Here is a 69,928-nt window from a genome sequence, read left to right on the forward strand (position 1 = left end):
AAACAGTTCTGCCCTCTTGTGGTTTCAGACTGATATTTCCCATTGCAACTGCAACCGCTTTCAAGGTTTCCTCGTGAGGCTTCGATTTCAGGGTCTTCCATGGAATGTCTTTTCTGCCCTTGTGACTTGAAGTCCATGGGAAATCTTGATTCCTGAACTTCCTGACAATGGGCATCTGTTCTAGTGCTCTTCAGCTCTGACCTCGACATTGAAGTGTCTGGTGACTTTGCCATCAATGACCCAATTTCATCATTTGACATGATGTATCTGAAGTGGTTGAGACTGCTATTACTTCAGACTAGACCCTACGTATAAAAACCTTGTTGTAGTGTTTTGAGCACTGGATGTTGGCAGCAGGAAACATAGGTTCCATCACTGACTACAGTTAAAGGTAGTTAGCTAGATGGTACAGTGGGTAGAGTGCTGGAATCATGAAGACCTAAGTTCAGATCCCACCTTAGACATTTATTAGGAAAGCCCCTTAACCTCATTCATCTGCAGTTTCTTTATCTGGATAATAATAGCATCTTACAGAGTTATGGTGAGGATGAGATAAATCGTGAGAATGATTCTGCAAACCTAAAGCATTATATGAATGTGAGAGATCATTATTACTAACTAGCTGCATGACCTTAGGCAAGTTCTGTGTCTGCTCCTCTTCTGAAAAATGGGGGCAGTAAGTCCTATTCTATCTAATCCATAGAGTTCACATGAGGGGGAAATGAGATAACACGTGAAACTGCTTCAAAATGACCAGAGGTCTCCAATACGGGAGAATACCACTCTATTATTGTGCCACTCTCAGGCGACATCGGATCTCCTATTGCATTTTCAAGGACTGAGCTTAGAGGGGAGCTTACACATAATTTCTTCTAACAGCTGCATTTTTCATAGAAAGAAGCTAAAGACCTAGAAAGAAGAGAACAGTTTGGCCAGTGTCACAGAGAGTTAGCCTTAGACAAGTATTAGAGCCAAATTCTAGAAGCTAAGCCTTCTTTGTAGATTCCAGTATCGTAGGCTTTAGAACATGGTGGAACCTTAGAATTTATCCAACCCATTCCCCTCACTTTATAAAGTCTTTGCTTCCTGGGGGCTCTGAGGCTTAGATTAGAATGGGAAATCCTTTCACCTATTGGGAAATCTCTTCTCTGGGCCCAGAAGAGGATTTTAGGGTAAAAGGTCATGAATTTAGAGCTTGAGGAACTTCAGATAATTTCTGGAGCTATTTGGCAGTCTTCAGTCATTTCTTAGAAATCTTAAATGGAAAACATACTGTGCCCTGATTTCCCATAAAGAAAAAACCCTGACGTTTCAAGTTGTGGTCCAGGACCACCCAGCAATCTAAAAGGCTGGACAATAAAAACCTGGGGGATGTTTTGTTCACCAATGGATACAGTCTAGCAAAAGAACTTTGTCCACCCCTGACTGCTTTGTTGTAAGAGAACAAAAGAGAAAAAGGCCACATAGTATCTATATCAACATTAAAGACCTGAGCCACACTGACCTAAGGCAAGACTACTTGTCTCTCGCACTTCTGATGTCTGCCCACCTTGTCATTTGTTGCTTGGCTAGAAGAAGATAAGCAGATGGTATAGCCATAGTATCCAGGGTGTTCATGAATGAAGCCAGGTCAGAAATGGCAAGCTGTGGAGTCAATGGCTAAAGCTTAGTATTTGGAGTCAGGGAGACTCAAGTTCAAAACTGATCTTAGATCCTTTCCAGCTCTCTAATCCTGGTAAAGTTACTTAACGTATCTGCCTCAGTTTCCTTATCTGTAAAGTAAGAGCACCTACTTTTGAGAATTGTTGTGAAGACAAAAGGAGATATTTATTAGGCACTTTTGCAAACCTTAAAGTGTTGTATAAAAGCTATTTATGATGGTGATGATAACTGCTATCTCATACCTCAACTTACTTTACCTTCCATATTTTCCCATGCATATAGCAAGAAGGAAAGGACTGATATGTACACAAAACATTTACAGCAACTTTTTGTGGTAGCAAAGAATTGGAAACCGAGGGGATGTTCATCAAATGGGGAATGACTGAACAAGTTATGGCATATTATTAACGTGATGAAATACTACTGTGTTGTAAGAAAAGAAGGGAGATGGTTTCAGAAAAGCCTGGAAAGACTTAGATGAACTGACACTAAGTGAAGTGAGCAGAACCAGAATATATGTGTGTGTACGTGTGTGTGTGTGTATATATACACACATATATACATATATATATAAATGTGTGTGTATATATATTATTGTTATAAAATAACAACAATATTGTAAAAATAATCAGCCCTGAAAAACTTGGGAACTCTGATCAACAACATGATAAACCACAGTCCCAAAGGACTTATTAAGAAACATGCAATCTACTTTCAGATAGAAGTGATGGGCGGAGAGTAAAATGAAACATCTTTTCTTTCTCTTTCCCTCCCTAATGTGGAGACTGATACTGCATAGCTCTACCTATTAGTAATGGGCTTTGTTTTTCTTCCTTTCTCAGTGGATATGAGTAGGCTATTTGGAACTGAAGATAAAATTGACTTTTTTAAAAATTTAAATTAGAGAGGTTGGAATCTTCCCATCCTAGATCTAAGATCCTGAGATGGTATTAATCAAAAAGTATTTGAGTTGAAGAAATTTTTTAAAATACATTTATGAAGTAGTCTTTTGGTCCAAATTGTGAATTCGTTGATTACTCCTGGTGAGGAAACTCCCTCTACAACCACAGATGGGCAACTGTTCTCCAGTTAAACTCTTAAGAAAACTGCCTGCGCAGTTTTCAAAAGAAGAAATCAAAGCTATCAGTGGTCACATGGAAAAAAATGCTCTCCAATGCTATTGATCAGAGAAATGCAAATTAAAACAACACTAAGATACTCCTCACACTTCTCAGATTGGCTAACATCACAGACAAAGAAAACATCAAATGCTGAAGGTGATGCAGAAAAATCAGGACTCTAATGTGTCTGAAACCAGATTTAAGCAGGCAAAGATGAGTCTTCCTGACTCCAGGCTGGGCACACTCTTCACTATGCCACCCAACTGACCTAAAACACCAACAAAACTACTGTAACTTAAATAAGAAATGGAAAGAACGTCAACAACTGATCAAACAGCCAATCAAAATCCTGTTCAATGCCAATGCCGATAGTATTCAGTCATGAAGGAAACTGAAAACAGATATAAAAGAAAAGTCACGAATCAGATCAAGGAAGGAGCTGCGTGCTTCAAAATGCTATCCTCCTGGTGTGCAGTCTGACAGTGGGATTCGAGAGCAAAGTGGGGGTGTGGCTCTCATGCCTCCACTCTCATCATCTTGGATAAGGAAGTGATGTGAGGCAAAACTGTCATCTCCTCAGTAACTACTGCTCCAACTTTACAGCATATATGCTCAGTCTATACAGCTTTTGAACTGCCTGATATGACCTCCATTCCCACCTCCTGCCTTCTCCTTTGAGCAACCTCCATCTTCAATTCTCATGGTCTGTGGTTTACTCTCCATGAACATAATTTGAACCACTGGACTGCTTCATCCTTCCCCTAAAATTCTCCCCTCTGGCCTTTAACCATCCTACAGGTGTTGGCACCAGTTGGGTCTCTAGAGGGTCCTGAGTCAAAGACATTTCTGTGGTTTCCTACTCAAAGTTAATATTGTTGGGGAAGAGGGATTCTTCTACAAAATGTTATCTGATTATCTAAATAGCTTCCAATAAGAGTTTGGCAAGATATTTTAAATGAAAAAAAGTTTTATTCTCACAGGCTATAAACCTTTTTTGTGTGTGCTTTTTAGGTATTAAAGGTCAAGTGTTTGATGTGAACAAAAATCCAATACCAAATGTAATAGTGGAGGCTAAGGGCAGGAACCATATATGCCCCTTCAGAACTAACAAATTTGGAGAATATTATCTTCTTCTTCTGCCTGGATCCTATACGATAAATGTAAGCATATAATTGATGTGGTTCAAATTTACTTTGAAAAGACAAGTCTTTCCCCCATACAAATTCATATCAGACAGGCTATGGGTGGAGGGATTGCTTGGCTCTAAAACAACAATCTCTGGAATCCAGTAACTGACTTGCTTCCTTCTTAGGGTTGAGACTTGTTTTGCTCATAGGGATGCAGTTTGGAGAAATGCAGTGATGGCAACTAAAAGTAAACTCTTAGGAAAGCCCAAGAATTAGAGCTGCCTAGGGCTAGAGGGAGGGGATAGTGATAAATTTGACATAGTACAACAAAGAACAATTTTTCTGAAAAATCTGAGATGGGAAAAGTCACATCACATATTGAGCAGCTGTTATTTTTATTGGTTGGTTAGCATTTTTTTTTGAAAGACAGACCATATTCCAAATATTTAGTGTTTAAGAAGTTTAGCACTGAAGGAATCTGAGGGGTAATCTATTCTAACAAATACTTGAGACCTTCCTTAATTTCTCTACAAAGTTCTCATCATCCAGTCTCTGATGGATGATCTCCAGTAATTGGGAACTCAGAGAATTTTAGTGTTGGAAAGGGATGTCCACAGCCTTCTGGTCCAATCCATACATGAAAGGCAGTCCCTGTGACATACTCAACAAGTGATTGTCTAGCCTTGGCTTGAAGACCTCTAAGTCTTTTTTCTCCAAAACCTCACCAGGTAGCTTCTTCTACTTTCAGACTAGAAGTAATTTTTTTCTTGTCTTAGATCTAGCCAAAATCTGCTTCTCTACAACTTCTACTCATTGGTCCTCATGGAAGATTAGTGTGGCAGTAGGATAAAGGATGGATTAGAAAAGGAAAAGAGGAAAGATCTACTAAGAAGATTTTTGCAATAGTCTAAGTTGGTGGCAGTGAGAGCCTGAACTAGGGGGATGTCATTGGGAATGCAGAGTAGGGCAAAGATTCAAGAGATATCACAGAGATGGGCTTGTTAACTAATAAAATGTAAGCAGTAAGGAAAATGACGATAATGCCTCTATGTTACCATAGACAATAGGGAGTCGAAAGGAGGAGTAAGTATATTGGGAAAGATGACAAGTGCCATTTTGGACATACTGAGTTTAAGGTACCAGTGGGACATTCCTTGGGAAACAGAGAACATTGAAGATGTTAGAGCTGGAGATAAAGACTGGGAAGTCACATAAATAGATGTTGTAGTTTTATTTTGGCAGTGACAGGGAAGAAACATGGGGTAATGGTAGGAGTAGAATAGTAAAGCAAAGTTTATTTGGAATTCAGAAGACTTGAGCATGATTGTCGGTGCATGAGAAGGGTGTGACAGAAAGATGCAGGAGAGGAATGTCTTGGTTCTCGAGCAAATCGGTTAGGGGCACAAGGGGAAGGTGGTTTGCTTTATTACAGACTGGAAGCTTTCTTTCTGTGGCCACAGGAAAGATTATGCTGAGAGGTTCTTAGGAGAAGAAATAATACGAGTTTCCTTCAGATAATCTCCTTCTCAGTGTGGAGTGTAGCTGGATAAAGAAGAGGAAAAAGAAAAGGTTTAAAACAATCTCTATGGGGAAAAAGCTGGGGAGCAATGAAGGCCAAGATAGAAGAGTTATCAAATAGTTAGGAGGAAGGTATAGAAGGTGAAAGTTGATTTTCATTTTGTGGCATTTACCAGCAATACCCCTTGAAGTAGAGAAATCAGAAGTTTGAACCACTTAGGATTGATAATTTTCTGTTCAGGAATGGTTGAAGACCATGGAAAGTTCAAGTGATTCTAAGGTAGAAGCTAATAAAATGGTTTTTGGCTTTGTAAAGCCAAAGTGTGGTATAGGAATTAGGAGACTACGTGAAGAATCCATGGTGAAGAATCCATAAGTAAAAGTGCAGATTAGGTTTTAGGAGAGTAGAAGAGACAGAAGAATTAAAAGGTCGTGTCAGAGAGAGAAATTTCAAAGTTCAGGATCTTGGAGGTATTGCAATTTCAAGAGATGGTGAAGACTAGAGTGTAATAGTGTCAATGAAATGTGTTGGATAAAAAAAGGGTCTTTAGGCTGAGATATTGTGTGGTCAGATTGTTAGAAGGGTTGCCATTATGAACACTGACATCCCCTAGGATGATGGAAGAGAATGAAATGGAGAGAAAAACGGAAATCATGAACCCAGATCATTGAGAAGGTCGGGCAGTGGCCTGAAGGTCAAGAGATGACATCAGTAAGAATGGGGAGTTGGTTTTGAGTCATTTCAATCATGCCCAGCTCTTCGTGACTCCATTTGGGTTTTTCTTGGCAAAGATGGTGGAATGGTTTGCTAGTGGTTTCCTTCTATAGATCATTTCACGGATGAGGAACTAAGGCAAATGGGATTAAGTGACTTGCCCAAGAACATAGGGATACTAAGTGTCTGAGGTCACATCTGAACTCAGATCTTCCTCACTCCAGACCCAGCACTCTATGTATTGTGCCATTTAATTGCCCTGTAACCAGTGTAATGCAGTGCACATTCAGCCCAATTTAAACTACAGACTTAGAGAGTTCATCCACCCCAGAGATCAAAATAGAACAGAATTCTGGTGTATTGTAAATGTGTCTTTATGGGCACTTACTTCCAGGCAGCTGTAATGTGAGGGTCAAATGAGACAATGGGTGTAAAGCATTTTGCTATAAAAATACCATTTGCTGGTGTAGTAGTAGTAGCAGTAGTAGTAGTAGTAGTAGTAGTAGTAGTAGTAGTAGTAGTAGTAGTAGTAGTAGTAGTAGTAGCAGTAGTAGTATGGGCAGCTAGGCAGTGCAGTGGATAGACCAGGAGTCAGGAGGACCTGAGTTCAAATCTCACCTCAGATACTTGAAACTCACTAGCTGTGTTGACCTTGGGCAAGTCACTTAATCCCAATTGCCTCATCCTGGGTCATCTCCAGTCATCCTGATGAATATCTGGTCACTGGATTCAGATGGCTCTGGAGGAGAAGTGAGGCTGGTGATCTGCACAGCCCTCCCTCACTCAGCACAAAGTCACGTCCAAGTCATGTCATCATTTCTCTGATGGCATGGTCTTCTTCAGCAACGAAGGATGAAACACACAGAAGTAGCAGTACTAGTACTACTAGTAGTAATAGTTTTGTTGTTATCCCAAACTCAGCTGGCCTCCAGTCTGATCATGACTTCATTCCCTCAGCCTTCTAGCACATTCCTATAGAGCTAAAGTAATACATATGAAGCAATTCAAAGGTGTCCTGGCAAATGTTTAACAAATGGGTTCTGGGAGGGAGCAGTAGCCACACAATTCTAAATTTAATCTGCATTATTTACTTTTAGGGCATCTAGGTGGTAAATGGATAGAATGCCAGGCTGGAGTCAGGAGCATTCATCTTTGTTGTTCAGTTATACCCCATTTTGGGGTTTTTGTGACAAACTTCATTTTATTGATGAGGAAACTGAGGCAAACGGAGTTAAGTGACTTGCTCACAGTCATATAGCTATTAATTGTCTGAGGTCAGATTTGAACTCGGGAAGATTCCTGATTCCAAGCCCAGTGCTTTATAAATTGTACCACCTAGCTACCCATTACCTCTACTGTAAACTGTCAAAACCGTGCATTTGCTCTGATTTGAAGGGGGTAGGAGATGGGGGAAAGGGGTCTTTGCCCCTTCAAGGGAGATCTTGTTCCTCCTTTTTCTGGTCAGAATATAGTGGACCTTCATGATGTACTGATTAGGGAAACAGTTGGGTATACTGGAAAAGAGGACCTGAGTTCAAATTCCAGCTCTGACATTCACCAGTTGTGGGAGTGACCTTGATCAAGTCATTTATGCTTGTTAACTCTCAATTTCTTCATATACAAAATGAGGGGATTGGACTACATGGTCTCAGATCCCTTCTGGTTCTAAATCTATGATATGATGATCCTTAGGACTATGGCCTCCCTTGCTTAGAAGGGTTTTCTACTCCACTACCACCACCCCCTTTTTTGGTCCCTTCTGTGTACACTGGATTTCACTGTGGTATTTCCTTTTGGCTAGAAACTCATACACCTGGGTGGAGTAAACCTAATGAATAACATGAATTGCTCTCTGTGGTACCAGAGACAACTTTAAATGTATAAACTTCCCTTGAGCGCAAGGACATGCCAACACCCCAAGGGATTCTGCATGACTTGTACCACATTATTTGCCCATTTAATAAACATTAAGCTTGTTGCCTTGGATTTTTCATTTCTTTGGATATTAAATATATGCAAACATTTTAATTATTAAACAGATTGTGAGTCCTCATTGTACATCAAAAAATTATTTGTACAGCCTTGTATGTAAGGAGGCACCCCTAGGTGATGAATTATTTATGCCCCATTGATCAGCCTGGCTTAAAACAAAGAGCCTGAATTTACTCTGAAACTTGGTAGGTGAAACCTTTAAGGTCAGAACTAAGGATTTTATTATGACGTGACTTTTAGCCAGATATATGGAGTGTGGTGTTCCATTCTGAGAACCACATTTTAGAAAGGACATTGAGAAACCGAATAATCCTTTAAATCAAGGTAAAATGGGGAAGGGCAGATCTCAAATCCGTGTTATTTAAGGATCAGTTGAAAAGACTCAAGGTGTTTACCCTGTAGAAGAGAAAACTTGGCAGGGGAAGGGACCCTGAAAACTGTCTTCAGATATCTAAAGGATTGTCACCTGGAAAAAGGACTGCTTTTACTTTGCCCTGAGGGCAAAATTAGAAACAGGGGATACTAGATAGTTTTAGAGTTGATATCAGGAAAAAACAGAGAGAACTCCGCAAGAATTGGAATATGGAATTCAGGAGGTAATGTGTTTCCACTCATTGGAGGTGAACTGGATCACTTGTTGGGAGTGTTATAAGGCATTCTTGGTCAGATGTAAGTTATACTAAAGGATCTCCAAGATCTCTTCCAGCTGACATTCTAGGATTCCCTCCCTTGGGCTCTCATACTCCATTTACCATGGATTACATACATACAGCATTTTTCAGTATGAGAATCTCATGGCCAGCTTTTTTCCTATTTTTTCCTCTTAAAAAAAAATGTGCTGCTTCTCTCTTTTCTTTGCAGAGGTTGAGGACTGATGAAAGTATGAAATCGTGTATATTATCAGAGGCAGTTCTTCTGTGGGTTAACCTTTGGTTTTGCTAAACTGCTTTTTTTCCTGTCTTTTTTTTTTCAGTCTGTTACAAGCCATTGTTTGTTAGATAAGGAAGGGATAAATCTAGAAATGATCAATAAAAAGAAAATGTTTAGATAAATAAATGAAGAAGGAAAGAAAGAACGGAAGTCAGTCTGGCAGAGACAACAATAGGGACCTTATCTATTACAGAGCCCAAAAGAGCAGAATGAGACCCATACAAGTGCAGGGGGGTGGAGATCTGATTCTCACCCTCCTCCCTTTGTCTTTTCATCATTGTCACTGGCTGAATGCACTTGTCAATCAACCAAGAGTTCTGATTCCCTCCCCCGCTTTTGACCAATCACTGATTGAATGAGCTATCAATCAGCAATAGTACAGCTAAGGACCATTTCAATTGGTTGTCATTTCACTCTGCCTGATCTGAGGTGATCGCTGGTTCAGCCAGCTAGTGACAGGGCTCCAGGCTAAGAGTCCTCCTTTATTCCCTCTGCTAATTCAACAAGGACCACCCTCTTGATTACGGGGTGGTGTATTTTGTTGATTCTAGAGATTGCTGCCTAGTATCTCCCTCATGAAGCTGGAGGAAGGAACAATTCTGGGATGCCAGAGTCAGTACCCCCACGTGCCAGGATGGGTGACACCCCTGACTGACAACCTACAGAGACAAAACTCAAACTTTGATTCCACTATCCCAAGACAGACAGAGGGCCCTATTTCAAGTTCTTTTGGAAGGCATTCAAGCTTAAATTAACTCTGGAGGGAAAATAAATTGCTAGGGAGCTGACTTTGTCTGCTTATTTTGTTTACAAATATTGCGACATTTCCTGGGAGGGAGCCAGGAACACGTTTCCTTTGGTGCAAATTTTGCCTTCACTGAGGACTCGTGGTCACCCAGAAGAAGACCAGAGTAGAATGATAATTTTGCTTTCTACTTCTCAGCTGCATGCCTGACCTTTTTTTTTTTTTTCATTTTATAGTTCTTGGCTACATCTTTATCAGCCTTGATTCTGTTGACCTAAAAACTTAAAAAGAAAGGCAACAGGCTGAATGCATATGTGTGGGATGGCTCAGGTCCCTACATAAATCAATTACTCAGAGGCCTCTCAAAGTGATGACAGAAAAGTGATTTATTCGATTCTCGAGAAGCGGGGCTCACCTGTAGGAGTAGGAAAGCCGAAGACAAAAATCAGGACAGTGATTTATAAACCCTAACGCAAGTCCCTCCTCCCCCCACTGACCATTATCCTCATTAGCTGAGGATATGGTCTTACATTCTAGACACGAAATCTAACCAATCCCTTTGAATTGAAGACATCGAGGAATTACGCAAGTTTTGTCGAATCATTGAGACCCCAGTACACCACACAGTTTTATACCTTATATGGAACTATTCTATTCCAAAAACACTGCAGCCCCGAGCCTCCAGGCCCCACCTCACCCTTGGGAGAAAGCCACAATCTGAGGAGTCTTCACCAAGTCTATCCCACTCAATGCCAATAGAAGGGACTCCTCCCTAACTCCCTAGTGGATTTTGGAGGGCATTCTTCCAGAAGAAAAGAGAATATTATTCCTTTCTTTCCCTATGGCTACGGTGCTAAAATGTCTGACCAAAGTCTATTCAATCAACATTTCTGGAGTGCCTGTTTTGTACCAACTTCTGAGGACACACAAAAAGAAGGAAGACACGAACCTTGCCTCACGGAGTGTGCATGTTCAGAATTATGCCATAACGCAGAATACGCCCTAACAGAAGGACAAAGTCTTCCCTACGGTAGCTTAGAGAAGGGAGGGATTACTTCGGGCTCAGGGAATTCGGGAAGGTGTCTCACCCAGCCTTTTCCCTTGGTGCTGTTTTGTTACGGGTTGGTTTTTTCCATGTTCACTCCACCAGGCTCTTGTTGGGGAGGGGAGGGCAGGGAGAAGTCTCTCTCAGTGAGAGTGGCTGTTTGGTCGGGTCAGCCATCACACATTTATTAAGCACCTCTTGTATACCGGCGTCTAGGCTAAGCACCGCAGATACAAAGAAAGGAAAATAAAAGCTCCTGTCCTCAAGAAGCTCACCCTCCCATGGGGGAACAACTACGCTCCAAGAGCTAGGTACAAGCACGATGGAGACGGGATCAATTGGGGATCCCAGGGGCGCAGGGGGCCCCCCAAGTCCTCCACCACAGTCTCTGGGACCGAGCTCACACAGGTCTGAGAACCACGCCAGTAAATGCGGACGGACGCTGAGGCGGAAGGGTTACGCCTAGGTGTTGAGTCGCGACAGGCATCGTGAGAGGCGCCCCAGGTATCGTGACAGTCGCGATAGGAGGCCCGGCCAACCTTAATTTTGCCATCTCCAGGAGCTCGTTAAACTGTAGAAGCCCGAAAAGGTTTTGATTTCTGTACCTTTTAAAATAGCGTGCTAGTATTTTTTTTTGGTAAAAAGCTGACTGAAGAAGCCCATTTTGAGGGCCGCTCCTCACTTTATGACTAAATAAAGCTTCGGTCAGGAAACTGGGAACACTTTGGGGAACTCTGGAGTTTGCTCTCCGCTTTTTAAAAAATCGTTCTTACTGAGGGTCATGTTGTTTTTAATTCTTCACAAGCCGGAGCTGTTCGTTGCCCTGGCGCCCTACTGACGAGGTGAAGCAGCGTCAATAAAAACACATGAAGGGCGAAAAGAAAGCTCGAGTGAGATTGGATCGGCTTCGAACGGCAGCCGCTGCGCAGGCGCGTAGAACGCTCGGCGGCGCGCGCAGAGGCCCGGATGGACCGCCGCGCTCGAGAAGGTAGCTTGGGGTTGAGGGAGGTGTGCGCACGCGCAGATATCCCTGCGGCTTCCGGCGCGGGCCCTTGGAGGGGGAGGGGTGCGTGCTCGCTCCCGAGGCCCGGCTGCGCACCCGAAGACCCCATGCGGTTTTCGGCGCGGGCCCGCTCTGGGCTTCCCTCGGGGGCCTTAGCGCGCCGAGGGCCTTCTCCCCTCCCCCCAGAGCCCGGCCAGGGTCCGCGAAGCGGGGTCTGGAGTCCGAAACCGCCCTTCCAGGGCGGTAGGGCCCCGTTCCGCCGGGGGCGCGGGCCGTGGCCAGCACGGCCAGAAGCGCCCCTCAGCTCTGGAGCCGGAGGTGAGGCCGGAGCCGCGGGGGGCCTCGCCTGGCCTGGGGGTCGAGGGGCGCCCTCCCGGCGGACCCTCTTTTCTGGGGCTCCGCCACGTCTCCCTCGGACCAGGAGGGAGGGGGGCGAACGAAGGGGCGGGTCGGCGGCCACCGGCGGGAAAGGGAAAGGAAGAAGCGGACGGTGTTGAGGAGGGGGTCTTCGCATCCGGGGACAAAGGTAGCCGGAAGTCGGGGCCGGCGGGCCCCCGTGGGGGTGGGGGGCAGAGCAGGCGAACCGGGGCCGGTTCTTCGGCAAGTCGTCGGGCGAGGTCGGGGCCAGCCCGCGGCTTGACCGAGCTTTTCCTCTTCGGGGTGGTCATGTTCGGCCCCGTCAGGCGGCGGCCGTGCTGGGGAGCTAAGGCCCGACTTGGCCGCGGGCCGCGGGTATGGAAGCCGCCACCTGCCGGCCTCTGGGTTTCAGGAGCTGTCCTCCGGCGGACCTCGGCGAGCTCTTCCCGTGCTGACCCAGGTGAGGGGCGCGGGCTTCTCTGATCGGGTCTCTCGCTTCTTCTCACGCCTCGTCCACTTTGGGGCCTCGGGTGCCATGGCGTCGGTTTTCTCACGCTTGTGTCGTCTGTGCTTCTTTTCCCGATTTTAGGCAAGTGTGCAATACCAGAATGTCTTCCGATGCAGACGGTGCCTTAAGCACCTCACACATGCCAGCTTCGGAACAAGAGACCCTGGTTAGTCTGCTTGTCCCCAGCGCTCTGCCTCCCTGCGCCCCGTCATCCGTGGGGGTTTCAGCTACAAGTGACGAAGCCCCGCTTTCCTAGGGTTTTCCTCTTGTAAAGTGGACCCCGATCCGATTGTCCCCCTCAGGCCGAAAAGAGAAGTTCCAATCCGACCGTGTAGGCTTGTTCCTAACGGGAGCATTAGCAGAGTGAGGTTCCCCCCCCCTAAATCTAGCGAAGGCGCTGAAAGTTAGGCTTTAAGTCTTATTCTTTCTCTTTCTGTCCTGTTCTGAGCTGTCCTGAGAAGTCTTGAAGTTTTCAGGTTAGGATGACTGGTCAAGATGTGGTTTATGGAGTCTTTAGAGGGAAATTAAGGACCTTTGGGAGCACTTTTTCTTTCTAAGTTTACATTTTGAATAAGAGAAGTCTTTGTCTCCTCCTTACCTGAGAAGTCGGTCCTTGAACCTAGGGTACAGGGCCTCTTGCACGTAGTAGACACGAGCTAAAATGCTAACTGGCCGCCTGGCATAAAAAGAGTTGATAGGAAATTTCAGAGGTTTATGATTCTATCATTATTATTATGTGCTTTGTTTTTGGTAAAAAAAAAAAAAGGTATTATAGATATCTTTTTACGAAAGTTTGTACTTACTCTGTTTTTATATTTTATTTTAAAGTTGATTTTTTCGGAATGAACATTTGCCTTTTAGTTGACTATGGAATAGATATTTCCATAAGTACAGGTTTTTCGGGTTGCATCTCAACCTGTTACCTCATCGTAGCTGCATAAATTGAGCAGTGTAATTGTTAGTATCTGAGTGGAAAAACCCCAGAAGCTCTCTGTTTAGAAGAGTGTACCTTTGTTTAATCGTGAACCAAAGGGTTGGTAAGAATTAGAACAACTTTTTTTTTTTTAAATTAGAACTACTTTCTGGTGAAGTATGAAGTATATTTCTTCAACAGACGCGGAGTACGTTCTGTTTGCAAGAGTCTTAGGTGCTGTGGGGGATACAAAATAGAAAAGAGAAGGTCTCAGCCCTCATAATTCACAATCTAGTAGACATTGACATGCTGAATGTTTGAGATAGGGGAGTCCTGAAAAAGTAATTTCAGGCCTTGAAGAACCACGTGAAACTTATGTTTTGGGGGTTATTTCATTAGGTTAAACTAAATCCACAAGGCTGTTTTTTTGGCTAAGTTTTTGACTTGGCAGTGGCAGGAGTTTAAGTCACACCCTTATGGAATAGTTTACATAGACTGATATCTCTGTAGCTGGAAAGGACCTTATAGGTCATCTAGTCTAACGTTTTCATTTTGCAGAGGAAGAAACTGAGTCACGGAAGTTGTGACATGCCCAAGGTCTAAGCTGATAGCAACTTGTAAAGCAGGGACTTGAGCTTAAGTCCTGTATTTCCCAGGTTTGGTCCTCTATGAAGTCAAGTGCCCAGGCCCTAAGGAAGCATTGTAGGGTAATGGAAAGACCATTGATCTGGAGGAGAAGAGCTAGGTTCTAGCTCCAACTCTTACAGGCTCATAACTATGAGGACTGATTGCTTTACTTCTCTGGACCTCCTTTTCCTCATCTGTAAAACTAAGAGGATTGTTTTGTAAGATCTTAGGATTCTGGATGCTGTGATTCTTTCATTCCTGCCTATTTTAGACTTCCATGACAGTCCATGATGTGGGTTGATCAAACTTAAATGTAGGTAATCTATAGTCTTGGGTAGATAGTAGATTAAGGACTGATAGGGACCTTAGAGGCCATCTAGTCCCTACTCCCTCATTTTACAGATGAAGAAGCTGAGACCCAGAAAGAGGTTTTGAACCTGAGTCCTATGATTCCAAATCTAGCACTGCCACACCACACTTTATGATTTCATGTATTTGATTATTTTACGTGGTTACATACTAAGAAACTCTTGGTTGTAGAAAGATTTTCCAAGTGTTATAGATGATGTTTGTACTTTATAGGTTAGACCAAAACCATTGCTCTTGAAGTTGTTGAAGTTTGCTGGTGCACAGAAAGAAACATTCACATTGAAGGAGGTAAGGTATATTCAGAAATTATGAAAGAAGTACATTGTATTTTGAGATGAAATACAATTAAATTTTTTTTGTTCAGCATAATATAACTTACAGTCATGGTGAAATAGTTACATTGTGGAGGAATTTGTTCAGCTGCTAGGGAGATGAGATAGTAGAAGGAATTTGACTCTTTTTGTAGGTGCGTAACACTACTTTAATATACTGATTCTACTACTCAGTGGAAAATACTAGCATCAGGTTTCAAGTGGAAGAGACAGGGAGGTCACAGAGAAGATAATGTATGTACTTGGAGTACTATTGAGCTAGCTTACCTATAGGCACTTTGTATAATGTGAACTATGTTTTAACTCATGATTTATCCTTTATAAATAAAATAGAAAGCATTATATTGGAAGCATTTCAACTCTGCCTACAGTGGTATTATATGCAAAGTTGTGGCCTTACTTCTTCCCAAATCCTCCTCTGCTCTAGAATTCTTTTCCTTTTCCTAAGTCAGCATTTTTATTCTCATCATGTTATTTAAAGTAATTTGGCACTAATGTGATCATTACACTATTCTCCTTCCCAGAGTAATTTAATTTAAAAAAAAAAGATCTTTTTAGTCCAAAAGGATGTCTTTTGGGATGTTGATGGGTAGAAGAGAGGGAATGAGACTTTTTTGCTGAGGCCTTTCCTTTTACTCTATGCCTATTATAGGTTTCACTATTCTCTGACAAAGAGAAAGGATGATCATATCAGTTGGTTGAGCGTGGGTTAGGGTGCTTCTTTTCCTTCAAGGCCAGTTTTGAAGTGAAGAGTTGCTTCTTAGCTTTTGTTCTCTAGGAAGAGGAAAGAAGAGGGTAGAAACTTAGAATATTTTTACCATTTTAACCTCCCCAACTAGGGGAATCGTTCAGCAGTGTGTACTTCCAGCCTGCGTGCTTCTTTTTAAGCTTCAAGTTAAATGGTATTGTTCGGGACCAATAATGTGAGTTTTACTTTTTTTTTCCCATTTCATATTCTGCCTCCAAGGGAATTTTAGTTTTCAGTTCATTGCACATTTCTTAAACATGCAAAGTTTTGAGGTTTCAGAGACAGTGAAAATAATCCTTGATGTTGAAGAAAGTGCTTTCTTTTGAGAGATTGGAAATACCCTATTTAATTAACTAATTGCAAAAGTAATTAGGAAAAGTGGAAAGGCTTTCAGAAAGAGGTGGCACTTAGGATGTACCTGGAAGGAGTCTAAGGCTTCTGGGCTTTAGCTAAGTTTAGAGAACCAGAATTAGACCAGTTTAACTGGAAGAGAGATGGGGAAGTAGGAACTGGAAAGGGTTTTGATTCCCAGGTTTGAGGAGTTCATCTACCTGGAGCATTTAGCACAGGAATGATATGGCTAGACTTTTGCTGGAAGATTATTTTGGCAGTTACCTGGAGGATGGTTGGGAAAGGGGAGAAATTGGAATAAAGGAAACCATTTAGGAAGTTACTGGAATAGTCCAGGCAATAGGTGATAAGGGTCTGAAATAAGGTGCTGACTATGTGTGTCTGAAAGAAGGGAATGACATAAGAGACTTTATGGAGGTAGAATTGACAAAACTTGACAACTGATTGGATGTGGAAAGTGATGAGAATCAAAGATATCTAAGATTGTGAATCTGGCTGACTGTAAGGAGGATGGAGCTCTCAACGGAAAGAGAAATTTGGATGAAGGACAGATTGGAGAGAAAAGATGAGTTTCTCTTCTGTATGTTTGGACATCATTCAGTTGGAAATGTTGTATGGAATCCAAGAGACTATTTCTGATGATGTTGATTTTGTAGTCATCTGCACAGAGATAACTGAATCCATGGGAGATTATGAGATGACTGAAAGAGGTCAAAGGGAGAAGAGAGGAGCACTCAGGACAGAATTTCGGGGACTTTATCATGTTAGTGGGTGATGATCCTGCAAAGAAAATTGAGGAAGATTATTTAGACTGGCAGGAGAACCGTAAAAGAGCAGGAACAGAAGGACAGAGAGGAGATTACATAAGAGGAGGGGGCATCAGCAGCTGTAAGTAAAAAACATGGAGGGAAGAAATGTAGCTGGGCTAGTGAGACTGTGGATCATAGGGTGTTTATTGACAGCTATAGCCTTGCAGGTGGAGAGGGAGAGCTCATACTTAGGAATTTAAGTAATTGTGGGAATCCAGGAAAGCAGTGAATTCTTTAGACATGTCTGTCCTGTGGTAACTGGAGTGAGAAGATAGGGACGTTAGAAGTCCGTGGTCAAGTTTTTAGTTTAGCCATCTTTGTCAGAACAAAATTCAATTCCCAGAACATGAATTTTTTGATGACTCATGAGAATATCAGTTTTTGTACTCTTAAGGCCCCCTTGGATGTGGGTAGAGTTTAACTTGCCCTCTCTCTGGGATCTCCTGGGGTTGTTCTCTGTTGTTGTTAGTGAGCAGATGATTTGTCTCGTGGTAGTGTGTTCGTAGGCTCTCGAGCTTTGTGATTGCAAAGGAATAGAAACTGACTACCACAGGAGAAAGATGCTAAGTCATCGTAGTTTAGAAAGCTCTTGTAATTTAGTTACTTTTGATGGCGGTATCACAGACATGAATCCAGAAGATCTATCAGCTTTAACTACACATCATTCTGGAACAGTTCTCTGAAAAACACGTTTTTATAGAAAGATTAAAATCTCACCACTCTTAACCTTGTCAGACCTTACTTAGTGAATTGGATTCTTAATAATTTTTGAAGAAGGATGGTGATAAGCTTGAGAGTATGCAGGAGGAGGGCAGTCAGGAAGAAGAGTTTTGAGTCCATGACTGCTGAGGTTTGGTGGAAAGAAGTGGATGTGTTTATCCAGAAGAAGCCACCTGAGGGATGTGACAGTGAAGTTCAAGCACTGTCACGTGGAGGAGGCACAGTCCTTAGTTTCATTGGACCACACAGGGCAGAACCAGGGACTGGGGTGGGGGGTGGGGGGGGAATTGCAAAGAGGCAAACTTAAGCTTTAAGAAAAAGTTTCTAACTGATCTCCCAGGGTGGAATGAGAGGTGGCAGACTCCCACTCCTAGGAGGTCTTCAGGCAGAGACTGAATGACTGCTTGTTGGGTATGTTACAGTTGGGATTCCTTTTGTCTCTAACTTGGACTAGAGAGCTGCCCTATTGCTCCCACTTCTCAAATTCTGTGTTAGGTGGCATCAAACCTATTCCTGAGAACTTCCTGGTAGATATGGTACAGAGGTTGATACTAATACTATATAGCCTGTTTGCTATATATATTTCAGATTGTGGCATTGATTTCTCTCTAGTCATAGATTTCATTTCTATTTCAGGTTTTATTCTACCTTGGCCAGTATATTATGTCAAAACAATTATATGATAAAAAGCAACAGCACATTGTCTATTGTTCAGATGACCTTCTTGGAGATCTGTTTGGGGTACCAAGCTTTTCTGTGAAAGAGCATAGGTAAGCTGTTTCTGTTGACTTCGTTTAGAAATCCCGTTATGACTTCAGGTTTGTTTCTTTTTTTTAACCTGTAGGATCATCTTTGTTTAGTGAAAGATTTTCTATAATTATATGTCATGCTAAACGTCATGAGATAGTCTTAGAAACTTGTATTCTTATGAAAACTCTTGAAATTTAATTCTTCAGCTCTGCATTTTTGTTTTCTCCAAATGCATTATCCCGTCTGTACCATAACAGGTTACTGATCACTAAGCCTGTAAATAGCTTACATCTCAACTACTTTTGAAAATGCCTATTTCCCGTTTTGACATGCTGCTGTGAAACTTTTGTTTTGACATCTAAATGTAACTTAGAGCCAGTGTTTTCTTGTAGAGTTGAAATTCATTACCTTGTTTGTACATGATTTCTGATATGTTCATGTTAGGTAATGTTTGATGCTGTAGCTGCTGTTGTGTACAGTTCAATTTTTAAGTGATTTCTGACCAGAAGTTTCATATATAGAAGGAGATTGAACATTCAAGAAAATTACTGATTAGGAAAATGGAAGTAAATAGAAACATTTTAGCAGGTAACTAGCTGGTAATGCTAATTTTCCTTCTCTTTTGGGAACTAGAAAATATGTAATAATGACATGCATGGTAGTCACCAACTGTTCTTTACATGTGCCTAGTTACTTAAGTGATCCTTGGTTCCTCTGTAGATGTTGAACTAATAAAACAAGAACATCAAGTGATTAGCCTAATGTGAATGATAAAATAGAAATGAATACAATTCCTTTGTAGGTTGGATTCTTCTCTGTGAGAAAGATTATGTTTTTTTCCTTGTTTTGACAAATCGAGAAGAAATAGTACTAAGAAGGATATAGTTCTCTAAATCCTTAGGACTCATAAAATTGTCTTCTTTGTTGGCTTACTTTAGTACTAATTAAGAGAGGTCAGTTCTTTATTAAGAGAGCATTGAACTCTGTCACTTGCGTGCTCTATCGGCCCTAATATGTTGATTCCGTTTGAAACTATTTAAATCTTGGATTATATTAATTTGAATTCAACCACTATGCAGATTTTTCATCACAGACATATTTTTTTATCTCTCTCCCACCCCCACCAGGAGATTGTATGCAATGATTTCTAGAAACTTGATAGTAGTCAATCAACAAGGTAAGTTGATTTTGAAAGAATTCCAAAGTATTTTTTGAATTGTTTACATTCTAGCATTTCATAACTAGTTTTCATTAAATGCAGAATTAATTATGTGGAGTAGTAGTTTTAATAATTTGATGGAATAATTTCATGGAACAGTACAAAGAAACTTTTTTTATGTAGTATTTTATAGCTTCTAAATCAGTTATGTGTAAATTTAAAATTAACGATGACCTTCTTTAAGTTGGAAATTATTGATTTATTTTGAAAGTTGAGTAATTTAGAAGTCCTTGGTTTGTAGAGGTAATCAATATAGCTAGAACTTAGAACACTGAAAAGTGGATTTTATGTCCTGGTTAATAGTATAATAATCAGTGGTCCCGGATGAGACCATTGAATAAGTATGTATCTTTTTGGTATACTAACAGAGTACCACATAGATCATTGTGTCTGAGTAAATGATAACTTGCTTCTCTGTCCCCAGTGTGTGGTTCTATTTCAGCATAGCCTTGTTAATTCAAGATTTTCCCGGGAAATCAGGTTGGTTTTAGCACTGACTAGAAATTCGGAATCACTAAACCTGAATTTCTGCCTTATAGCTGCTCCCCAGCCTCTACCTGAAATTCCTATCTAGAAGAAACCAAAGCTTCTTCCCAGGTCATCCGAAGACACAGCTGCAAGAGAAGACATATTCTATGTTCAATTAAAATGAACAAATATTAAGCACACTGTGTGAAAAGAAAAGGGCATTGGGAGAGGCTCTGAGAATACAAAGATGATCATAATAATTGAGATCTTTATATAATGCTTGAGATTAAAAAGCACTTTAAATATTGTTATCTCATTTAAACCTCACAGTAGCTCTGCATGTGCCTGGGTCTGTCTTTGGCCATGAAGTCTGACGGGTTAATGATTGCCCATGACCACATTCTACTTAGTGGCAGAAACAGGATTTAAATTTAGGTCTTCCTGACTCCAGTTTCAGTGTACTTTCTGTTGTGCCATGCTGCCTATGCCTTTGAAACTCATAAGTTGCTCAGGGATTACTTGTGACTGAATCTGCCCACTTCATTAGGGCTGGCCTGGAACTAGAGTTTTCCTGGGTTCGATTTTTGCATACATATTTGCCTGTGTGTTGTCCTTGCTCCCAGATTCTTTGTAGCTATAATATAGAAGCTACAGTGAACTCTCCAAATAGCTATTGGTGGCTTTATAACTATCAATTTCATTTTTCATCTCAGAAGGACATGTAGGTTAGAAGTGCTACCCTCGAGTGCTGTCATATTTGGCAGAAAAAGTTATGGAAGTTAAATAAAACCTTGGGCATATGGCATCTCTAGATGAGGGAATTTCCTGTTCCGTGAAGCAAACAGAATTTAGACATAACTCCTTAAGTCTTGTATAAGGAGTGGAAATTACCTTGAAATCAATCTTAATTTGTAGGGCAAGGATGTTTTTTGGCCAGTGAAATTTGTGTGAGTCTCTTGTGTGTAAAATAGGGAGTTCCTAGGTACACAGCCAATCCAAAAACTAGGAGACAGGAATCTCTACATATACTCGAAGATCTCTATGAGGTATTTCCCTGACAAATCATCATGGCTCTCAAGAAGCAGGTTCATCAGCTTTTTCATTTGGAGAAATGCTGTCAGGGTCACTCTGGTTATATGCCAGTCCCAGTTAGAGTAGTAAAGATACCTTTTGTCTAAGAGGATCTTGTGAAAATAGTTATTATGCTGTAAGAGACCACTGAATAGTTTATCTCCAGCCTTCTCAGTGTCTGTCTTTAATCTACAGTGTATCCAACCTCCTTATAGAGTAGAGAGGAGGTAATAGTAACAATTTTACCTGAAGGACAAAATTGTATATTAATTTTTCCATTTAAATGTTCTTTTGACATCTCAAACTCAATATGCTCCAAACTAAACTCATATTCCTTTCTAAGTTCTGACTCCAAATTCTCCTATTTATGTTCAGGGTATGAACACAAGATTAAGAATATGAAATCTGACAGTTGCCTTCAGATTTCTGTACAATATCTTAAATAAGTGGGAATGAAATGCTGGCTGAAGATGGGAGTGCAATCTAAAAGGCTAGTGACACTGTATTTGCCTACTTTCATGCAAATCTAATAAAAAAGAATTCAAGTTTAAAAAAAAAAATAGGGAGTTCCTTTCAGTTTCAGATTCTTAAAAGCAGACTAGTTTTTAGGTCTAGACCTAGATTGTTTATGCAGTTCCATAGGGCTTAGAAATAGAGGAAGTAAGAAGACTACTTTCTTCTACTAGGATACAAGCTATCACCAAAAGCTCACTGAAGCTGTGATCATGGGATTGTATGCTTAGAACCAGAAGGGACCACAAAGGCATGGTAGATGCCTTTCATTTTACAGGAAACTCAGGCCCAAGGAAATGCAATAACTTACTTAGGGTCACAATAGCACAATCAGTATGTGTACCAAAGTCCTCTGACTTGAAACCTGGCCCTCTTCTCACTGTACCATACTACTTTATCTGTTAACCTCATTCCTTCCTTATAACACAGTCTTTTTACTTACATAGCTTTGAAAAACTTCAGTAAAATTGTCACTCAAAACAAACTTGATGGTTACATATGCTTGGGCCTAATCTTGTTTCTAAAATATCAGAAAATTTACTTTAAAATTAAAATTTGAGCTACTAAATTCATTTTGAATTTATATGAGTCTTAATCAGTGATTTCCTAAATGTTTACAGTTATATCTTCTCTTTGGTTTATTGTAAGTCAGAACCTGACTGTTACCTCCAAGTTCTTTCTGTGAAGCAACCTGGATCTCCAGCAGCCCCTATCTCCTTTTACCAGAGCTTCTACTGCTTTCCATCTTCCCAAACTTTTCTTCTTTGCAGCCTGAGCTTTCTCCCCATATCCTCTGATTACTGTCATGGCTGAGAGGTCCAGTATTGCCTGTATGTAGATAAAGTAGCCATCCATCTGTCCTCACGTTTCAATTATCTGAAAGAAAGTTACTCAGAATAGAGATTTGTGGTACTGTCTCCTAATACAGGAATTCAAAAATAATTATTACACTGTGTAATATAAATTTTAGAACTTTTCATCTGTCAAACCAAAATACATTTAATATGTTAATGCATTAAAAAACTTAGTATTTGGAATGATTTTTCTCTTGTTTTTATTTCTCTAATAATTTTTAAAGCCTTTGTAGGGAGCTATAGAGATTGTTGTCTTCAGATATTATTTTCTGAGTTCTTAAATATTCTTGTTTTCTCAAAGAAAAACATGTAAATTTATGCGAACATAGTGGGCTGTTTCACTTCATGTTTGTGTTAATAATAATAATGACTGACCCTTAAAATGTGTCTCATATTATCTCATTTAATCTTTCAACATTGTGAGGTAGGTACTTTACATACTATTATCCCCATTTAGTAGAAGAAACAAGTTTAGAGAGGTTAAATAACTTTTCCATGGTCATACAACCTCTGAAATTTAACTCAAAATCTTAATCGAATTTTTCATTTCTAAATTTTCCGGGGAAAAAATGCTATTTTAAAGAAATATATTTGTGCCAGCTCTTAGGAGCATATTTGACAAGAATTTCAACTTTGTAAGAGGTTCATGTTTTGCATTTCCCAATTAAATGGCTTTTCTAAACACCTAATTTATATATTTTTTCCTAAGAATTTGCTAGTCCAGATACATCAACAAATGAAGCCAGCTGTCAGCTTGAAATCGGAAGTGATCAAAAGGTGAGCTTTAACCTTTCATTTTCTACTACAGTAATTCATTTGCCCCGGAAATTGTTTGACTTCTAGCTGACTGGTATTCTTAAGCTTAGTATTTATTTTGCATCTGTGTTGAATACTTAGGAGTCTATTCAGGAATTGCAGGAAGAGAAACCATCACCAAATCTGAATACTAGACCAACTACCTCATCCAGAAGGAGAACACATAGTGAAGCAGGTACATGGTGATATTTAACTTAGTTTCAAAATTTTGTTTCATTTCTCCCTTGAAATTAACTTTTGTATTGATGGTGGTTGCTTGAAGGATTTTTTTTCCTTTGTTAAGTGGATGGATCTCTGTTCTTTCTTTTCATTCTCTGTTGATATATGATGTGGGCTCATTTATTTAAGGCTGGCTAATTATTTTCTTTAAACTCTTTCTCATTTTTTTCTCATTAAAATGTTTTATTTTTACTGCAGTATATCTTAAGTATAGTTTTTCCCAGTGGCAGGTAACTTTTCATTTGAGAAAATGAAAAATGAAGATATCTTTGAATAGAAAATGTAAAAGGAGAAAATTAGAAATGTGTTGAATCACAAATATGCTTATACAACACTTATGCTTTATTGATTTTGTACTTCTGTTATTGTACTTCTGTAAAAACATTTGAGTATATACCCTCAGCGTAGTACACTGTCATATAAATTGCTTACATGAAACTATTGCACTGATATGTTACATACGTTATAAAAACACAAAAATAGAAGTTAAAGTATGACAGGTAAAGGACAATAGTTAAACTTTTTTTATTAATGGTACATAAAATTGCAATACTTAGAGTGAGAGCAGTTGAATATGTGCTTTATTATCTTTGAAAATCTTGATAATTCAAGGTAAAACATGAATGATAATGGATTGAGATCCATCTTTCAAAGATTACGAATAATTTCAAAGGATTTTGATTGATTTTCTGTCTTATTTAATTACAGTTCATTGTACTGTCATTTTCATTTTGTAATTTGGCTGATGAAGGAGTAAGAGGAATGACATCCCTGCCATATTCATGTTCATTTGTGCTCGTGCATTATTAATATTATCCTCAATCCATAGTTTCTTTGCAGAAATCTTTTTAAATCACTTGTCTATTTTGCAAAGGTTAGTGTAGATAAACCTAGATAATACTGTAAATCCACTCAGCCAGGAAAACAAACTGCAATTTGTTGTAATAATGGGGAAAGCAAATCAGTGAATGAGGGCACTAATCTCAACCCTTCTGTGTGGTATATCTCTCACTGTTCCCTTAGAACACCTCACATATCGTGCTATGTGACCCATCTGAGTGAGGATATTGGTACTAAGTTGTTTATTAAATGTTAATAAAGCTTAATTTTGCTTTTTTAAGGTATAAATAAATGTTAGTAATTTTAACATTTTTACATCTCAATGGTTTGTCTTGTGCGCACAAGTCATTGCAGTCATTGGCAACTATCTTGGCCTGTTTTAAATCATGGAGGTAATCTTTTGTTTAAAAGTAGCTCTCACTTATATTGATATATCCTGCTGAAGAAATAGGATTCTGAAGAAGTTGAAATGATGAAAGCCACCTTAGCGATAATTTTTTTTTATTTTTTGAGATGCCAGTGATAAAAGTTCATATTCTAGAATACAATATTTATCAACATACAGAGGAGTTGAAAGAAGAAAATCTCTTTAGTGAATTTTATAAATCATTACTTGTGGAGATACAAGTCTGCAAAAATGATATGTTTGATGACCTTTTATAAGACTCATTTGGAGGTGTTTTGGTAGATGTTTCTTTTCAGACGTGTTTGTATGTTACTGTTACCTTTTAGTCCATATGCCTATAATTTTAACTTTTTGGTGAAAAAATTGTCAATGTAAAGGTACACAGAACACTTTCTAGAATTATTATAATTGTATAAATTAACAGTTTTTTCTTTTTTTCACCAAAAGAAGAAAATTCGGAAGAGTTGCCTGGTGAAAGACACAGAAAACGACATAAGTCAGATAGTATTTCCCTTACATTTGATGAAAGCTGTTCCCTGTGTGTCATAAGTGAGATATGCTGTGAACGAAGCGGTAGCAGTGACTCAACAGAAATCCCTTCAAGTCCGGTAATCATTTCTTGTTAAAATAGATTAGCTATCTTGTCAGCAGAAATGTAGGTAAAGGGGGTTTGAAAGAAGCTCTTTTTCAAAGGACAGGAGTATGGGCTTCTGAATTTGTGATAAGATTTTCCCTTTAAGGGGAGCGACTGTGTAATAACATCCACTTAGATGTAGTCTTGGGGATGGAGAGTTAGAGATTTGATGATAAAATTAATATTAAATGTGATGAAAGATACTTAAGAGAATCAAGCTTATATGGTTTTAGAAACTTGTAGCAATTCTACTTTAGTGATTGTAAAAGTTAAAAAAGCCAGGGCAGAACCCCCCAAATTTCATTAACCTAGATATTTGTAGCTCTTCCTATGAGTCTGAGCACCATAACTGGTATATTTCCTAGTTTTTTCAGTTACTAGAATTTGCGTATTTTCTTGGAAAGCTTAATCATAATTTAAGGCAATGCCTATACGTTTCAGCCACCAGCAAGTATGTCATTGTCCATTATTTTCAACACCTACCACATAGGTGACGTGGTAGGTTTGGAAGTAAAAAAGGGCAGATTTAACTGGAAGGAAGGAAATACGGATGTGACATTATGTATGGTAGGACAGTATCAATCTTGGTTTTTATTGAAATCTATCACATTTCATTAAGTACCTACTGTGTGTTGAGCATGGTGGGAGATATAAATCATGGCTTTGGTTTCCACTTTATCCAATTTATCCATCTAGCTGAAGGCCAGTGTCTTTTATCTTTGAAATTAGCTGTATTATTTTAACTGTTTTCCTGGCTATCTCACTATGTAATTATAATAAATATCCTTGACACAGTCTTTTATACTATTTATCAGAGGACCATAGGCTGAGAGTTAAAAAATAATTTAGAGATCCTCTAATCTAACTCCTTTCCAAATCATGAATCCTGTTTCCAGTATGCCTAATCATTGATTATTTAGCCTAAGTGAAGATTTCCTCTGACAGAAAATCCATTAGTTTTTACGTTGGCCCATTTCACTTTTAAATATTCTCAATTTTAGGAGATTTTTTTTCCCTTAGTTTGTACTGAAATGACCTCTCTGTAATTTTTTATCAATTTGTCTTAGGGGGTCAAGCAAAACAATTATGATCTTGCATTCACATAACAATGCTTCATGTGTTTGAAGATTATCATATCCCCTATAAAATGTTATCTTTTCTAGGCTAAACATTCCTATTTCCTTTAATGAAAAATACAATGATTTAGAGTACTCCTCCTGTTACAGTTCTACTCCTGGTTGAATGTTAACTTTTCACCATTTCTTCAAAAAATGTCATACCCAGAGCTACATATAGTACTTCCAATATAGTCTGACATGTCTGTCATAGTATAGTGTAATTATCATCTCCTTGTGCCAGGACACTTGGGTCTTTTTTTTCTTTTTTGTAGTCTTACCCTGTGATCTTATTGATGTAAAGTCCCAGGTGAGGAGGCTTCCTCTATTAATACAGATTAGCAACTGTTCTATAACTTAAAATCATATGGAATTGCTTGGGACACTGAGTTCTGAGACCAACTCTGTCTACTACTGATTCTTAAGCTGGTATTCATGGATAAATTTCAGGTTGTCCATGAGCTTAGATAGGGGAAGAATTACATATTTATTTTCACTAATTTCCAAATGAAATTTAGCATTTTCCTTAATTACTTAAAAACATTCTTTTGAGAAGGGGTCCATGGGTTTCACTAGACTGCCAGGGTTTGGAGGGCATGATACAAAAAGGTTAAGAAGTTCCATGCTACCTCTCCTTGGATACTTTTCCTTTCACTGATAGTAGGAAGTTTTTATGACTTATTTTTCTGTTCTTCAACTGGTCTATTGGAACTCAGAGCCTTGATCAATCTGTTGGAATTTGGAACCCTCATTGCTCCGTTCAAACTCAGGCTACCTTCATTGAACTATTAGAAGCTGGGCTCAAAATTTACCCATTCCGACTTGGATCCCAAAATTCTACCCTCACTTCAAGGGGCAGGCCTTGTGAGAAAAAGGAAAGGGTTGTAGATTATTGGTGTATGCTGAGCCTGTCAAAGGTCCTTTTTACTCCTAGATTTAGGGGTTGGAGAGAATAAAGACAGGAGGAGTAGGGCAGCCTTCCTGGGTCAGAACTGAGAGAAGGGGAGGGCTGATTTTTAGGGCAAATAGGGATTTAATCTAGGTATTGTGAAAACATTATTGGGGGAAAGAGACATGGGGGCTGTTTGGAGAAGGGGGATGGCAACTGAGGGAAGAATCCATTTTCACTAATAAAGGGATAAACCAAATAAACCTTGCCTTGAAGTACAGCTGAATTGTTTTGAATAATGACTTTTATGGATTTTTTATGTTTTTACATTGCCACCATTTCAGTTTATAGCTCCTCTTCCCTCCCAACATATATACAATGAGCCCTGCCTTGTAACAAAGAAAAATGGGTAAATAAAACTACTGTCAGCAACTTTTTGACAGTAGTCTACATCATTCCAAACCCACAGTTCCTTATCTTCTCAGAGAAAGAAGAGAAATATATTTATTTTCTCCTTGGGAAGGGGAGGAGCCCATACTGATCATTAAATTTTTTGTGTTTGTCTTTATTTTAGTGTAGTTTCAATTTACGTTGTTTATCATTTTTATATATATTGCTTTTTGGGCAGCTAGGTGGCACAGTGGGTAGGGTGCCAGGCCTGGAGTTAGGAAGATTTGTCTTCCTGAGTTCAAATCTGACCCCAGACACGTACTAGCTGTGTGACCCTGGGCAAGTCATTTTAACCCTACTTGCCTCAGTTTCTTCCTGAACTGTAAAATGAGCTAGAGAAGAAAATGGCAAACCACTTCAGTATCTTTGCCAAGAAAACCCCAAATGGAGTCAGGAAGAAGAATAGGACACAACTGGACCACAGCAATTTATTATTCTCCTGTTTCTACTTATTTCATACTCTGCATTTCTTCATTATCTAGTGTTTTTTCTCTAAATTTCTCATATTTATTGTTTTTTATGCTACAATAATATATTATATGTTCATGCACCACAGTTTGTTCAACTGTTTCCTCAGCTAAATGGGTCCAGTTTTTGAAACCACAAAAAGTGTTGCTATGATTGTTTTTGTGTATGTGAGAGCTGTTTGTCTCCCTCTCCACCCCCCAGGACTATACTCTTAAGCATTGGGATCTCTGAATCAGAGATTATGAACAATTTAGGAGAATTTTTCTCCTACATTTTATTCCACATTGTTTTCCAGAATGGTTGGACCAGTTTGCAGGTCCATCAGCAGTGCTGTCTTCCTCATAGATCCTCCAGCATTGACTCTTTTCATCTTTTGTTATGATGATTTGCTGAGTATGAGATGAAACTGCAGAATTGTTTTCTTTGCATTTCTGTTATTAATAGTGATTTGGAACATGTTTTTGTATGCTTGTTCACAGTTTGTAATTCTTTTGAAAACTTGATATTGACTGCTTAACTATTGGGTAACAGCTCTTTAGATAATTTGTGATTATGATGATAATAGCAGCTAGCATTTACATGGTGTTTTAAGTTTTGCAAAGCATCTTACAGACATCTCGTTTTTATGAACTATTGAATACAATGAATTTTCCCATTGATAACTTCCCTTCTTATGCATGATCATTGTTTTATGATTCAGAACCATTTGGTATCTGTGATTGATTGGTGTTAAAACAGGCTTTTGCATCATCAGGTAATTTAGAACTAATGAATACATGCTGTTGATTTCCAAATGTAACCCATCCCATTCTCATCCCTACCCAATTCATGCCCAAGCTCATTCTCCATCTGGTACGCCTATCCTACAAACATTGGCAAACTTATTTGATTGGCCGTCGGGCGTTATCTAGGCAATATTTTAATCCACTATTTTTTTCCAATTGTGGATTTTTAGACCAGCCTCACATTGGTGTGAGTTTATTTGAAGTTTTGTGTAGTGTTACAGGGGATGATGCAAAAAGTACAGTCATCTGATTAGAAGCATTTGGATAGGCTTGTAATTGATAAGGAATCCTTCATTCAGACTTGATGTAAAGTATATTTTTCATGATGTCTTGTTTGCTGTGAGTCTTATGTGATTTTGATATGTGCCTCCCAGATGCACATCTGAGGAGACTTCAAGTCTCCATTGTTTTGTTTTGTTTTTTGAGTCATATTCTTTTAAATCACTGAATAATAGGCAGGCATGATGATGCACATCTATAATCCTTGCTACTGGGGTAGGTTGATGGATCCCCTTGATTTCGGGAGTGCTGAGCTGCAGTGTGGCTGAAGCTAATGGTGTGTGCTAAGTGCAGCACCAATGTGGTCAACCTTTGGGAGTGGAAGACCACCAGGCTGCCTAAGGAGGAGCAAAGTGGCGCAGGTCGTAGACGGAGCAGAGTGAAGCTTCCATAACAGTCGGTTTTGGATCAGGCTTGTTTAGTGGCTGCTGTATGTTCTCCGTCTTGGACTGGTTGAGGAGACCCATTCTCCAAAGAAGAAAATCAGTGAAAAATAAATAGTGGTGTATTGTGTTCTCTGTATCTTTGAGTCAATAGAGTTGACTGTAAAGTTGTGGTCTTTTGTAGAAAATTGTCTAAGAAAATAACGCTTAAATGGTTTTTGTTGAGGTTACTATTGATGTGAGCATGGACTGTTGTGACCATTTGAATAAATGGGGTGCTAGTTGCTGCTGTTTTCTCAATTCCTTCCTTTCGTTTCTCCCCTACCCATTTTTGCTTTTTGTTTTTTGGGAGCAGGGTAAGAGCAAAATCCGTAACTTTTTCAGTCTTTAGGAATCTTCACCTCTTTTGATTATCTGCTAATTGATCCTTGAGTGCTTCAGGAATTGTTTCCTGTAGCATGGATTTTTTCTGTGTCTAATTGGCCATTTCTAATGGCTCCCAACTTGTGGTTTAAGTACAGTTGTCACTTCTTCACAAAGCCTGAATTGAATATGATGATTTCATATCTTTTTCATGGGAATGATATACTACCATAAAAAATCCTCACAATTCTGCTATTTTACTTTTTTTTGATTCCATCTGGTTTTATCTGCAAATTCATTCAGGATGAACTGGCTTAATCTGGATCTCACAACATCTTTGTTGGATTGTTTTCTTAACAACTTTTCATTGTTTTGAGGTAATACTGCTTGTAGTTTTCCAACATTTTTCTGTAGTTTTACAGTTGAGTTTGTATTCAACTTGTATTGCCCTTGGCTGCCATTTGAGGTAGTATATACCTGCCAATGAGGTAGTATTTGCTGGTTGAAATACTTTATGGGCTTTTTTTCCCCACTCTTTTGTTGTGATGACTGTTGTACAGGAGTTGAAATTTTAAGAAATGTGATTAATGAACTTCTGTGAAGATGGAGGAGTAAAAGATCCATGGAGAACCTTCTCAGTATCCCAAATGAGCCAAAAATTGTGTCAATAAATGCCTGAAAGGGTGAAAAACACTATCATTTTTCAAGAGAAAAATTTTGGGGGAAAAAATTCAAGGCTTAATAAACATGAGAAAAGGTTCTGATACAATCAAAATGAATATAAGAGTAGAGACATAAACACCAGACAAATAGAATGTATAAAATACAAAACAGAAGCATTAATCTTTTTAGGACACAATGGATATTGGAACAGTGGATGTAGTAAAGGAATTTAAGGAAGAAATGAATTTAAGAAAAATGCCATGGAGGAGCTGAAATAAAATGAAAAGAAACTGAATGAGAACTTTCCTGAGATTTCTGAAACAACAGCTTAGAAGTATCTGAAGAAAAAGGTAACATGTTTAAAATAGAATTATTTCCCTGGAGGACAAAATTGAAGAAACCAAGAAAGGGAAACATGCTCAAAAAATTTCACAACTGGACAAAGATTTAGAACAGTTGGATAAATTGTATCTGGAAGCCAGAACAAGGCAAAAGAATATCAGAATTCTCAGTTTCTGGAAGCTGAAGAAAACAAGATGACATTCTGGGAAACTATATAGGGAAATCTGAGAATATATTGAAAATGAGGGACAGATTATAAGTTAATGGAACAGTTAATCCTAAGGTAATCTTGCCTAGATACATCATTGTTAGACTTCACGACTGCCCTGATAAAGAGATGATTTTGCAAGTCACTGAGAAAAGCATCTCATACCAGAAAACATCAGTTTGAATTATATAACATTTCTAGCAAAACAAGAAAAAGGACAGAATCTGAAATAGTTTAGTTCTAAAAAATTAAAGCTATAAAATTTCATCCCAAATCCAGTTTAGTTTTCCATTTGTGCTAAGTTTCTAATAGAATCTTTTTGAAGACAAAAAGGTGGTCATTTTGAGTCTACGGGGATTTCAAGGATTTGTGGAGGAGAGAGCCAGTCTTAAGGCAGCTTTGCAACAAGAAGGCAGATCATCGTCAAGGTATGAAAACCAAAGTGAGTTTTACAGTTTAACTCAATGTAATCACTCTAGGGAGATCGTTTTAGGGGTGAGGGAGAAGGGAGGAGGGAAGAAGAGAAATTGATTATAAGCATCAAAGGTGAAGAAAATGGAGAACAAACGACAAAGAATAGGAAGAGAGGAGAAAGGGTAAGCACTCTTAATACTGATCTCAAAGGGGAGGAAGAGGGAACTGGAATTTTTAGAAAACTAATAGAACTTAAAGAGAGCCTGTTTGTTGAGTGCGATTGTTGTGTGTTAAGGTTGGAATCGGATTAAAATGAAATAAGGGCAATTTTATCCCTTTTACCTAAATGCTAATAAAATATAATTAAGGACAGACCAGAATTGAGATGAGAGATTGGGCTAGAAATGGTGATATCCAATTTCTTAAGTCTACTTTATGTGTTCTGGATTTGTAGGAGCTACTGTAATTGTATGCAGTGTCTATACCTTTATCCTTTTTGGATGCTTACTTCAGCCTCTGCTCTATCTGGTCAACTGATTCCACAGACAGCTGATTTGATGTGATTTGTTTCCTGTCTGTTGAAAAATGGCAAATTTAAATTTTTAATGTTTCTTGCCCTGTTTAGTGCCTTTCCGGCTCTTCTAAACGACTGTACTTAAGATTTGTATGAGAATTTTTAGGAGTCTACTTTCACTTTGGCTTTTAATTTTTTGATCATAAGCCATATTTGCCAGTGTAGTTTTCACTTTCTACCTGTGTTCACTTGTGTATTGAAGTTGTTGAATTTCAAAGTCTATATTGATTTATCTTGAAGAACGTTGTCAAGTTCTTCAGTAGAATTTCTCTACTACTCTCTGTAGTAGATATTGCGACATAAGCTAGTTATCTTCATGGTGGTATATTTGCTTATGTTGATTTTGAGAATCTTTTGAAATAATTTGAGTATACAATGAAACCAAACACAGCCAGCTTTTTTATTCATAAGCTACTCATCCATGTAGTTGTGACCTCTTTTATGTATTCTATTCATACTTAATAGTTAGAATGTCAAAGTGGATGTTTTCAGTTTCTCCCACTGATGTCAATTTGTTGGGCATTAGACATAAAGCATAATTTTTTTCTTGCCAGATTGAGAGTCTGCCCTTTATGTCCTATGCCAAAAAAAGTCACATAGGCAGCATACTTCATTAGGAATAGGAAATGCCTACCAGCTTGCAAATAGATAGTGAATTGAATGCATGTCGTTTTGAATCTTTCCCTTTTAAAATGCTTTATAAATTCTAAAAGCTGAGTTGCAAAAGAATATTTGAGAAATAATACTCAGCTCAGTTATAAAACTGCAGAGATTAAAAAGGTATACGCAGAGTTCTTCAATGAACCATTGTTATCTTTTTAAAATCTCTGAATAAAAAGATATAAGGATGTTCTTTCCTTCTGGTTCTTTGTTACTAACTAAAAGCACTGTTGTCAATATTTTTGTATATATGAGACATTTGGAAACTGTTGATTCCTTTTAGTATGATTGACATATGTAGCACCCACCTTGTAGCTGAGATACAGCATTTCAGATAGCGTAGAAAATAATATATGGTTTTAAATTGACATCTAAGAATCACCTTACGATTCTGGCAATAATTGAAGTACAGTAATCCAGTTTCTAGCTTAACACATTTATGTATTATTTAAATGTTTTTCTTCCATTCCTTGGTAAGGTAGGTATCTAATTAGGCTGATCTATTAAGGTGGATGTTAGCTGGGGAGAATCAGCAAACTCATCCTACCTTGAGTTTGGTTACTCCTTTTTTCCTTTAACATGCGATCAGCTGTAAGTCCAATATGCAGGCCAGTCTCCTGAGAGGCACTTCTTTAAAATTTCTTAATTCCTGCTTTTTCTTAAAGAACTTAGGAAATAATAGCAAATGTTTTGCTGCCCATCTTCACCTTTACCCTCCAGTAAAATAATGAGATTAGAGCATAGCAGCATTCTTTCCTTGTTATGCATTTAAACCTTCATTTCTACTTCCAAAATTTGTAGTGTAGAAAAGGGGCTAGGATTAAATTGCCTAAAATATTTTATTCTCTTAACTAAGGGCTAAAATTCTCTCAATATGCAAGAAGTTTAAAAAGATTATTTCCTCAAACTCTCTTTATATGGCTACACACTCAAAATTTGTAACCTGGCTGGAATCATTTTTGTCAGGGAAAAATTAGACGTGATTCTAACTCATCTGTATAACAGACAAATCATAGTGATTCAAAAGGGCAGGGGAGGGGAGAAGAGAAAAGAAGGAAAGGCTTTCTTTGAGGGAGGGTTGGTAAATTCATTGGTTGGAATTCTCCCCCAAGCTAGGGAAATGTGACATCAGTCATGCTGGCTACTGAACTGGCTGTCCTTACCTGCTGCACTTAGGACTGGAGCTGTACAAACTTGGTACTATTTTCATAAGTGCCAGTGCTATATTATTGAATTGTATAGCTGCTGGTGCCATAATCAGACTGTGTTACAAATGAAGAATGTGGACTTCTAATAGCATATGGCCATGTAATTATAATCAAGCTTCTAGAGTGTCTCCAGCCACCTCTGGATGATTGATTAAAGAAGTGGTATGCTGAAAACAATTACCCATTCCACCTCTGCCTTCTCTGGGATATGGCAGCATCCGCTAGGGACTGGCTGATCATCTCATTAAAGTATTTTCTTTAAGTGTGATCCTTGCATTTTCTGTGCAAAGATTCAAAATCCGTGGAAGCTGTGGTGGTTAATGAGTGTCATATAGTTTCCATTGATTTCTTCAAGAAGATGTTACTTGCATTTTTCATAGGTGATAGAATTGAGAAGCAAGAAGGGACCTTAGAAATATTTTAGTAGACCTCATAATCCAGATGAGGAGACTGAAACCTAAGCAGTTAAGTGATTGGCCTACAGTCACTCGGTTGTTAATGACTGACCTAAGATTCAAACTCAGTTTTTCTGACTTCCAGTTCTTGACACTCAGCTATGTGACTAGATCTCATTCCACAGTAAGGGTCTTTGTCACACCTGCCTTGGTTAACAAATTTAATAGCTCTTTGGCTCAGAGTCCAAAAACTCATCTTTAAGCTGTACCTTGTATAAGGCACATAATAGTGATGAACGTTAGTTTCTCCTGATTTCTGAAATGTTCAGAGATAGCTGGGAAAGGCAATTGTCTCAAAATTGAGAACCTTTAGCAGGATTTTTTATAAATAGTCTCAAATTTAGACTATTTTACATAGCCAGTTATTTGTATTTTCTGGGCAAGCCCTCTGGTAAGTGCTAGAATTATGTAAATTGGACCATTCTTTTACTTCTCCAAATTCAACCTGTAATCCTATTTATTAAACTGTATAAAGTTTATGTTTCTAAGTCAACAGATTAAAGACCCAAGTGTGCACAAGTCATGTACTAGTTCTGTGGGGGAGGCAAGAAAGTATAGAGGACTGTCTTTGTCCTCAAATACATAATCTTTTGGAAAAATTAGATAGTACATCTGTAATTCAGTAATTCAAAGGAGACAAATAATTTTCAGATGTGTGATTGGGAAGGTTTTCCAAGAATATGGAACTTGAGCTGACCCTCAAGGACTGTGGAGGAGTGGGATGTGGTTGGGGAGCAGAAGAAGGAAACATTTCAAATAGGAGGAAAGGTTAAAGCAAAGGCTTGGAGGTAGGGACAGTCTGCCTGGAGAGGATGGTTCATTTTGAGGTTATCAAGTGTAAGAAGAGCTTTAAATATTAGCGTTTTTGAAGGCCTGGAATGTCAGGATAAGGAGTCTAGGTTTTGTCCAATTTTGTGTAAGGAAATGACAAAGTGTTTTTGGAAGAATTAGTTTGATGTGCTGATTGGATTTTAAGGTGGGGGCGGGATTGGACAAGTAAGGGAGAGCAGTTAGGAAATTGTGGATCGTTTTTTTTTGCTTGAGTTAAAATTCCTTTTCTTTTGTTTAGGATATTGATACTGGTGTATTAAGTGAAAATTCAGATGATTCAGTTTCAGACCAATTCAGTGTTGAGTTTGAAGTTGAGTCTATTGATTCAGAAGATTATAGCCACAATGAAGAAGGACAAGAACTCACAGATGAAGATGATGAGGTGGGTTTTTTTTTTTTAACATACCTGCTTAAGAAATAAGTGAAGTGTTTTCCTTGTTTTTAGTGCATTCTGTACAGCAAATTGAAATGTTAATCCCGATTTTTGAATGTATTGGTTCATTTAAAATTCCAGAAATTTCTTTATCTTTGTCTTCATCACCCTTCATGCATGAAAGCAAAGTCTGTTTACCTTGTAATTCTGAGAGGTAGCTAACACAAGCAGTATCATTCTCATTTTGTAGATAGAAGTTTAGAAAGGTGAAGTTACTTGCCCTTGGCAAGTTGCGGAGCCTGTCTGGGCTCTGCTCAGCTCCAGTGCTGTGCTTCTGTTTGCTTGTGGGTCAGCTCTTCATTTTCGAAACTCCACTTCTAGTAAATCTAGGGAACTTGTTTAGATAAAATGAAGTAATAGATTGGTATTAATGGAGTTGTTGGGCCTTGTTTTAGATATCCCAGGTAACCTTATATCAGGCAGAGGATAGTGACACTGACTCGTTTGATGAAGATCCTGAAATATCCTTAGCTGTAAGTATAAGATTCTGATTTCCTGCGATACAAAAGCAAATGACAGTGAGATGTGAATTTAGAGTAGGGTTAGAAAAGTATATCCACTTTGTAAGAAGTAAAAAAATTTGTGGAATTTACTTTATTTTTAACATTACAATATACATTAATGACTTAAGGCAGTCATCTGTTGCTACATATTTGTTTATTGGAATGTGATTAATATTTTTTTGTTAAATGCTCACATTTATGCCACACACTTAGGATTTCCTGTTCATTAATTAACTGATTTTGAGAAAGATTTTGTTAAAACTGTTGTTTTAGCTTCTTATTTGGTTAATATTGCTAGTTATTCTTTCCTTCTACGAATGGATTAGTAGTAAAGTGTATTTTCATATGCTAAAGAAGAGAAAAGATTATAAAATCAGGTATACACCATAGGGATATCTGTGTTTACCTGACTTTAAATACTCTCTTTGTATGTAGAATAAGAAAAAAGGTTAAAAAAGGTGGCCTGGGTGCTACATTTTGAGGACAGAGGATGGCAGGGGGATGACACAGCACTCAGTATCCTTGTGCCAAACAACTTCTGAGGAAGATTGTCCCCCCACGGTGAACTTAGGGAAGGATGTGGTGCAAGGCCTGGATGAGTTGTGATGTGCATTTCTGTTAGAGGGAATGTCCAAATCCTTGAGATCAAAGGTATTTGAGAATTGTAAGAACACCATAATACTGTGTGACTTGAAAAGAAAACTTTAAATTTCATTGTAATGTTGGAAGACAAAAACTAGAAAATTAAAATGACTTCATAATATTGATATAGTTGAGGTCAAGTTGAGTAAGCTGTTTCATATAACATACTGTATATAAAAATTTTGAAGTACATAGTCACATAGTAGATCTAGCAATAGTTTTATCTCATCCTAACAGAAACAGTAACATATACCGTTATGATTTTAAAAGAACTTAGTGAAAACTATTTCCTAACATTCTTTTATGACTTCCATTTTAATATTATAAGATAGCATTGTAGACACTGGGCATGCTTGGTTTTGTGAGATGATGTGCTTTAAAGTCCATTGGTGTCAGACTAAATATAGGGGCCACCGATTTCTACATCAAGATCCCTGTGGGCTACTTATTGACTTATGTTACCTCTGTTTTATTGTATTTATTTATTTTGTAACATTTCCCAGGCACATTTTATTCTGGTTCCAGGGAGTGCTTGGAAGTGTTGTGGTGCATCAGTGAACTCTGTGTTTGATGCCTCTGCTCTCGTCTTTAAGCCTGACTGGTCAAGAATTTTGCTTTCACCCATCAGTTATAACTGCATTTGACATTGTTTGCATCATTCTGCCCTTATCTCCAGCTTCTCTTCAGACTGAACCTTATTGGTTTGTTGGTGACTCAGGGTTCAGGTTTTTTTTTTCTTTTAATTTACATTGTTGTAGTTGTATGTATGGTTCTACTTATCTGTTTGTATCATTTTATGCAGTTGTTCCTAAGTTATTCTCATAGTTACTATTTCTTATTGTGTAACAATATACTATTACATTCATGTACTGCAATTTAGTCATTGTCCGTTTGATGGACACTCTGCTTTACCATCACAAAAAGTGCTGAATATGAATCTATATACTGATCACCCTACTTTTCTACCTGTACCTCATACTGTTTCCCTTCATGGACTCAATGCTCCAGCTAAACTGGATTATTTGGTATCTCTTGAATGTGTCTTGTACCTCATTGCCTTTGTTCAAGCCATTTTCTCTACCTAGCATGTCTATCTAGCTAAGTGACTCAGTGAATAGAGGGTTTACTAGAGTCAGGAGGAACTGAGTTCAAATCCATTCTCAAACACTTATTAAGTTTGTGACCCTGGGTAAATCACCTAATCTTTGCTTGCCTCAGTCTTCCCCTACTCTAAAATAGGGATAACAAATAACACCTACCTTGCAGAGTTGTTGTGAAGATCAAATGAGATAATATTTGTAAAGTGCTTAGCACAGCCCCTGGCGTATTGTAGGTGCTGTATAAATGCTTATTCTCTTCCCTTCCCTTCCTCCTCTCTTTTGACTTTCTACCTATCCTTTCCAATTCAGTTTAGAATGCTCATCATTCATAAAGATTTTTCTAATTTCCCCTCAATGACTTTCTCCCCTCAAATTTTACATAGCACTTGGTTATGAAATCTTTCCTTAATACACAAGTGTTTTATGTACTTTTTTGCATTCTAGTAGTATGTATGTCTTATGCCTCTACTAGAATAGCTCTGTGAGGGCTATGTTTTCTCTCAACTTCATACCTTCCTCAGGATCTTGCACAATGCTGTGTTCACTGTTAATACTTCACTTCTTAAATATTGTCTGTTGTGGAGGCCTTGGAATGGTGGGCTGAGGAGTCTGGACTTTTATGTTGTAGGTAGTGAAAACCATTGGATGCTTTTGAATAGGGAAATGACATGAGAAACACTGGCTCTAATGTGCAGGATGGATTGGTGGAAAGCTCGTTTAAATCATTTCATTACTCTAGATAATAAAGATCCTGAATGGCAATAAGAATGGGAAGAATTTTTGGATGTTGTGTTTCAGAGGAAGTATGAGGAGACTATAATGACTGAATTTGGGGGTAGAAGGAAATGGGGGGAGTCAGAGGTGGTTCCACTCCTTTGAGAGTTTGGTATTATTAGCAGAAACAAAAGAGTCAGGAGGGAAGGTTGATTTTTGTTTCTCTCTTGCTTCTCTCTTTGACCCCATCTCAACAAACACCAAACCTGCAGACAAAGCGTTTTACTGAAACTTGTTTTCTGTATTGTTTCTCATAAGATGGTAGTGAGGGACCTTCACTAAAATCCTAGCTTAATGTCTTGTTATATAATTCAGGTAATCCTGAATTTTCAAGTTATTCCAGTGAGACTTAGACTTTTTAGCAAATTTAGTAAATTCCTACCAAGGTGAGAAGTCTAGGCCAAGTGAAGCACTATTAGTCTGTTCTCTCAAGATCAACCCAAGATCTCTCAAGATCAGAGAATTTTATCACCAGAAGTGATAAGTCGGAAACCCTGTGCTAAGGTGCAGCATATGTATGTCAATACAGTGAGAATATGCTCACATGAGTGAAATCGTAGATCTTCGAGGCATAAGAAACAAGTAAAAGTTAGGCTTAGTGTTAAGAAGAGAGACTGCTGAATTACTATGGCTTCTTTCTCTAGTTTAGCTCTCTAGAGCTAAGCAGTTGACAAACTTAAAGATAACAGACTGTTTAGTAACCTCTGTACCCATTCCAAAATATTTTCTCTTCCAAACGTATGCTTACTAAATATTTTCATTTCACTTTGTCCCTGAAATGACTACCAGGGATTCGTTTGAATTTGCAAGCCTTTTGAAAAAAAATGGAGCTATCACTCCTGGGAGGTTTGCTGAGGCTCAGAATTAATTTCTTTTAATTTAGGTTTTCTTCCTAACGCAGCTTGATATTTGAAAGAAGAATTTTGTTTAGAGTGAAAGGATTATAGGTAATTTGGGGACATGAAGAACATTGGTGGGCACATATGAGTTGAGGATAATATAAGGAAATGCTAAGGGGGAATCACATTAGGATACATAGAGGGAGAAATGAGAGAAAGTACAATGGTAATGAAGATGTCAAAGACAGGTTTCATCTAGGCTTAACCTTCTCCACAGGGCAAGAGAACTAGAGGGGGATCCATTAGATGATTTTCATTCATAATTCCAGCCATCCTCTCAGCCTTTTCCACCTCTCCATTGTTCAGTGTTCTCAATATCTAGTATTATTAATTAGGCTGTATTATAAAGTAGACTTTTCTGAGTTTGCCCTGGGAACCTAACTTCTGTTTCTAGCAATATTTCTATGAAGACATTCATTTTCACTTTCAAAAAAACCTGATTTGTAAAATAACAAAAATCATTTGTAAGGTGGGAACTGGCTACAAATGTAAGTTGGCTAGTTTCCTATAAATTGCATTACTCTCTATTTTACAAAAAGGGGGAGGGGGGGCAATAGTTAAAACAGATTCTTCTGAATACTACCCAATCAAAATAGACATGGTATCAGATGGTTCCTGACAGATACGGATAAGGATGGAGTCCTATTGAAAAAAGGTCTACAACAAAGAGAAATAGAATGCCTCACGTCAGAATCTCCAAAAGGTGAAAAGACCACTTACCCACAATTTCAGGTTTCAGGAGAAGTTGCTAAGATTTAAAAATGGGGTAGAATTTGAAATGTTTTACAAAATAAGCTACCAAATCTTTTTATTGCAAAACCTGATTTTTAACAAACAAGCTGAATAAATTGGCATGACTAGCATTGTTATTTCTGGTTATTTGAGAACTATTGAAACTAGTTCTACTTCTTTTTTCATTGCAGGACTATTGGAAGTGTACTTCCTGTGATAAAATGAACCCTCCACTTCCACCACATTGCCATAGATGCTGGGCTTTGCGAGAGAATTGGCTTTCTGAGGGGAAAGGTGACGTGTCAGATAAAGGCAGACTAGAACGCCCCACACAAGGGGAGGAAGAGGGCTTTGATGTTCCAGATTGTAAGAAAGATAAAATGAATGACTCTCAAGATTCATGTGTTGAGGAAAGTGATGAAAAAATAGTACAGACGTCAGACTCGCAAGAAAGTGAGGATTATTCTCAGCCATCGACATCTAAAAGTATCATCTGTAGTAGTCAGGAAGATGCTGGAGAATTTGAGAGGGAAGAAGTGCAAGACAAAGAAGCAAGTGTGGAATCCATTCTTCCCCCTAGTACAGTAGAGCCCTGTGTCATCTGTCAGAGCCGACCTAAAAATGGATGCATTGTTCATGGAAGGACAGGACATCTTATGGCATGTTTTACATGTGCTAAGAAGCTGAAAAAGAGAAATAAGCCTTGTCCAGTGTGTAGGCAGCCAATTCAGATGATTGTGTTAACTTATTTTCTCTAAATGTGATGTACTAAAAATGGAACCATGTATGAACCTTGTGTATGAAACTCTTAAAGAATGTTCACACGACTTGTGAACTTTATTTAAAATTTTATTTTTGTACGTTTTTTTTCTGGGATGACTTCTAATTCATATTAGTTAAATCTCATGCAATTTACTTTTTGGAAGAATTTTTTTATTCTCTTCCTTTGGGAAAAAACATTTTAATTACTATTTTTTCCATTTTTGCATTTTTATTAGTTTTCATTTGTATTATTTATAGAGGCAGCCAGGTGTAGTGGATAGAGTGCAGGTCAGATACTGCATGGGACACTTACAGCTCGTTTGACCCCGGATGAATCATTGAACCTCTTTGTGCTTTAGTTGGTTCCCAAAACTTATGTGCCAAGTCAGATCATTTGAGAGTAAGTCATAAACACTCATACCGGGTTATATTGAAACTATAGATCCTTTACTGTTTGCATCTGTTAAGAATCACTAGTTATTTTGAAGATTGACTTTCTTTTTGTTAAGTAATTTCCTTATCTAGTTTGGGAGTGTGAAATTTTTTGAAAAAATTGTGTAAATAGTAAATTTAATAAATATTATTTAAGTTGAATACTGTTGGTGAAATGTGATGATGATTCATGAAAATGATTGTTTTTGAGTTGCAAATAAGTTCAGGTTTCTGATTCTTTGAAGTTTTATCTGTCCTTACTTCCAAGAATCTTAGGGAAAATCTCCTAGGAAAAACCTGATAGTTTTCATTTGTTATTTAGAGATCTTTTTATATTGCATAGACAAATACAAAAGAAAGGGTGGCTTTATGTTTTTTAGAGCCCATCATAGTTCTTTTATAAATTTTTAAAATTTATTTGTAGTTTACAACATTCAGTTCCACAAGCTTTTGAGTTTTAAATTTTCCCCTCTCCCCCAAGATGGCATGCAATCTGATATAAGTTATATATACATTCATATTAAACATTTTCACATTAGTCATGTGGTAAAGAAGAATTAGAATGAATGGAATGAGCCACGAGAAAGAAGAAACAAAACAGAGAACAAATACTATGCATTCAGACTCTAATTCCATCTCTGGATGTGGATAGCCTTTACACTCATGAGCCTTTTGGAGTTGTCTTAGAACCTTGCATTGCTGAGACTAGCCAAGTCTATCAAAGTTAGTCAAAATACAATATGACTGTAACTGTACATAGCATATTCTCCTGGTTCTGCTCCCTTCACTTAGCATCAGTTCATTTAAGTCCAGGTTTTCCTGAAGTTCCCGTGCTCATTATTTTATAGCACAATAGTATTCCATTACTTTCATATACCACAACTTGTTCAGCTGTTCCCCAATTGATGACAATCCCCTCAATTTCCAATTCTTTGCCACCACAAGAAGTTGCTGTAAATGTTTTTGTACATGTGGGTCCTTTTTCCATTTGTATGATCCCTTTGGGATACAGCCCTAAAAATGGTATCGTTGGGGCCATCATAATTCTTTCTATACGCCTTTGCCACCAGGACCATACCAGGCAGGTCTTTTTAAGGGCCTCAAGTACAATGTAGCAGTGCCCCTTTGGATGAATGATAGCTTACCCCAGACCTTTTTCACACTTCAAATTAGGATTAGAATTGGGAAAATCTGTTTCTACCAAGTTGAACATAATTCAGATGTAACTCATTATGTTATCTTAATCTGGACATATGGCCCCAGGTAGGTGTCTTGGTTTCAACAACCAGGTCCAGTTTTTAAAAAAAATTCAGGAATTACACAAATGAAAGCATGTTCTTAAAGAATCTTTTGGTTTTTTTAGGCTGTCAAAATATTTACTAGATGTAGTTAAACCATTGGTACATGCTTGAATTTAATGTTTTAAAAGTTGGGGACATCAGTCACAATTACATAAAACTGATATTAACATGAATTTCTGCTCTTCCATGCAAATGAAGGTGATCCATTTTTAAGATTTTGCATAGGGGCACCTCCAAAGCAAATAGATTATGATTTGGTTTTTTTGGAAGCAGATTTACCTTCATAACGATTGTTGCTTAGTTTGTGAATTCTTCGAACTGCAGATTATTTGCTGACTGGAAAGCTGATTTAAATTTGAAATTTTATTGCACCAATTTAGATGACTAATGTGTTTGTGCAAGTTAAGATAAGGAAATAAAATAAACTGGAGTCCATTTCTGCTTGTATTGAAGACTGGTAGTGAACCAGATAGCTGTACATCTGGATCATTTCCCTAGAATGTCTGCTCCAACTCTTGCTCAGACTGGGCCTACTCAACCCCCGTGGCTGCCCAGCCTGGTGTGTGTGACAATGCTGTTGAGTACAACTTGGACTGGAATCAAAGTGTTGCAGCTTGTACCACTCAGTGGTGCTGCCCCATGCTGGGCTCACTGTTGGTGATCACTTGCTGTGGTGCTAAAAGTGGCAGTTGTGTGTGTATGTGTTCGTCCTTTGTTACTGAAGAAGACCATGTCATCAGAGAAATGATGACATGACTTTCACTTGACTTTGTTTTGCGTGAGGGAGGGCTGTGCACATCACCAGCTTCACTGCCCCTCCAGAGCCATCTGAATCTAGTGACTAGATATTCATCAGGATGATTGGAGATGACCCAGGATGAGGCAATTGGGGTTAAGTGACTTGCCCAAGGTCACAGAGCTAGTGAGTGTCAAGTGTCTGAGGTGAGATTTGAACTCCGATCCTCCTGACTCCTGCGTTGGTACTCTATCCATTGCACCACCTAGCTGCCCCAGGATGGGATCAAGAGAGTAAATAAAGGAGTTGTTCCAAGCAGGAAGTATCAACTCATGTTTTGAAACCAGAAGAAAGTCAATTACAGGTCAACAAGCATTTATTAGAAATGCCTAGAACAATTCTAAGTGCTGGGGATACACAGAAAGGCAAAAACAACAATCTTTGCCCTCAAGGAGCCAGCAGTTTAATGGGAGAAAACATGCAAATAAGAAATGTACATAGAAAGCAGAAAGAAGAAAATCATGGTGTTGTGCCCTCATCTAGGAAAACTAGAACCACTTGCAGAAGGTAACATCTGAATTGAGTCCTGTGCCAGACAGGCAACTACTCTAAGTGATGTTGGGCAGCAGTTGGGCTGCTGGGATCAGGGTGGCGAAGCAGGCAAGGACTGGACAGGAGTGGGAACTGTATTTAAAGGATCTTGGCCAGGGTATCATTCAATTCGGTATTCATTTGCTAAATATTTTGATTTGCACAGCACTTTTTTAGACAGTGAGAAGATATGTTGAAAAATAAAAGTTTCTCTCTTTAACGGACTCTACAGTCTAGTCCAGTGGATGAGACAGGTACACTATAAGTTTTAGTGCAAATTAGCATGAGAGATTGGACGTGATAAGGGTATCTGAAGTGCATTGAGGATTCTAAGAGGTATAAAATTGTGAGAGCATGGGTGGGTGGGTATTGGGGTGGGGATGTAGTCTGATGTAGAACCGAGCATTGAATGGATTAAGGAGAGAACTGTGAAATAAAGCTGGAAAGTTGGAGCTTACGCTTCATTTAATCTTTGATTTAGAAGATGTATTTCCAGACTTTATGGAATGGCCTAGGAGCATTATTATAAATGTCTGTCACCACTGTTGGTACTGTGAAGTAATTCTAAACTCCTAGGACTTACTAGAATTAGTGGGGGTGGGGTTGGATGCTGAAGACATGGGAGTTTGCTATATTTTGTTTGATGCATCATGCCTCTCAGCTTTCCCTGACAGCTTTAGATTGCTCGTACAAAGGAGTATTCAGTGATAATATCTCCAGATTCTTTTCAGGGTAATTTTTAAACATGAGAAGTTCTTATTGATACAAAAGCTAAGCTGTAAGCATCAAATGGTACTACTATGGTTTTTTTTAAATGCCTGCATAAATTTTTGAATTTGAAATTTTGGTACAGGAGACTGTTGGAAAGGATGGAAGTGAAATTCACATTTAAAAAAAAAAAACTTGTTACTCCAGGTATTACTTGATTAAGATTCAGTTATCTCTGCATGCCAGTAGATAGTGGTTAAACCACAGAGGGCAGAACTAAGGCAGGACTAGGGATGCCTTAAAGGATGGCAGATTTCTATTTAACAGAAAGGAAAATGTCTTGACAACTAGAGTAGTCTAAAAGTCAGACTTGACTACCTGGAGTTGTAGTGAGTTCTTCATGGCTGGAGATGATGCTTGAGCTTTGTAATTCCATGACTGCAATATAAAATGGTCAAAAAGACATGTGTGTATACATACGTGTGTATGCATGTACATGGTATGATATGTATGTATGAATACAAACATATGCACATACACAGTTTAGGCACAGTTTTTTTGTTTTTTAGAGTCATTTATTAAATATTTACCAGCTTCTCTCTCTAGACATAGCATGATATGAATTGGGCTAAAATGGGATTGTAATTGACTTGAAGCTAAATACAGTATGCTTTAAGAAAATTAAAAAAAATTTTTTCCATTAAAGTTATCTTTCCTCCCACTTTCCCCCTTGAAAAAAAAAAGAACAACAAACCTTTTATGCATAGTCAAGCAGAACTGATCTTGCATTGGTCAAGTCCAATAAATAGGTGTCAGTCTGCACCCTAAGTCCATCACCTTTCTGCCAGGAGTTAGGTAGCACTTTCATCGTAAAGTCCTCTGGAAGTGGGTTTAGTCATTATGTTGATAGGAGCGCTTTAAGTCTTTCAGACTTGTCTTTACAATGTTGTGAATATATAATTTTTTCTCCTGGTTCTAGTCACTTAACTTTGCATTATTTCATAGAAGTCTTCCTAGGTTTCTCTGCAATCATTTCTTTTATTATCCTTTTAATATTTCTTATAGCACAATTGCAATTCCATTATGTACTCATATACCATAATTTGTTCAGCCACTCCTCAGTTGGTGAATATTTCCTTAGTTCTTAACACAAAAAGGATTGTTGTATTTTTGAACATTTGGGTCCTTATTTCTTTTATCTCTTTGGTATATGGACTTAGTGGTCATATTGCTGGATCAAAGAGGATGCACAGTTTAGTAACTTTTGGGACTTAGTTCCAAAATACTTTCCATTATGACTGATCTGGAAAAAGTTCTACCAATAGTACATTAATGAACTTGTTAACCTCTCCAACATTTGTCATTTTCTTATATATTTATATTCTTTTTAAATTTGGAAAAATGAACACTGCTTTCCTTAAAAAGCTATTTTTAATGCTTCATCTTTAACTGTGGATTGGACTGTATGATTTCGGGGATGCCTTCCAACTCTGATTTTTTGTGATTGCAAAAGAAATTTAAGATCTTTGCTTACAGGAAGAACATATTTTCAGTGGTGTCTTGGACTTATCCATTGGAGTATTCTACCGGCCCCTGAAACTTATAAGGTCCATCTTGACTTAGATTCACTGCCCTAGCCAAGCTGAGAAGCCTGTCAAAATTTGAGTAAGGATTGAACTAAATCTTGTTTGAGAGTCTGTGATTCCACACCATGCATATGCCTAGATTATTCTTACCTTTGCACCTGTCTTTGTGGAATTTCCTTTCTCTTTGTCAAATCATCCACACTGTTCACTCCTTTCAGTCTTGTCTGACTCTTTGTAACTTGTGGACTGTAGCACACCAAAACTCTCCATGGTGATTTCTTTGCAAAGATACTGGAGTGCTTTGCCATTTTCTTCTCCCGTGGATTAAGGCCAACAAATTAAGGGACCTGCCCAGGGTCACACAGTTATGTCTACACACAGCTGAGTATGCACTGAGCCACCTAGCTCTAACATTAAATTCATCTATATACCTACTTCCAAACTAGGTTGAAAATTACTTCAGAAATCTTCTGTATATATTTGTATTTCTCCAACTAGATTCTTGGGGCCTAGATTGTCTTCTCTTTTATCTCCATTCCAATACTCTCTATATAGTAAAGACTAAATAAAGGACAGAGTAACAGTATAATTTCTGACCTCAGATATTTGAAGCATGCTAACTCAATAGCACTGCGCACTTTTCTCAGAATGATAATTAAAATTATCTTACAATAATTAAAAAAAAAACTTGTAGAAGTAGTCTTTCAACAGCACTATAAATAAAGTCCAAAAATAAATAAATAGAACAGAATAGAGATTCCAGGTGCCCCACCCAATACACTTTAGGATAAGGGGAAAAAATCCATTATTTCACAGATTATTTGGGAAGGCTGTTTTCATGATGGGTGGGAAATGAGTTTAGACCTATATCTCCTAGATATCTACCTTGATGATCTCCAACTGGATAATATAAAACATGTAAAAAAGAAATAAACAGGAAATATTAGCAACATCATAAATGTTGGATTATTTTGAGCATTTTTTTAACAAGAAAAACATGAAAGTACCACTGGGGAAAGTATGTAAAATTTGTGATACAACTTTCATCTTAACTATATCAGGAACTGGTAAAAATTTTCAAAAGCAATTCCTAGCCTCTAATGGATAAATAAATGGTCACAGATTTTGAACAAATAATTCTTAAAAGAAAAAAAATGGTAATCTTTGAAGAATTTAAGAATTTTAATAAAGATGCAAATTGAAACAAATTTGAGTCATCATCTCACATTTTTCAATAGGCCCCCCAAAATAAAAGCAATGAAATTACTAGTCAGACTTACTTCTTCATTGCTGGTGGAAAACTGAAAATAGAGAATTTTGAAGGGCAGTATGCTGTACTGGCTTAAAAACAATTGTACTTCTTGACCCATTCTTTTGTTGACAATATACAACTTGAAAGTATTTTTTTATAACTATCCAAAGATCTACAGTTTTGAAAAAAAAAAAAATGAAACTGGTAACAGTCTAAATGTTTAACAGATAGTTAATGAAACACCACATTGCAATTAGAATGACACAAATACGCAAAATATATAGGAATCTGGAAGGACTCTTATGAAGTCATGCAAAATAAAAAAATCAGAGGGAAGCAGAAAAGTGGGGATTTTTGCAACTGGTGTCTGTGATAAAGGCCTCATTTCTAAAATATATAGAGCACTGAGTCAAATGTTCAAGAATACAAGTCATTCCCCAGTGGATAAATGGTCAAAGGATATGGACAGTTTTCAGAGGAAGAAATTAAAGCTGTCTATAGTCATATGAAAAAATGTTCTAAATCACTATTGATTAGAGAGATGCAATCAAAAAACTCTGAGGTACCACATCACACCTGTCAGATTGGCTAACATGACAAAACAGGAAGATGACAAATGTTGGAGAAAATGTGGGACAGTTGGAACACTAACTCATTGGTGGAGCTGTGAGCTGATCCAGCCACTCTGGAGAGCAATTTGGAACTATGCTCAAAGGGCTACAAAAATGTGCATACCCTTTGACCCATCAATATTGCTTCTAGGACTGTATCCCAAAGAGATCATAAAAATGGGAAAGGGTCCCACCTGTACAAAAATATTTATAGTAGCTCCCTTGGTGTTGGCCAAGAACTGGAAATCAAGGAGATGCCCATCAGTTGGGGAATGATTGACCAAGCTGTGAAATATGAATCTAATGGAATACTATTGTGCTATAAGAAATGATGAACAGGAAGACTTCAGAGAGGCCTAGAAGGACTTATATGAACTGATGCTGAGTGAAAGCAGAACCAGGAGATCACTGTACACAGTAACAACCACAGTGTGCAAGGAATTTTTCTGGTAGACTTAGCCCTTCACAGCAATGCAAGATCCTAAAAAATTTCCAATAGACTCTTGAGGCAAAAAGCCTTCCGCATCCAGAGAAAGAACTATGGAATTGGATCGCATAATGAAGCAAACTCTTGTGTTATATTTTGTTTTGTTTTCATGGTTTCTCCCATTCATTTTAATTCTTCTATGCAACATGACGAAGGTGAAAATGTATTTAGCAAGAATGTATATGTAGAACCCATATCAAATTACATGCTGCTTCAGGGAGGGGAGATGGAAGAGGGAAGGGAGCAGAGAAGGAAAAGAAGAAAAATCTAAGATTTATGGAAGTGATTGGAGAAAACTGAACACATAAATCAATTTTTAAAAAAATCAGAACCCATAGAATTTTGACCTTTGACTGTATAAAAAGAAAGCTGTCCAAGATAGGAAATGGCTGGAAAGTTATGCTATGTTGTCTGCTGAAATTCATGAAATTCATTTATTTAAAATGTAAATAGGTGCAAAACAAGTTTGATTGATGGAATGTCAATTTCTTGAGAGTAGAAGTTGTTCCATGTCTGTATCCTCTGAACCCAGCACAGAGCCTGGTAGGTACTCGATAAATAGCTTGTTGATGGCTTGGATTGGTTGTATGGATGTTTACCATGTTTATAATAAGTTATTTTTTAGATTGCTTTACAGTCAAGTGTCCCAGTACATGTCTGAATTCATTGCTACCAGAGGAAAATGAGCCTGGTGGATTCAACTTGAGTTCAGATATTTTAAACTAAAGCCCACCTGGTGTCCCAAGAGTCTAGCATCAATACGATGATCCCCCAGGAGGGGTTAGGGTGGGCTGCCTAAAGAGGGGCAAACTGACCCAGGCTGGAGGCAGCATAGCTTAAAACTTCCATGCCTGTTGGCAGTGGAGTAGGACTTTTTGCACTTTCAGCCTTGGAAAGAGACAAATCCAAGCTCAAAAATTTAAAACAATCCCACTCCCCACCCCAAATAACCTTCACAATGTTAAAGTTTTTTCCAGAATATCACAGCGAAAAAAGGGTTTAAATGGGGGTCAAAGGCACCCACATAAAACCTAATAAAGTGATCTTTAGAAATTGATCTTTGTGTGTACTTAAACAAATTATTTTGAGTATTAGGATTGCCAGAGGATGTAGAAGCAGAAAAGTTTGCTTCTCTTCAAGCACACACACACAACCCCCCTCCACCCCACTGCCAAGCCTCATAATACATGTTTCTATATAGACACGTTTAGATAAAACACTTTATTATTTTTTTGAAAGCAAAAAAGCTTTTAATGAAATAACAAGTCAGGAAAAATGACAAAGTTTCCCCCATGGACACAAGGGTAAACTCACCTACAATTTACTACTCTACAAAGACGGGGATGATGCATACATAGGAAACACATATAACAACTCAAACATCAGTATGTAGATGCTGCAGAGTTATTGATGTCCTCTACTGATGTCAATAGAATTGACTGATCGGAGGAACAGTTTTCTTGGCTACATTTTTACAATTTATTTAATATTTAATTTTTTCTGAATTACATATAAAAAGAATTTTTAACATTCTTTTTAAAAAAAATTTTTTGAGTTCCAAATTCTCTCCCTTCCTCTCCCTTCTCATTGAGAAGGCAAGCAATTTGATACAGATTGTGCTAGTGCAGTCATGCAACATGTATTTTCATATTAGTCATATTGTGAAAGAAAATAGGCCCCACCCAAAAGCAAAAAAAAAAAATACTCTTTGTGGAGTTCAGAATCCAATTCTATCTCTACAGATGGATAGCATATTTTTTTCATTCTTTTTTATTTAATTAGTTTATTTGTTTTCAGATTTCAACAATCACTTCCATAAGTTTTAAATTTTCTCCTCCTCCCTTCCCCCTCCCTCCCCAAGATGGCATGCAATCTTATATGGTTCTACACATACATTCTTATTCAACACATTTTCATATTAGTCATGTTGCATAGAAAAAATGAAACTAATGGGAAAAACTATGAGAAAAACCAAACCAAAACACAATATAACACGAGAAAATAGTCTGCTTCATTCTGAATTCCGATTCAATAGTCCTTTCTCTGGATGTGAATGGCATTTTACCTCAAGTCCTTAGGGAATGTTTTAGGTCCTTGCATTGCTGTGAAGGGCCAAGAAGCAGGAAGATATGACCAGTGCATGGAAAGTACATTTTCAAACAAACAAATTTTCAAAAATAGAATGGGTTACCTCAGGGGAGTGGTAACTTCCCATGCACTGGTCATATGTTCCTGCTTCTTGGGCCTAGGTAAAAGTCTCTCTTCCCAGAAACAGAATTTCAGATATTTGAAGATTATTATGATCCCTCTTCTCATGGAATCCTTAGTTTCCCTGTTTTTATTGTTTTTCAGTCATGTCCAACTCTTCATGATCCAGAGGACCATACTGTCCGTGGATTTTTCTTGTCAAAGATAGTGGAGTGTTTTGGCATTTCCTTCTCCAGCTCACATTACAGAAGAGGAAACTGAGGCAAACAGGGTTAAGTGATTTGCTCAGGGTCACAAAGCTCGGGGGCTGAGGCTGGATTTGAACTCATGTCTTCCTGAATCCTGACCCAGGGTTTGATTTATTGAGCCCCCTAGCTGCCTAATTCCCTCAGATAGTCATAAAATCTTAGCATTAAAAGGGATTGTGGAGGTCGTCCATTTTGGTATTCTCCCAACTTTTTTGATCAAGCACACCCAATCAGTAGAAAATTTTTTTGCATGTACCCTAATATGTTTGTATAACAAATTATATAATATACCACTATCCTAATAATTGTGTGTATTATAAAGCTTCTTCAAAATAGATATTTTTATATGGATGAGATGGAGATTAATAGTTGATCTTAGGGCCAGGAGGTGGTGCTGGAATTTATAGAGCAGATGGTCAGGACTGTGCTGTAGGAAAATCTCTTTGAAAGCTATGTGGATGATAGATTGGAGAGAGGGAAGACTGAAGCAGAGAGACTAATTGAGGGACTGTCACAATAGCTTCAGTGAGAAGTGATGGGGGCCTGAAGCTAAGATGGGTTGTGTTATGAGAGAAGGTAGAAGCATTTGAAAGAGGTGGAGGTAGAAGTAACAGGACTTGGAAGCTAGATATCAGGAGTAGAGAATGACTCTGAGGTTGTGTACCTGGGTGGCTGAACTTATAGTCCCCCAAAACTCCTGGATTGTTTTATATAAACCATTATCTACCTGACATCCCATGAGATACTGCTAGTCTGTATTAATTCCATGAACTAAAGTATAAAAACTTGAATTTATACCAAGAAAAATTTCATCTTACAAGATTTGGGCCATTGTCTTAGCTTGTTGAGATCTTTTTGGATCTTGACTAATCATTCAAAATATTAGCCATTGCTTCATATTGCCTTCTTTGATATCTTCATACTTTGATGAGCATATCATCACTCAAGCAATGCCTTTATTCAAGTGAGTGGGCGCTGAACAGCTTAAGACCATGGATAGTTCCTTGGAGAGCTATGATAATCTCTCTCCCAGTTTATTTTTTTTATTTTTAATTTAGCTTTCTTTTTTCTTCTTTAATGTTTATTTATTTATTTTTACTTTGCAACATTCATATCCACAAAATTTTGAGGCCCAAATTTCCTCCCCATCTCTTCCCTCCTCCCACCCCAAAAGGCGGTGCATTCTGATTACCCCTTCCCTCAATATGCCCTCCCTTCTATCACACCCCCTCCCTTCCCTTATCCTATCTTCTCTCTTTTCTTGTAGGGCAAGATAGATTTCTATACCCCGTTACCTGTATTTCTTATTTCCCAGTTGCATGCAAAAACAATTCTCAACATTCATTCCTAAAACCTGGAGTTCCAACTTCTCTCCCTTCCTCCCTCTCCACCCATTTCCACTGAGAAGACAAGCAATTCGATATAGGCTATCTATAGATAGTTTTGCAAAACACTTCCATAATAGTCATGTTGTGTAAGACTAACTATATTTCCTTCCATCCTATCCTGTTCCTCATTTATTCTATTCTCTCTTTTGACCTTGTCCCTCCCCAAAAGAGTTTACTTCTAATTACTCCCTGCTCCCACTTGCTGTCCCTTCTATCATCCTCCCTCACACCACTTCTCCTCTTCTCCCCTACTTTCCTGTAGTGTAAGGCAGATTTTCATACCAAATTGAGTGTGCATGTTATTCCCTCCTTAAGCCAAACGTGATGAGAGTAAACTTCACTTTTTCCCTCTCACCTCCCTCCTTTTCTCTTCCATTAAAAAAAGCTTTTTCTTGTCTCTTTTATGAGAGATAATTTGCCCCATTCCATTTCTGCCTTTCTCCTCCCAATATATTCCTCTCACCCCTTAATTTTATTTTTTTAGATATTATCCCCATCTATTCAACTCGCCCTGTGCTCTCTGTCTATATATATATATATATATATATATATATATATATATATATATATATATATATATATGTATAATCCCTCCAACTACCCAAATACTAAGAAAAGTTTCAAGAGTTAAAAATATTATCTTTCCATGTAGGAAGGTAAACAGTTCATCTTTAGTAAGTCCCTTAGGATTTCTCTTTCCTGTTTACCTTTTTGTGCTTCTCTTCATTCTTGTGTTTGAAAGTCAGATTTTCTTTTCATCTCTGGTCTTTTCATCAAAAATGCTTGAAAGTCCTCTATTTCATTGAATGACCATTTTTTCCCCTGAAGTATTATACTCAGTTTTGCTGGATAGGTGATTCTTGGTTTTAATCCTAGTTCTTTTGACTTCTGGAATATCCTATGCCATGCCCTTCTATTCCTTAATATAGAAGCTGCTAGATCTTGTGTTATCCTGATTGTATTTCCACAATACTTGAATTGTTTCTTTCTAACTGCTTGCAATATTTTCTCCTTGACCTGGGAACTCTGGAATTTGGCTACAATATTCCTAGGAGTTCCTCTTTTTGAATGTCTTTCAGGAGGTAATCAGTGAATTCTTTCAATATTTATTTTACCCTCTCGTTCTAGAATATTAGGGCAGTTTTCCTTGATAATTTCATGAAAGATAATGTCTAGGCTCCTTTTTTGATCATAGCTTTCAGGTAGTCCCATAATTTTAAAATTGTCTCTCTAGGATTTATTTTCCAGGTCATTTATTTTTCCAATGAGATATTTCACATTATCTTCCATTTTTCATTTTTTGGTTTTGTTCTGTAATTTTTTGGTTTCTCATAAAGTCATTCGCTTCCATCTGTTCCATTCTAGTTTTTAAAAAAACTATTTTCTTCAATGAGCTTTTGAACCTCCTTTTCCACTTGGCTAATTCTGCTTTTTAAACCATTCTTCTCCTCATTGGTTTTTTGGACCTCTTTTGCCATTTGGGTTAGTTTATTTTTTAAAAGGTGTTATTTTCTTTCGCATTTTTTGGGTCTCCTTTAGCAAGCTGTTGACTAGCTTTTCATGATTTTCTTGCATCACTGTCATTTCTCTTCCTAGTTTTTCCTCCACCTCTCTTACTTGATTTTCAAAATCCTTTTTGAGCTCTTCCATGGCCTGAGATCATTGCATATTTATTTTGGAGGTTTTGGATGCAGAAGGCTTGACCTTTATGTCTTTCTCTGATGATATGCATTGTTCTTCCTCATCTGAAAGGATGGAAGAAAATACCTGTTCACCAAGAAAGTAGTCTTCTATAGTCTTATTTTGTTCCCCCTTTATTGGGCATTTTCCTAGCCAGTTACTTGACTTCTGAGTCCTTTGTCAAGAGGAAGGTATACTCTGGGGACCTGTAAGTTCTCAGTTCCTCCAAGGTGGCACAATTAAGGGAGAGGAGTTTACTCCTCTCCTGGCCTGTGCTGTGGTATGGGAGCAACCACAAGCACTCTTCTGTCCAGGATCTGCGAGTAGGAATCCCTGTCCAGAACCTCCACCGCCAGCGCTCCTCCTCACCCCAGGACCGCCACTCAGGGCTGAAACCCAGATCAACTGCTCAGTTCCCCCAGGGTCTTTAAGCCAAGGGCTCCAAAAATGGCTGCTGCTGGTGGGGCCAGGCCACATTCCCTTTTCCCCGAGATGAAAGAGTTTTCTCACCGACCTCTGAAGCTGTCTGTGGCGTTTGTGGGTTGAATAACATGGGAACCGCAGCTGCTGCTGGGGATTCCACCCCTTGAGGCCTGCTCCAATCCTATTCCTGTTGGTGCCCTGCGGCCAAGGCTGGGCTGTGCCTGGTGCGATAGACCTTTCCTGGCAGCCTTCCAGACTATCTTGGGCTGGAAATCTCTTTCGCTGTGTCATTTTGTGGCTTCTGCTGCTCTAGAATTTGTTTAGAATAATTTTTTACAGATATTTTATGGGCAATGGGGGGGAGCTTCTACAGGTTTGTTCTTCTACTCCACCATCTTGGCTCTTCCTCCTCTCTCCCATTTTGACACCAACCCATACACTACTTTTTGGGTCCAGCCATTCAGTTGGTTCTGAAAATCCACCTTTTCTCTTCTAGACCACATATCTCTTCACTTTATAATAGGTAGCATATATATATACATATATATATACCTATATATGTAGCTTATATATACCTATGTAGATAGCTTTTATATACCTCTAGTATATATAAGGATATTGTCAAATATTTTTCTGGGTCTCTACTGTATTCTGATTTATTAGACTAGTAACCATGTTTTTAAAAAATTTTTTTAAATTTGTGTGTGTCCAAGCTTTAATTTCTCCCAAGCTGGCTTGACATGTATTGCATGGCAGTTACAGTGCACAACTGGGCCCCCCTAAGGGGACCAGTTCAGAATTGGCTCAATTTGGTATTTAGGGATACAGATTGTATGCCCTTTGAATAACCCTGTTTTTCAAAAAAGCAATATTGGCTTAGCATAACTGATTTATCGGTGAAGCCACAGTGGCTCAGAGATCACTGCTTCTGTCACTAATATTTTAATAGTCCCAGCATCTCACAGATGAAAGTACTCACTCTTATCAATATAATGTGCAGCCTGCTCATTGTCCTTTTCCTTCCCCCATGGATACCCTACAAAAGATCCACCCCAACATGCCAAAGGTTCCCCTCCTAGGTTTTTTCACATTGTGTAAGGACCACTGTAGCACCTGGGCTGTTGATCTGCTCTCTTTGCATTCCAGGATCTCCCTCCCCTTTCTTTGCCCACCTCTTTCCTGGACATAGATTTCATGGGTATAGTTGTTGCCACCTATTTCACATAGGTCCATCAATGGATATGTACTACAGCCTACTTTCACCCATTATATTTCTCTCCAATGCTTTTTTGGATTACCTGCAATTTTTCCTTTTATATATGGTGGTCCAAGATGTATATCCACAAAACATCTCCAGGAAAATACCACTTAAAAAAGATTGTTCCTTGTGTCAGGTTATCCGCTTGGGATCATTAAAAGCACTGCATTCATCTCCCAAATTTGATTTAACCTGCTCTTTTTCAATTTAATTCTGGGCATACAGTAGCTTATTATCTTGGGCTGTATATAATACAATGGTACCCTCAAGGGCTTAGGTAAATATTTCCAACTCATTGGCTTTTATACTTCATTGAATATAGATTTAGAGCTTGAAAATGCCTTTGAGGCCATCTCCTCAAGCTTCTAAAGTTACAGAGAGAGCAAATAGCAGGGATGGGATTTGGTCCAAAGTCCTCTCACTCCAAATCCAGCGTCTTTCCAAAACACACTTCTGTTGTCCTTTTCTAATTCTTTTCCTTTTGGTATCTGTTTTACCTTCTAGATGCTAGGATGACTGTTATTACTTTTCTAATCTACTGTCTTCTTTTATTGTTGTTCAGTCATATTTGTCTCTTCATGACCCCATTTGAGGTTTTCTTGGCAAAGATACTGGAGTGGTTTGACATTTCCTTTTCCAGATGAGGAAACTGAGACAAAGAGGGTTAAATGACTTGCCCAGGGTCATATAGCTATAGTGTCTGAGACTGTATTTGAACATGGGAAGATGGGTCTTTTTGACTCCAGGTCCAGCACTCCATCCACCATCCCTACCTTCCTGTCCTTTATATGTAAGTCTAAATCGATGAGCTTGGAAGTGAGGCCTTGACTCAGCTTACATAAAGTGCATTGGCTTTGTGAAAGTCATGTTCCTTATAGCTGTGGGCTTCCCCCCCACTCCTAACTCTGTTCATGTCTATATTGTAGATAGTTAAGGTGACCAGAAATTAAAAACATTCCAATGAAAATTTAGTGATACATATGTTATATAATTACAAGGCCAATTTAATTTAATCACCATGGACTTTCTTCTGCAATGTGCTTTCAAGATACATGTAAAAACACAAAATAGCAAAACATTTAGTGAATTTAACCAGAGCATATAAGAATACTTTATAAACTGTGTACATTGACACTTAACATTATATTGTAAATACAGATATGAAGCTTTAAGAATTTTTGCTACATGTATTTCCATTCTATTGCTTTAAATGAAAGGGAGGAAAATGGAGACATTAACAGGTGCCCCTCCATGCCAATTAACTACCATAGAGTACCCTCAAATAAAGTGCTAACAGCAGTAGGAAAAGCTGGGGAAAATCAGCCCTGTTGGACAAAACTTGAATCTTCATGAGTTATCTCCTAGTGAACCATGATAACTCATTTGTCTTTACAGTGTAGTGATATAGAATACAGTTATGCAGAAAAAGCAAATTGCTTCTCTTAGGAGATTAGATCATTTGGTTCCTTTCTACGTGGCCCCCTTTTTTGTTTTCCTTTTTCTGTGCTTTTAAGCACTCACCAGTTTCAAGGCACAATCGTATAGACTCAACATGGTCTCCATGCCTTGTGAGCATTTTTCAATGTGACAAGAACAGTTAAAGAAATGAATTCACTTCTGTGTTGAGTTTCTCAGAGATGTTTGGCTCACCAGAAGTAGGTGGTATTTTTCTCATTTGTTACAGAGATCAAATTCCATTATGGTGGTAACCCTAGGGAACTTGATCCGAACACCCTGGCCACACCTCTGAAATGAGATTTCTTTGAAAATACACTGGTGTGCGATGAAAAGCCACAATCCATTAGGGGCCACACCCAAGTCTTATACAAACCTGGATTCAGAACAATACTTTTCTGGTACTTAATATTGTGTTGTGTTTTGAGTATTGCTTGAAATATTACAACAGAGATTTCCCTTATTGTAAAGCTATCCTTTACGATAAAGTCAGCTGCAATGGTACTTACGGTTAACATACTATTTTCCAAGCACCAATAATAACAACACAGCAGTAAGAACGTTTGGCTCAGTAAAGCCATTGCTTTTAGATTTATTTACTGACTTAAATATGAACACTCTACAACTGAGTTGCTTGTGAATGGAGATGGCATGGCTCCAGGATCCTACATAGCTTCGCAGTAGGGGCCTACAGTAGTATTGTGCTCTTAAAATCCTACCCCTATGGCTCCATTTGGTACTGTAGGCCCTTTGTCAATTCATTGGTGAATCTACCACATTCCTCCCAGCACCAGTAATGGCATTAATTCCTAGACAGCTTGCCCTTGGTATTTTTCTACAGTCTGCACCCTTCATATGACCTCTCCATCTTCTGCCAGAATTCCTGACCTCTGTAATTTTAGCACGCCAAACAGTTTGAGAAGCAGGTCCAAACTGGGAGGACAGACGAAGACTCTACTGTAAGCACTAAGGAAAGCTAAAGGAGAAAAGACTGGCTAGTCATTGAAAAGAAAAGAAAAGAAAAACAAAAACCGATCCATTGTTCTGAGTTCGGTGAGACAGCATCTGACCTTACCCTGACGTAGTGACTAGTAATCTTGCCAAAACCTGTTTCTGTATTTTACCCTGGCCCTGTCAGCCAATGTAACTTTAGATTTTGACCAATAACTCTAGCATTGATTTCTCTAAACCCCAAAAACAATCTTTGTAGTCTCTGTACCACCAGCCTCTACCACTTGAGCCAAGGCCTTGCAGGCAACCTTAAATGTTAATTGATTGATTTTGATCTCATTCTTATGAATTCACTTAGGAATTTCCATTTTATTGTGCAAAGTGGGTTCCATTTTTTTCCTTAGAGGAACTACTTTGTATTCATTTTTATGTTACATAATGATATCTATAGACCCCATCTCAGAATAATATATTTTTATAACTAATTGAAGTAAATGTTAAATTTCAGTTAGAGTTCAGTGAAAATATTTAATCCTTTCCCCACCCCCCCATCTCAAGTTTATGACCTCCTGAAATCTAAACATGCAAGTGTGTCAACCCTAAGTTAAGACGTTCTGTTCTAAAGGCTGAAGAATGAGAAGTCATTCAGAGGTCAGAGCTCCCAAGTGACAAGATGGAAATACACTTTGCTGGACCAGATGACAGATGGTCAAGACCTCATTTGGCAGGTTTGATAGACCAGGAGATGATTCTTGTCTCCTCCAAACCCTGCTTAGCTGTGATGAAGCCATCAGGTTCTGTTGGTGAAAGTTGAGGAAAGACCTAGAGTTTTCTGATCCACCTTAACAGGTAATTGAAATTCCATTTTGGAATTTCTGAGCAGCATCATTATTGGCATGATTCTGGCATGATTTTATGGGTATCTTAAATATTATTGAGGCTTTTCCAGATACTTTGAGTGATTCAGGAATATCCAGTTCTGTAGGAAAGAGATGCCCCCATCTTAGGGAAAAGTCCATGGAGACCAGGCAGCTGACAAGACAGAGTGGGCAAAGTGGAACTGGCCTGGCTTGTTCATTACACATCCTAGAATGGGGGTGGAGGGTGGGGAGTGAAGTTCTGATGGTTTACTTTACATGAAGGATAGATACAAAAGTCAATAAAAATAAGGGGATAAAATGTGATGTCAGTCTATCAGAATGGCTTCTAAGATGCATGTAAAGAGGAACCTCAGAACATGAAACCCGGGTGATCACATTATAATCTGATTTCACTTGGAATGGAAAATGAAAGTCCACCCTGAGTGCACTGAAGTTTTGCGTGTTCTCTGGTATGGTCACTTGCTTTAGGATTGTTTTATGTCCAGGGACTGTAGCCTAAGGAGAAAAAAGAAACGTCATTTGACTCAGTTCAGATGTCCCACCTTGTCAACATGTTCTACATCAAGAGATAAAAATATTATTTTTGTGTAGTTTCCACAAAGCTTTGCTTGGGCTCCTCCCTAGTCAAGGTCAGAATCCTTCCTGAGAACTCAATGAGCTTTCCAGGGATCCTGGATAGGAATTGATAGTGTTTAATATAAAATTTTGGAATAATCTCTTTGTTCTCTCTGAAGCAAACTCAGAGAGTTTCTTCCTATGTCAGCAAAAAGCCAGCCAAAGCTGACTCTGCATTCCTTGGAGACCTTTAACCTATGACATATCTTGAATAATGGGTCTTTCCTTTGTATCTTATTATCTATAGACACATACTATGTTATGGCATATTAATGGTAAAGAAAATATAGACATCTTAGGTCATAATTTCTATTGAACATTGTTTGCCCCTTCCTGTGTCACTTATCTGTGGTGGGATTTCCTTCCTTGTCACCGAGACATATGTTTACCCAGCTTGGAATCTCAACATTTGATTGACATTGCTTTGTTAATTGTCTTGTCCTACTAAATTTATGATTTGTTCAACTAGGAGAGTTCCTTTCTCACGGCAAAATGTATATAAGCCAGAAGATTTCTGCACTGGGTAGCCAGAACATTTCTGGCTCCATAATGCATTATGTTACCGTTATCTTTAATGGGGAATTGATTAATTAATTAAATCATAAAATGTATGTGAGTGGGATAGACTTGGTGAAGACTCCTCAGATTGTGGTTTTCTCCCAAGGGTGAGGTGGGGCCTGGAGGCTCGGGGCTGCAGTGTTTTTGGAATAGAATAGTTCCATATAAGGTATAAAACTGTGTGGTGTACTGGGGTCTCAATGATTGGACAAAACTTGCGTAATTCCTCGATGTCTTCATTTCAAAGGGATTGGTTAGATTTCGTGTCTAGAATGTAAGACCATATCCTCAGCTAATGAGGATAATGGTCAGTGGGGGGAGGAGGGACTTGCGTTAGGGTTTATAAATCACTGTCCTGATTTTTGTCTTCGGCTTTCCTACTCCTACAGGTGAGCCCCGCTTCTCGAGAATCGAATAAATCACTTTTCTGTCATCACTTTGAGAGGCCTCTGAGTAATTGATTTATGTAGGGACCTGAGCCATCCCACACAGCATTGTTAATATTTAATATAAATTTTAGACTTTAATAAGGGCCAAAGTTGGAATTAAGAAGAGTCTGGACCTAATAGTCTTCTTTGTTTAGAGGAAAACACAGATACCTGGGGTTGTAACTTCAGCTTTTGTCAAACTCTTTTAAGGCCTGTTTAAGACAGGATACCTGTTATCTGGGTGATGGGACCTTTTCCTTATCTTAAATCACAGAGATATGCTACAGAATGAAGATGCCCATAGCTTGGGATCATAAAACCCAACTGACGCCACTTTTGTTTACAATGTGTCCATCTAAGAGAATTCCTTTCTCATGGCAAAATGTACTTAAGACAGTCGATTTCTGTACTAAGTCAGCCAGTTCTGATCCTGGCTCCATAGCGCTATGTAACCGTTTTCTATATGGGGAATGGATCGATGAATTAATTAAATCCTAAAATGTGTGCATTTAGCCTGTTGCCTTTTCTCTAACCAAGTTTTCAGGTCAACAGCATCCATTATCTCTCCCACCCTGACCCTTCATTGGTCAGGGAGTTGCAACAGTAACTTTCCCATACAGTTCTTTCAGTCAATTACAGTTCATGGACAGACATTTGTCAAGTACCTGTGTTCCAGGCACCCTTGGGAGGCTTTGGGGATACAAGTACCAAGTAAAAAAAACCATCTCTATTCAAAAAGAACTTCCATTTTAATGGAGAAGACAGCAAGTACATATATAAGCATATACAGAATAATCAGAAGCGAATACATTCAAAGAAATAGAAAGCGGTTCAGTATGGGTGATTTGGAAAGAAGGGTACAGCCAGCTGCAGCAAGAGCACCGTCAGCTTATCTGGGCTTTGGTCACTGTCCAGCAGAGTTATTTCATCCATTTGTATCATCCAATCCTGATCTGTAATGACAATCTCATTAACTATAATCCTGTTTGTCTGAGAGAAAGGTACAATTTATTTTTGCAGTTTACTGCCAGTTTGGGTATTAGAACTCTATCAATTTTCTTCTTGCTAAAAAAGACAGTCACATTTCTAGCTGATCTATCAACTCCTGTTGTTCCCCAGCATTCCACAGCTGTGCTATGTATATTAGGCAACAGTGCTCAAAAGTTGCACTTGTTGACCTGAAAACTTGGTTAGAGAAAAGGCAACATGGCTGAATGCATACATTTTATGATTTAATTAATTAATTGATCGATTCCCTATAAAGAAAACAGTTACATAGAGCTATGGAGTCAGAGGTGACTCTGACTATCTAGTACAGAAATCATCTGTCTTAAGTACATTTTGCCATGAGAAAGAAACTCTCCTAATTAAGCAAATCATAAATTCAGTAAGACAGGACAATTAACAAAGCAATGTTAGTCAGGCCTTGAGATTCCAAGCTGGGTAAACATATGTCTTGGTGATAAGGAAAGAAACCCCACCACTACTAAGTGGCAGGCTTCCACCCTTAAACAGATAATTGACATAGGAAAGGGTAAACAATGTTCAATAGAAATTATGATCTAAGATGTCTATATTTTCTTTATCACTAATTCGCCATAACATAGTATATGTCTATAGATCAAAGGAAAGTCCCATTATTCATAACATAGTATGTGTCTATAGATAATAAGATTCATCAAAGGAAAGTCTCATTATTCATCAAAAGAAAGTCTTATTATTCAAGATATAGTGTCTTAGGTTAAAGGTCTCCTTAAGGAGTGTAGAGTCGGCCTTGGCTGGCTTTTGCTGACATAGGAAGAGGCACTCTCTGAGTTTACTTCAGAGAGAACAAAGAGATTATTCCAAAATTTTATATTAAACATTATCACACTTTAAAATGTCAGTACTGTTCTGAGATGAGCTTCTCTTATTTATTGCACAATCTCTAGAAACATTCTTTTGCTGCAAAGCAAACTTCACTTTTTCTTACAATACTCATTAACTCAGCTCCCAAACGCATCGAATGGACGCTGCTCACAGTCCAAGGACATCTTTCCATCTGGCTTAATTTGTGATAACTGGACTAATCTTTACAGAATGGTAGGAAACAAAGTTAATGAGGGAGGGGGAGACAAGATGTTTTGCAATACATTTTCCAATAGTCATCAAAGATAAAAATTCCAAAGATAACCCAAATTTCATTATAACCTTTGAAATAACCAGATATGAATAGTTTTAAAAGAAAAATCCCAGCAGTTATGGAATTAGAGTAAATTTGTATAGTCTTCACACTTTTTATTTGGTGAGAGCTCTATTATAATCAAGATATTTTGTAAGAGTGCTTCAGTTGAAAGAACTAAGATCATAGTACACAAACAACATGGATCACCTAAATTCTATAGCCTTTTTAGTTTGACCAGAAATTTTTAAACTTTTTGAAGAATATTTTCATTTGTCACATGTGGGTATTCCCTGCAATGGTGCAGGTCTCAACCCATCCATGTCCTTTCATACTCTGCAACTTTTGTCCATTAAGCTTTTCCTTTAGATTTCTAGATATTGCAGGAATGCCAGTTGAGTATATGGACTTTCCATTAGACATCTCTAACTCTCATCAAAGACTTTTTGTGGTGTCATACAATTTTCTGATGTAATCCTTTACATCCTTTATCCTATAAGTTCCTCATGTGTAATGTATAATGTTGCTAACTCACACCCACTATCTGCCACCTTCAGCTTCTTAGAAAGTGGCATTCCATGACTTGCAGCTATGTAGAATCACTGGAAGAATATTGGTGCTAAAAAGATAAGCCTTTCTTTCAAGAAATTTGAAGTCATTAAGAGAACCATGAAGGCAATCCATTCTGCCCTCCTCCTCCAGTTCACCTTAGGGTCGATCTCATGATTCCTTTGCAAAGTCCGTCCAAAATATTTATACTGATGATAAGCTCTTGTCATGTTAATTATGTCAATGAGAGTTAAAGATCTTCCCTACACGTTAAGAGAAGCTTGATTAGGAGAAATTCATCGGAAGGCCCACACCTTTTGTTAATTTCTAACGAGGCACTGGTTCTCAAGGGTTGTGCCCTCTGGCTTTGAAAAATGTATATATACTCTGAGGTGAGGCTTTGTTTTGGGGCTTACTCACTGGAAGTGTTTGGCCAGACAAGACTCTGGGTAGCTGCTAAGGAGCCCCATGCATATGCACACTTTTAAAACCGAGAAGTTGATGCTTCTCTCTCAGGGAACTATGTATGTATATAGTGTTAACCTGAAAACTTGGTTAAAGAAAAGACATTAGACTAAAGGCATGCGTTATTTATTAATTAATTGATTCCCTCTTAAAGATAACAATCATAGCTATGGAGTCAGAGGTGACTCTGACTACCTAGTACAGAAATCATCTGTCTTAAATACATTTTGCCATGAGGAGGAAACTCTCTTAACTCCCCAAATCATAAATTCAGTAAGACAAGACAATTAACAAAGCAATGTCAATCAAATGTTGAGATTCCAAGCTGGGTAAACATATGTCTTGGTGACAAGGAAGGAAATCCCACCACAGATAATTGACACAGGAAGGGGCAAACAATGTTCAATAGAAATTATGACCTAAGACGTCTATATTTTTTTACCATTAATATGCCATAACATAGTATGTGTCTATAGATAATAAGATACAAAGGAAAGACCCATTATTCAAGATATGTCATAGGTTAAAGGTCTCCAAGGAATGCAGTGTCAGCTTTGGTTGGCTTTTGCTGACATAGGAAGAGGCATTCTCTGAGTTTGCTTCAGAGAGAACAACGAGATTATTTCAAAATTTTATATTAACCATTATCAATAGACAGTTGGATCTGTCTGTTGATTTGTGGTGTATGTACTGCTTATGACAGACATTTGAAAGGACTGTCTGTTGGTCTTTCTGTTTGCAATTTCTGCTGTAATTTCTGTTTATATTTCCCTGAAGTTCAGGGTGCTGACTTTCCCCCCTGAACTAAGTGAATGATATATGTGTTTGATTAAAATGGATTGCTGGCGCCTCGAAAGTTGCCTTCCTTTTAAAAAAGCAGATCTGAGAACCTGTACCCTCCTGTTTGTGCTGTGACAGCTCTGTGGGTTGTCCACCTCTCTGAATATCATAATACAATAGGCATTTTTCACCCACTTGCTTTTTCCTGCGTGAATAGATAAGCTGAATTCTTTTTCAGTAACTATGGAGGATAAAGCTAAAATTAGCATGAAATTGTATTAACATAAAATGACAAATTATAAAAAGGGGTTGTATTGATTTGCGCTATTTTGTTTACTCAAAGAAAACCAGAGTATCTTTCAAATCAGGCAAATTTGAATTTTGCTCTATCTAAGGACTTGTAGAAATGGAGGGGTACTAGAAGGTTGCGTTCACTTACTTATATCTCATTTGCTATTTAATAACTATTCCCATATAAAAAAAATAAAATGTGAAAAAATACTCCAAATCACCACTAACTAGAGAAATGCAAGTTAGAAACTCTCTGGGGTTCCACTTCACACCCACGAAATTGACCAAGATAACAAGATGGAAAAATGACAAATGCTGGTGAGATTAGGAGGGAAAGAGGCACATTAGTGCATTGCTGGTAGGACTATAAATTGGTCCAGTCACTTTGAAAAGCAATTTGGAACCATGTCCTAAAGTCACTGAAGTGTGCATGCCATCTGACCCAACAGTACTACTACTGGACAGATACCCCAAACTGATAAAAAGGACAAGGACCCATATAATACAAAACATTTCTATGAGCTTTTTTCATCTTACCTAAACACTGGAAATTAAAAATGGGGGAGGTACCCACCTACTGGGGAATGGCCAACATAGTATATAAATAAATGAAATACTATTGTGTCATAAAACACGATGGAATAGTTTCAGAGGAAACTATGATGCAGAATGAAGTGAGGAGAACCAAAACAATTTATACAATTGACAACATTACAGAGAAAAAAAGCTTTGTGACGTGAGAACTCTGATCAATGCAATGACGAAAGACCAGAGAAAGAAAGGTGAAGTGTGTTTACTAACCACCTCTTGCCAGAAGGGTGATAATGGACGTTACATAAAGAATGATGAAGACATTTTGGATTTGACCATTGTGGAAATTTGTTTTGCTTGACTTTGAAGATTTGTTAGGAGGGTTTTCTTTTTTTTCTTTCTTTTTTTTTAATTGTTCAGTGCTGGTGAGATGAGTGAAAGAGAAAGAAAATAAACACTTGTTAATTAGAACAATAATATTGTTTATTAAAAATAGCAAAAAATTTTTGAAATTAAGTCAGTGAAAGTATAGATTTCGTTTCAATCATATACAGTAAAAATGCAATGGAAGAAAATGGTATTATTTCAGTTATTTGTATTAGTGAAGTATTGTGATTGTCAATAGAACATGTGTGCTTAAATATGAATTAGCTAAATAGCCAGTATTTTGGCAGAATTAACTCAGCATTGTCACACCTATGAGTTCATAAAGATTTTAAGCCAGAAAGTGTGTGAAGAGAGACAACTTTAAAAAACATTTTATTTAATATTTTCAAGAATAAAACAAAGGCAAGCAACATAGCTGTTTTTTAAAGCCTGATATAGAAAGGACCAAAGAAGAGAGAAAATACATTTTGAAGGTTTTATTAGTCATCTATTTCTTGCTAGCATCTGTCCTCTGTTTTTGTCAGTCTAGATTCTTCACTTTCTCCAATATATATAATTTCCACCTCTGTCACCTACATATTCTTGGACAAATCATTTCCCCTTTCTGTGCCTCAGTTTTCTCAAATGTAGAAGAGAGACTTGTACTACGTGACCTCTTATGGTCTCTTCTTCTTCCTTCTTTTTTTACCTATTAAAATCCTTCACATCCTTGAAGTCTCTTAAGTAAAAATATTTTAACCAACAATCTCCAAATTAAAATGTAGCCAGTTTTTATATTTCCTTAATCCAAACAACCAGAAAGCTGAAATCTCTAGTTGAGGGTTTGTTTGTTTTTAGGGACTAAGGAAGTGGACTAGATAATCTCTGAGGGACTTTTCAGGTAAAAATTCTATAAACCTGTGACAAGTGTCTCAAATTTTTGGTAACAAATATGAATGACTTCACTTTTCCATGAATGTCAGAGGTTTATTCCATTTAAGTGGAACACCTTTTTCTCTGATGACTCTGGATAAATGAGGTGTCACTGTTATTCTTTTCTTTAAAGCTTCCAATTTATGTCTTTTGTCCCATCTCAAATCTAGAAATTTTAACTATGAGAACAAAGTGTGGGATGAGAACAAGAGCAGATTTTTGGATCATGCTTCTTCTTAAACCTAGCCTGAGAGATTAAAAGAGAATTAGATATGTCCTTCCTTGCTCCTCAAATCTGTTTGGGATGTGACTTTCAATGTTTTTGTCATATGCCCCTTTGAAGTTTACCTTGTATATGGTGTGAAATGTTGACCTATGCCAAATTTCTGCCATATTGCTTTTCAGTTTTCTTGGTTTCTTTGAACAGTGAATGTTTATCCTAATAGTTGAGGTCTTTGAGATTATGGAACATTATGCTTCTATGTTCATTTTCTTCTGTATGTTGTGTACTTAACCTGCTAGGTTAATCAAGCTCTCTATTTTTTTTTAACAAGTACCAAATGGTTTCAGTGACTATTGTTTTGTAATGTAGTTTGAGATCTAGTGCTACTAGACTACCTTCCCACTTTTTTTTATTATTTCCTGGGGAATTCTTGACCTTCTGTACCTCCAAATGAATTTTGTTATTATTTTTTTCTAGCTTCATAAAGGCATCCTCTGATAGTTTGGTTGGTATAATACTAAAGAAGAAAATGAGTTGAAGTAATATTGTTGTTTTCATCATATTGGCATGGCTCTCCTCATTCTCTCCCTCTTCTGTCACATCTCAATCCTACTTTCTCTTTCTCCTTTTGCTAGTTGTCCCTGTGCTGCCAATTCTTTCCAGTTCAACTACTGATGTCCCTGTTCTTTCCTCTCCGTAGTCAGCTCCTTGAACTTTCTCCTCAATTATGGGATAGATTCTTGTTTATACAAATTCCTTCGAATGTGACCTCACCCAACAGAACCAGTTATACCTAATTTTAAAAAGCCTTTGATTGATTGATTCAAGAAGTTTACAAGTAATTTCCAAACTTAGTTCTAAGATTTTCCTAACAAAGGTAATTGCATTTAAGTGGGAGTAGGGGTAATCAACGGATCCCCATCCTTACACAACTATGGATAGGATAAAAATTGATAACCAAACAAAAGATAGAAAAGTATTAACTGAGTAAAAATGGAAATATTTTCTTATACAAAATTTTAAAAGTTTTTGCATAAAAAATATGTAGTTAAAATTAGAAAGGAAACATTGTTTTGACTTTTTTTGTCTCTAAAAAAATACTATCTATTATATGGAATGGCTCTTAGGAAGGTAGAGGAGGAGGGATACATGGGCTATTATGGTGATGTAACAAACAGAAAATATCAATAAAAACTTGTATTAAAAAGAAAAAAAGAGAAAACAAATAATTAGGGGGGATCCTTATGCCAAGTTTCTCTGAAAAAGGTCTGATATTTTAGACATATGAGAAACTGATTCAAATATGAGAACAAGAGCCATTCCCCAATAGTTGAATGGTCAAAGGCTAAAAACAGGTAGTTTGAAAAGGAAGAAATCTATTACCCAAACAACTAAAAGTAGGAAAAATGCAAATTAAAATTACTTTGATATTCCATATCATGTCAATCATATTGGTAAAGAAAGCAAAAAATAAAAAAAAAAGACGCTTGTTAGAGGGGCTATGGGAGGACAGGTATACTGATGCACTGTTGAATCAACTCTTGCGCTATTCATTCTGGAAAGCAATTTGGAACTACTCAAAAAGTCATTAAACTGTATATTCTTAGAACCATTAATAGCACTACTAGGTCGACATTTTAAAGAGATGAAAGAAAGAGGAAAAGGATCCATATATACAACAATATTTATATGCCAAAGAACTAAAAACTAAGGGGTGGCCATCAATTAGTTCATTGCTAAACAAGTTGTGGTATAGCAATATGATGGAATGTGATTGTCCTATAAAAAATGATGAAATGACAATTTCACAGAAACCTGAGAAGATTTGTATGAATTGATGGGGCATGAAATAAGCAGAATTAGGAAAATGAATTCTATAATAACTGCAGGGGTATGCTTGGCCCTTTAGTGCTGATTGTTAATTTTTCCCTGTGAAAATCTACACCTCCGAAATTGGTGCTAAAAATTAGGGCTTGATTTATTGCTATTTTAAGAAGGCATCTGAATGATGATGAAGCCTCTACCACCAGACAGAGGTTATGGACTCAGTTTACATAATAAGTCATATATTTTTGGACTTGGCCAATGTGGAGATTTGCTTCTTTCTTTTTTTTTTCTAGTGAGGCAGGTGATATAGAGAATTGAAGGGGATAGAGAGGCTGGCAATATGGTCACCAAAGGAAAAAAAGAAAAGATCACTAAATCACCTTTTTTTAATACACAGAAGAGGATAGAAGGAAGGTCGGAAGGAAACTCAGGCACAACAGCTTTAAAAGTAACAATGCAGAGTTTAAAATATCTTGAAAGGAAAAGCAAGTTGTACATAGTAGAAACTTGTAACTTCACATACAATCTTTTCCTATTTGCTTTATATATGAAAATACTCATTTTATTTAATATTTGTTAAGTTCAGAATTTTTAGGAACAAAAAAAGTGGATCTAGGTGTAGTCATTGAAGAAAACCTAAAGAATCACAGAAAGGGAATGGAAAGAGAGAAATGGAAGAAAAAGAGAAAGA

The 69,928-nt window shown here is 37.9% G+C and overlaps 1 protein-coding gene and 1 long non-coding RNA gene across 5 annotated transcripts in view; both read left to right on the top strand.

Moving 5' to 3' along the window:
* LOC140516605 (uncharacterized) overlaps positions 1–4,550 on the top strand; it is a 10,967-nt gene extending 6,417 nt beyond the window's left edge. Inside the window, exon 3 of the long non-coding RNA XR_011971399.1 lies at positions 3,795–4,550. This is a non-coding gene — a long non-coding RNA (uncharacterized lncRNA). The remainder of the gene's footprint in view (positions 1–3,794) is intronic.
* An 8,030-nt stretch (positions 4,551–12,580) lies between these two features.
* Positions 12,581–41,908, top strand: LOC140516579 (E3 ubiquitin-protein ligase Mdm2-like). Of its 4 annotated transcripts, none has more exons than XM_072627515.1 (10): positions 12,581–12,675; positions 14,846–14,920; positions 18,229–18,362; positions 19,470–19,519; positions 23,177–23,244; positions 23,365–23,458; positions 25,196–25,356; positions 35,708–35,851; positions 36,298–36,375; positions 40,744–41,908. In XM_072627515.1, exons 3-10 carry the CDS (start codon positions 18,256–18,258, stop codon positions 41,308–41,310), a joined length of 1,269 nt encoding a protein of 422 aa, XP_072483616.1. In that variant the 5' UTR covers positions 12,581–12,675; positions 14,846–14,920; positions 18,229–18,255; the 3' UTR covers positions 41,311–41,908. The 4 variants fall into 4 exon arrangements, with proteins under 4 accessions (XP_072483616.1, XP_072483612.1, XP_072483615.1 ...); XM_072627511.1 differs by lacking the exon at positions 12,581–12,675 and adding an exon at positions 12,811–12,889; XM_072627514.1 differs by lacking the exons at positions 12,581–12,675; positions 36,298–36,375 and adding an exon at positions 12,811–12,889.
* The last annotated feature ends 28,020 nt before the right edge of the window (positions 41,909–69,928 follow it).

Source organism: Notamacropus eugenii, chromosome Y (genome assembly GCF_028372415.1).
Source record: "Notamacropus eugenii isolate mMacEug1 chromosome Y, mMacEug1.pri_v2, whole genome shotgun sequence".
In the NCBI taxonomy this organism is placed as follows: domain Eukaryota; kingdom Metazoa; phylum Chordata; class Mammalia; order Diprotodontia; family Macropodidae; genus Notamacropus; species Notamacropus eugenii.

Bases quoted from the DNA above. Each gene is read 5' to 3' on its own strand.
- LOC140516579 (XM_072627511.1), top strand. From the start codon at position 12,824: ATGTCTTCCGATGCAGACGGTGCCTTAAGCACCTCACACATGCCAGCT. The intron at 12,890-14,845 runs GTTAGTCTGCTT...TGTACTTTATAG, and splicing joins CTTCGGAACAAGAGACCCTG to GTTAGACCAAAACCATTGCT. The intron at 23,245-23,364 runs GTGAGCTTTAAC...TTGAATACTTAG, and splicing joins AAATCGGAAGTGATCAAAAG to GAGTCTATTCAGGAATTGCA.